The sequence below is a fragment of the Selaginella moellendorffii genome, unplaced genomic scaffold, assembly GCF_000143415.4.
Source record: "Selaginella moellendorffii unplaced genomic scaffold, v1.0 SELMOscaffold_63, whole genome shotgun sequence".
Lineage (NCBI taxonomy): Eukaryota > Viridiplantae > Streptophyta > Lycopodiopsida > Selaginellales > Selaginellaceae > Selaginella > Selaginella moellendorffii.
In genome coordinates, this window is record NW_003314324.1 from 936,848 (window position 1) to 997,177 (window position 60,330).

At 47.5% G+C, this 60,330-nt stretch overlaps 20 protein-coding genes across 33 annotated transcripts; 10 read left to right on the forward strand and 10 right to left on the reverse strand.

The window, feature by feature from the left end:
* The first annotated feature begins 14,857 nt into the window (after positions 1–14,857).
* Positions 14,858–15,529, forward strand: LOC9644980 (UPF0161 protein At3g09310). The gene is made up of 4 exons (XM_002984570.2): positions 14,858–15,038; positions 15,095–15,154; positions 15,224–15,364; positions 15,420–15,529. Exons 1-4 carry the CDS (start codon positions 14,873–14,875, stop codon positions 15,473–15,475), a joined length of 423 nt encoding a protein of 140 aa, XP_002984616.2. The 5' UTR covers positions 14,858–14,872; the 3' UTR covers positions 15,476–15,529.
* Positions 15,506–17,069, reverse strand: LOC9644748 (zinc finger CCCH domain-containing protein 35). Its single transcript, XM_002984674.2, has one exon. The coding sequence runs from the start codon at positions 16,954–16,956 to the stop codon at positions 15,805–15,807; it is 1,152 nt and encodes a 383-aa protein (XP_002984720.1). The 5' UTR covers positions 16,957–17,069; the 3' UTR covers positions 15,506–15,804.
* Positions 17,070–18,566: 1,497 nt separating this feature from the next.
* Positions 18,567–19,550, forward strand: LOC9644981 (putative expansin-B2). The gene is made up of 4 exons (XM_024689717.1): positions 18,567–18,729; positions 18,812–18,921; positions 18,999–19,137; positions 19,261–19,550. The coding sequence occupies exons 1-4, from the start codon at positions 18,567–18,569 to the stop codon at positions 19,548–19,550; spliced, it is 702 nt and encodes a 233-aa protein (XP_024545485.1).
* A 519-nt stretch (positions 19,551–20,069) lies between these two features.
* On the forward strand, positions 20,070–20,693 carry LOC112351598 (haloacid dehalogenase-like hydrolase domain-containing protein At2g33255). Its single transcript, XM_024689718.1, has one exon. The coding sequence runs from the start codon at positions 20,070–20,072 to the stop codon at positions 20,691–20,693; it is 624 nt and encodes a 207-aa protein (XP_024545486.1).
* A 44-nt stretch (positions 20,694–20,737) lies between these two features.
* LOC9644749 (probable complex I intermediate-associated protein 30) lies at positions 20,738–22,042 on the forward strand. Of its 2 annotated transcripts, XM_024689794.1 has the most exons (8): positions 20,738–20,792; positions 20,971–21,005; positions 21,065–21,163; positions 21,219–21,260; positions 21,310–21,401; positions 21,450–21,530; positions 21,590–21,685; positions 21,735–22,042. In XM_024689794.1, the coding sequence occupies exons 2-8, from the start codon at positions 20,972–20,974 to the stop codon at positions 21,936–21,938; spliced, it is 648 nt and encodes a 215-aa protein (XP_024545562.1). In that variant the 5' UTR covers positions 20,738–20,792; position 20,971; the 3' UTR covers positions 21,939–22,042. The 2 variants fall into 2 exon arrangements, with proteins under 2 accessions (XP_024545562.1, XP_024545561.1); XM_024689793.1 differs by lacking the exon at positions 20,738–20,792 and having other exon boundaries at positions 20,803–21,005.
* Positions 21,950–25,085, reverse strand: LOC9644750 (pre-mRNA-processing factor 39). 3 transcript variants are annotated; one of them, XR_002994188.1, is made up of 14 exons: positions 24,903–25,085; positions 24,761–24,855; positions 24,478–24,704; positions 23,915–24,082; positions 23,575–23,854; positions 23,379–23,522; positions 23,174–23,326; positions 23,005–23,121; positions 22,877–22,951; positions 22,682–22,816; positions 22,355–22,633; positions 22,215–22,292; positions 22,040–22,140; positions 21,950–21,990 (listed from the first exon to the last, which is right to left on the reverse strand). XR_002994188.1 is itself a non-coding variant. In XM_024689791.1 (13 exons), the coding sequence occupies exons 1-13, from the start codon at positions 24,991–24,993 to the stop codon at positions 22,093–22,095; spliced, it is 1,890 nt and encodes a 629-aa protein (XP_024545559.1). In that variant the 5' UTR covers positions 24,994–25,085; the 3' UTR covers positions 21,950–22,092. The 3 variants fall into 3 exon arrangements, 2 of the variants coding, with proteins under 2 accessions (XP_024545559.1, XP_024545560.1); XM_024689791.1 differs by having other exon boundaries at positions 21,950–22,140; XM_024689792.1 differs by having other exon boundaries at positions 21,950–22,140; positions 22,204–22,292.
* Positions 25,086–25,274: 189 nt separating this feature from the next.
* Positions 25,275–27,172, forward strand: LOC9644982. Of its 2 annotated transcripts, none has more exons than XM_024689816.1 (11): positions 25,275–25,379; positions 25,429–25,506; positions 25,586–25,697; positions 25,754–25,851; positions 25,904–25,973; positions 26,055–26,197; positions 26,243–26,383; positions 26,437–26,508; positions 26,554–26,706; positions 26,758–26,883; positions 26,935–27,172. In XM_024689816.1, exons 2-11 carry the CDS (start codon positions 25,435–25,437, stop codon positions 27,124–27,126), a joined length of 1,179 nt encoding a protein of 392 aa, XP_024545584.1. In that variant the 5' UTR covers positions 25,275–25,379; positions 25,429–25,434; the 3' UTR covers positions 27,127–27,172. The 2 variants fall into 2 exon arrangements, with proteins under 2 accessions (XP_024545584.1, XP_024545583.1); XM_024689815.1 differs by having other exon boundaries at positions 25,434–25,506.
* Positions 27,134–27,971, reverse strand: LOC112351618 (non-specific lipid-transfer protein 2-like). The gene is made up of 3 exons (XM_024689817.1): positions 27,745–27,971; positions 27,364–27,676; positions 27,134–27,309 (listed from the first exon to the last, which is right to left on the reverse strand). Exons 2-3 carry the CDS (start codon positions 27,665–27,667, stop codon positions 27,278–27,280), a joined length of 336 nt encoding a protein of 111 aa, XP_024545585.1. The 5' UTR covers positions 27,668–27,676; positions 27,745–27,971; the 3' UTR covers positions 27,134–27,277.
* Positions 27,972–28,400: 429 nt separating this feature from the next.
* Positions 28,401–29,537, reverse strand: LOC9644751 (pentatricopeptide repeat-containing protein At4g02750). The gene has a single exon (XM_002984676.2). It carries the CDS (start codon positions 29,535–29,537, stop codon positions 28,401–28,403), a length of 1,137 nt encoding a protein of 378 aa, XP_002984722.2.
* Positions 29,538–30,354: 817 nt separating this feature from the next.
* On the reverse strand, positions 30,355–32,162 carry LOC9644983. The gene is made up of 2 exons (XM_024689844.1): positions 31,289–32,162; positions 30,355–31,047 (listed from the first exon to the last, which is right to left on the reverse strand). Exons 1-2 carry the CDS (start codon positions 31,712–31,714, stop codon positions 30,565–30,567), a joined length of 909 nt encoding a protein of 302 aa, XP_024545612.1. The 5' UTR covers positions 31,715–32,162; the 3' UTR covers positions 30,355–30,564.
* Positions 32,163–32,689: 527 nt separating this feature from the next.
* On the reverse strand, positions 32,690–34,522 carry LOC9644984 (single myb histone 1). 2 transcript variants are annotated; one of them, XR_002994192.1, is made up of 8 exons: positions 34,279–34,522; positions 34,017–34,176; positions 33,797–33,957; positions 33,656–33,740; positions 33,512–33,595; positions 33,082–33,430; positions 32,913–33,024; positions 32,690–32,776 (listed from the first exon to the last, which is right to left on the reverse strand). XR_002994192.1 is itself a non-coding variant. In XM_002984678.2 (7 exons), exons 2-7 carry the CDS (start codon positions 34,170–34,172, stop codon positions 32,972–32,974), a joined length of 888 nt encoding a protein of 295 aa, XP_002984724.2. In that variant the 5' UTR covers positions 34,173–34,176; positions 34,279–34,522; the 3' UTR covers positions 32,822–32,971. The 2 variants fall into 2 exon arrangements, 1 of the variants encoding a protein (XP_002984724.2); XM_002984678.2 differs by lacking the exon at positions 32,690–32,776 and having other exon boundaries at positions 32,822–33,024.
* Positions 34,523–34,722: 200 nt separating this feature from the next.
* Positions 34,723–36,198, forward strand: LOC9644985. Of its 3 annotated transcripts, none has more exons than XM_024689729.1 (2): positions 34,723–35,841; positions 35,890–36,198. In XM_024689729.1, exon 1 carries the CDS (start codon positions 34,731–34,733, stop codon positions 35,799–35,801), a length of 1,071 nt encoding a protein of 356 aa, XP_024545497.1. In that variant the 5' UTR covers positions 34,723–34,730; the 3' UTR covers positions 35,802–35,841; positions 35,890–36,198. The 3 variants fall into 3 exon arrangements, with proteins under 3 accessions (XP_024545497.1, XP_024545498.1, XP_024545499.1); XM_024689730.1 differs by lacking the exon at positions 35,890–36,198 and having other exon boundaries at positions 34,723–35,673; positions 35,721–35,837; XM_024689731.1 differs by lacking the exon at positions 35,890–36,198 and having other exon boundaries at positions 34,723–35,673; positions 35,730–35,837.
* On the forward strand, positions 35,855–39,056 carry LOC9644752 (amino acid transporter AVT1B). 3 transcript variants are annotated; one of them, XR_002994180.1, is made up of 14 exons: positions 35,855–35,935; positions 36,458–36,648; positions 36,767–37,059; positions 37,110–37,324; positions 37,392–37,415; positions 37,474–37,654; positions 37,713–37,932; positions 37,983–38,118; positions 38,179–38,198; positions 38,254–38,405; positions 38,457–38,500; positions 38,557–38,619; positions 38,671–38,850; positions 38,967–39,056. XR_002994180.1 is itself a non-coding variant. In XM_002984575.2 (13 exons), exons 2-13 carry the CDS (start codon positions 36,500–36,502, stop codon positions 38,767–38,769), a joined length of 1,596 nt encoding a protein of 531 aa, XP_002984621.1. In that variant the 5' UTR covers positions 35,855–35,935; positions 36,458–36,499; the 3' UTR covers positions 38,770–38,959. The 3 variants fall into 3 exon arrangements, 1 of the variants encoding a protein (XP_002984621.1); XR_002994179.1 differs by having other exon boundaries at positions 38,671–38,916; positions 38,967–39,017; XM_002984575.2 differs by lacking the exon at positions 38,967–39,056 and having other exon boundaries at positions 38,671–38,959.
* On the reverse strand, positions 39,049–41,182 carry LOC9644753 (F-box protein SKIP14). The gene is made up of 2 exons (XM_002984679.2): positions 40,145–41,182; positions 39,049–40,076 (listed from the first exon to the last, which is right to left on the reverse strand). The coding sequence occupies exons 1-2, from the start codon at positions 40,799–40,801 to the stop codon at positions 39,327–39,329; spliced, it is 1,407 nt and encodes a 468-aa protein (XP_002984725.1). The 5' UTR covers positions 40,802–41,182; the 3' UTR covers positions 39,049–39,326.
* A 95-nt stretch (positions 41,183–41,277) lies between these two features.
* Positions 41,278–42,777, reverse strand: LOC9644986 (pyridoxal reductase, chloroplastic). Its single transcript, XM_002984680.2, has 8 exons — positions 42,701–42,777; positions 42,414–42,645; positions 42,273–42,357; positions 42,095–42,218; positions 41,933–42,034; positions 41,729–41,886; positions 41,583–41,676; positions 41,278–41,522 (listed from the first exon to the last, which is right to left on the reverse strand). The coding sequence occupies exons 1-8, from the start codon at positions 42,746–42,748 to the stop codon at positions 41,337–41,339; spliced, it is 1,029 nt and encodes a 342-aa protein (XP_002984726.2). The 5' UTR covers positions 42,749–42,777; the 3' UTR covers positions 41,278–41,336.
* Positions 42,778–43,807: 1,030 nt separating this feature from the next.
* On the reverse strand, positions 43,808–44,902 carry LOC9644987 (uncharacterized protein At4g28440). The gene is made up of 3 exons (XM_002984681.2): positions 44,811–44,902; positions 44,507–44,720; positions 43,808–44,278 (listed from the first exon to the last, which is right to left on the reverse strand). The coding sequence occupies exons 2-3, from the start codon at positions 44,718–44,720 to the stop codon at positions 44,088–44,090; spliced, it is 405 nt and encodes a 134-aa protein (XP_002984727.1). The 5' UTR covers positions 44,811–44,902; the 3' UTR covers positions 43,808–44,087.
* Positions 44,903–45,132: 230 nt separating this feature from the next.
* Positions 45,133–46,630, forward strand: LOC9644988 (glucuronoxylan 4-O-methyltransferase 1). Its single transcript, XM_002984576.2, has 2 exons — positions 45,133–45,458; positions 45,528–46,630. Exon 2 carries the CDS (start codon positions 45,591–45,593, stop codon positions 46,533–46,535), a length of 945 nt encoding a protein of 314 aa, XP_002984622.2. The 5' UTR covers positions 45,133–45,458; positions 45,528–45,590; the 3' UTR covers positions 46,536–46,630.
* Positions 46,631–46,695: 65 nt separating this feature from the next.
* Positions 46,696–52,947, forward strand: LOC9644754 (DExH-box ATP-dependent RNA helicase DExH6). 4 transcript variants are annotated; one of them, XM_024689722.1, is made up of 19 exons: positions 46,696–46,869; positions 46,930–47,020; positions 47,090–47,384; positions 47,436–47,510; positions 47,563–47,607; positions 47,664–47,754; positions 47,808–47,866; positions 47,926–48,045; positions 48,095–48,147; positions 48,212–48,245; positions 48,299–48,388; positions 48,450–49,454; positions 49,519–50,565; positions 50,633–50,896; positions 50,944–51,309; positions 51,363–51,527; positions 51,587–51,818; positions 52,031–52,091; positions 52,147–52,947. In XM_024689722.1, the coding sequence occupies exons 1-14, from the start codon at positions 46,737–46,739 to the stop codon at positions 50,888–50,890; spliced, it is 3,396 nt and encodes a 1,131-aa protein (XP_024545490.1). In that variant the 5' UTR covers positions 46,696–46,736; the 3' UTR covers positions 50,891–50,896; positions 50,944–51,309; positions 51,363–51,527; positions 51,587–51,818; positions 52,031–52,091; positions 52,147–52,947. The 4 variants fall into 4 exon arrangements, with proteins under 4 accessions (XP_024545490.1, XP_024545491.1, XP_002984623.2 ...); XM_024689723.1 differs by lacking the exons at positions 52,031–52,091; positions 52,147–52,947 and adding an exon at positions 51,920–51,937; XM_002984577.2 differs by lacking the exons at positions 52,031–52,091; positions 52,147–52,947 and having other exon boundaries at positions 51,587–51,961.
* Positions 52,948–53,123: 176 nt separating this feature from the next.
* LOC9644756 (tRNA (cytosine(34)-C(5))-methyltransferase) lies at positions 53,124–56,422 on the forward strand. Its single transcript, XM_024689733.1, has 16 exons — positions 53,124–53,299; positions 53,357–53,445; positions 53,514–53,586; positions 53,643–53,755; positions 53,804–53,870; positions 53,929–53,977; positions 54,032–54,117; positions 54,167–54,302; positions 54,350–54,476; positions 54,526–54,581; positions 54,637–54,722; positions 54,774–54,866; positions 54,927–55,209; positions 55,261–55,691; positions 55,765–55,999; positions 56,054–56,422. The coding sequence occupies exons 1-16, from the start codon at positions 53,129–53,131 to the stop codon at positions 56,326–56,328; spliced, it is 2,370 nt and encodes a 789-aa protein (XP_024545501.1). The 5' UTR covers positions 53,124–53,128; the 3' UTR covers positions 56,329–56,422.
* A 208-nt stretch (positions 56,423–56,630) lies between these two features.
* Positions 56,631–59,975, reverse strand: LOC9644757 (endoglucanase 11). 2 transcript variants are annotated; one of them, XM_024689735.1, is made up of 10 exons: positions 59,555–59,975; positions 59,261–59,473; positions 58,923–59,123; positions 58,645–58,734; positions 58,416–58,580; positions 58,240–58,366; positions 57,958–58,121; positions 57,549–57,885; positions 57,397–57,462; positions 56,631–57,314 (listed from the first exon to the last, which is right to left on the reverse strand). In XM_024689735.1, the coding sequence occupies exons 1-10, from the start codon at positions 59,759–59,761 to the stop codon at positions 56,917–56,919; spliced, it is 1,968 nt and encodes a 655-aa protein (XP_024545503.1). In that variant the 5' UTR covers positions 59,762–59,975; the 3' UTR covers positions 56,631–56,916. The 2 variants fall into 2 exon arrangements, with proteins under 2 accessions (XP_024545503.1, XP_024545502.1); XM_024689734.1 differs by having other exon boundaries at positions 57,397–57,459; positions 57,537–57,885; positions 59,555–59,974.
* Between the last annotated feature and the right edge of the window lie 355 nt (positions 59,976–60,330).

The window sequence follows — 60,330 nt, forward strand, 5'->3', positions numbered from 1 at the left end:
CACTAACCTAACACCCAAGGTGGTGTGCAAGCTCCCATTCACATATCTTCTTCTTGGATGTCCTTCACCTTTCTTTGGCAGTTCCTAAATCCCTGAGAGTGCACTTCAACAGTTGATAGAAATATCCATCACCTTTTTTATACACAAGCTTTTATGCATGGTTCCTGGGCTTAGATAACATTTGGAAGACGTTGCAAGGTCTACTAAAGCCATAGCCTCTCTCCCACAGAATGTCTCCAGATCTTTGGAAGCATACCTCTAATTCTGAAGATATTTGCAAACCACATTGTCATTCTTGCAAGAATTTGCCATAGAGTTTGAGTCTTTATCAACATGGTGAAATCTTTTCTAGACTTTGTGGTGGTGGACTACCAAAAGCTTAGTTGCATACCTTTGAAGGATTGCTTGATCCTTAGACAAGTTTGGCATGATCAAGTCTGACACATACTGACGGTTGCTGAACTTCTTGTCTTTACAATGCTTGCAAACACTCTCTATTAGGAAAACTTTAAGGGCAGCCTTCAAAATTGTGTCAAAGCCAATCAATCTCCTTTGAGCCAATATTCTCATCCTTGACGGATTTTTCACACTTGTTAACCATTGTCTTCTCTAAGTTGATAAAAAATCCATCACAGCCTAAGTTCAATATGTTCCAATGCAACACTATCCTCACTAAGGCTTCCCTAATCATCACAATAAACACTTAACTTGATCATATTGATGGCCAACTTTAGAAGGTGCCAATCTTTCAAGTGGAGGCTTTTCTAATGATGTCATTTCTTTTTGAGCATGGATCTAATATGGAGGATCTTCCCTCAGTTGTAGTTAAGTCTTAGGGACTTTAGCATGGTACACTAGTGAAGTATATGCAACTCATGGTGTCTACCACCTTTAAGTGGAAACAGCGATTGCAGAGAACAGTCTAGCCTCTTTATTTGAGGACCAAGTGGTGAGTGACCACGTGGTTAGTCCAGCCTTTTTATTTGAGTACCAAACTACTCTTACCTTTATAACTTTTCTTTTACAAGGCATTTTTTCCTAAGAATTGGTGTTTGGATTCATGACCTAGTAGAGACAAAAATGGCTCATCTTGCAACAACCCAGCCTGCAACTTTGGTGAATGAGGCCGAGTACCTTGTAGTGATCTTGGCAATGCAAAATTGGCCAAATATCACAAGATCAAAGGGATGGTTTTCATTGAGGATTCACAGCTCATTGTTCGTCAGTTTAATAGAGAGTATGAGGTCCTCAAGGACAATCTCAAGGACCTTTGATAACATGCTATAGAACTCAAGGAATTCTTCGAACAAGTCAACTTCTAGAGTGTCCCACAAGTAGAGAATTTCTGGGCTAACAAACTTTCTCACAAAATAATCACAGCGATGTGTGCCAAGAAGGAGAAAGCCTCTTCTCTTGTTTCTTTAGTGGAAGATGACCACACTCTTCTTGATCCTAAAACACCCCTAGTTCCAGATTCTAGAACCCATGAGGTCCACCTTAGTGGTGACAAAGATCCGATCTTGATCACACATGCTCTTTCTCCCACATATACAACATGACTATTGGAGCTTCTCCAGAGGTACAAGGACGTGTTTGCTTAGGAATATTCCCAGCTTCCAAGTGTTCTTATGGACACCATCACCTACCAACTCATTCTCATAAACAACACTAAACCTGTTTGGCAAAAGATTTAATAGTTCATCAACTCGCTTCTTCTAGATATTAAGTTGGAGATTGAGAAGTGGCTGGTAGCAAACTTCGTCTGTAATTGTAACTATGATTGCTAATGATATTGCTAGGTACTCATCTTTTTGTAGCTGCCAAATTTTCATGGGTTAGTAACCTTTGGAAACAAAGTGTTATGCTTTTCAATTGAGCATGACAAACTATAACCATAATATATTGGGTACTTTAGTGCAATTCTATAAGTCATACATAATGAGACTCAAAGATTATGACTTCATTATTTGTATTTCAACATTGTAATCACCAAGACAGATAAGATGTAAGTAGCTGTCTCTTTTGTTCTGGGTTTCTACATTACAACTTACATAATATTATGCATGTTTTTTTGGGTTTTCTTAAAAAAACCAGTAAGGGTATTGAGTTGGTAATGAATATACCTATGATATGCTTAGATATTCTTGATATACATTTATATTAATTTTTTTATAAATTATAAACATGTTTATAGTTTATAAACCATCTAAAATACTTCTAGGTATATTTTATGATCTAATGGTTCTAATATATTTAGATTAATCTTGTAGAAATTTTAAACTTAATTTATAATTCTAAACATCAAGTAAATTTGGTCTACTACTCTAAATATTATTTTTTTAAATTTAGTTTCTTTCAGTAGCTATAAAATAAGTGTGCTTTTAAAAATTTCAAGGATGATTTGGGGCCTATGTCAAATGGTGGCGTCCCAAACAAGGCATTCGTTGATCTTTAAAGCCCAATTTCTTTCTACTAGAGCACTTCAGCAATAAGTGGCAAGGTTAGGACATAGAGGCTAGCACTACCTGGATCAGTTGTGAGTGTCAAGTTGAGACCTTATGTCTTCCACAGATTTGCAGCTGGGGTCATTATGCCACCACAGTAGTATCACTTCTGGAGCTCTATAGAATCTTGTGCCTTTCTTCAGTATTTTTTTCTGCAATGATGATGCTCATGAGTAGCTGGTACGTTCCCTCAAGATAGCTGGAGCTTGAATTATTAGGACCATGACCTTGAGCAAGAGGCCACTTGGAGAAGAACCGATAGCCTGGGTCAAGAGGTGGAGCAAGTAAAGTACTGGAGTCATATCGACACATACCAAGGCCAAGAAAGGTGGTGCAAAGCTTTTTTCTTGAAGTTGTTGATGTAACACTTGATTGCCACCTTCCATATGAGCTCGCAGCAATCCATACTTGAGACCACTGTCAGCACCATTACATAGGTGGCTGTGAATGCAAATTTGTTAACTCGGACACCTGCTCCAATGCCACTATATGTAGAAGGATATCATGAGCCCAAGCAATATCATCGTATTTATACCTCTCCAAGGGTACCACACTTGCCATACATGTCGAGAAAAGTGTTGGAGACTGCATCATTTGTTTCCAAACTCACACAATGACCATAGCATGAACTTGTCAAGCTTGCATAGCCAACTTCCTTCTCCTCCTTTGGCCAAGAGAGAGCTCAGGGTCATGCTTAAGATAGCCAGCTAGTTGGCTGCCAGATGCTTGTCATGCTATAGCCTTAGCCCCACAAAACCTGGTTATGAGCTTCCTCCTTGAAATTAAGCTGGCAAAGATGGTTGGACTTTGAGATCACTCAATAGTGACACTATTGGCTAACATTGTTAATTTTTAATACTTGTTTATTATTTGTATAGCTACCTGTAGCATTATTTGTGCATGGTGCTGCACATTACAAAATTTAAGATGGATGACATGTGGAAATATGCATACAAAAGTGTAGAATTTGATCAAGGCACTGCTCATTGAAAGAGTTCCACAAAGGATGGTGGCTGGCTTGGAAACTTTTAAAACAAAATTATTTATTCATTAGAATTAGATTCTTGTCAAAATTATATTTTAAGGTTATAATGTTAAAAAATACATTAAAAATAAATAACTATTTTGAAATAAACAAAAAAACAAAGTGTTTCTGTAATTCTCAACAATTTATTTAATTTTAAAAAGTGAATTTTAACCTTTTTCTAATAAATATTTCAATCTATAAAATAACTATTTTTATACCCTTTCCCAACAAAGCTGGGATCCTTGCTAGTTGGAGATTCCCAAATGTTTTCTCCCATTCTTTTATCCAGACATATAACTCTTCTTTTTATGGTCTGCCTTTATTGCAAAATATGGAATCCACCTCTAGTAATAATTTACCATTTGAAGAAAGTTAAGAAGCATGTGAGATTCAATAGCTACTACAGCTCTTTTATACCCTAGTCTTCTTTGGATTTGGCTTGATTCTCTTGTTTGTCATCAGAATTCTCAAATATTCCACCTCACTTGTGAAGAAAAGGCATTTTTTTTCATTTTTGACTTATGCTTGTTCTACTCTAGAGCTTCCAATACTTGATCTGCATGCCCAAGATGATCCTCCATTGAATCTGAATGTACCAAAATATCATTAAAGTAAGGATGAGCATAAGCATCATAAGGTGCCAAAATTCCATTCATCATCCTTTGAAATGTTGCTAGCAAATTACATAACTCGAATAATATCTTGGTAAATTGAAATAAACCTTATTGAGTTGCAAAAGATGTCTTTTCCTTGCTACTTAGATGAAGTCCAACTTACAAATATGTAGAATGAAGACCAATAAGCAAGAATACTTTATATTGCCTAATTCTGTCCAACATTGTGTTAACTCTTGGCATTGGATGAACATTTTTTGCTATAATGTCATTTAGTAGCTTATAATTGACATACATCCATAAAGATCTGTCAGATTTCAGTGCTAGTACCACGAGAAAGCACCATAGCAAGTTTGAAGGTTCAATCACCCTTGCTCAAAGCATATTATCCATTTTTTTGTTAATCACCTTTATTTCCACCTCAAAATACCTATATACTAACTTTTTGATTGAAGATGCCTCCCTTTTCTCAATCTTATGTTCAACAAGTAGTGTTTTGCTAAGCTCCCATCTAGACTGATAGAATACTACTTGATGCCTTGCTAATATACTTTGTGCTTTCTAAATCACCTCTTAATTCACTATCTCCATCTTCCTAAATTGAATATTATTGAGGAATTGACTCATTTTGTCCTCCTCAGCTAGAGACTTTAGGCTCTTCTCCAATATTGCCTATTCTTCCTTGAGTTTAAATTATTGCAAAGACTTTCTATTTCCCTTTAGAAACCTCCATTTTATGTAGCTATCAAGGAATTTCATCCGAGGAAGCTTGGGAGAGCTGCTGCTTGGATTGCCTTCTCTATTGGAGTAAAGTTAATTATCCTACTAACCAAACACTTTGCATGCCCTTAGATGTTGTAGTGATTGTGGATCATCACTAGAATTTGTAGCTTCTCTTAAAGAAACAAAATACCTTCTTGTAAGGTTTCAAATATTCATCTAGTAAGAGATGAGCGTCCAAACCAAATAGGAGAAAGTAGCAATCTTGGTAGTTAACCATGACTCTCAAGAAAATCTCCTCTAGTCCTACTTGAATTGGAATTTTTGATGAATTCAAATGACTAAGTTGGTTCACTATTAGTTCCAAACATTGTACAAGGCCATTCAAATACTTAATCTTAAACCTCTTTACCACTTCATAGTTTAAGGCTGATTGATTTACACCAAAATCTAACAAAATCTCAACCTTCATTCCAAAAATGATTACTTTCATCCTTTATGTGGATGCATCAGAGACTAATCTTTGAAAAGAGCAAAGATTCCACTCTTTTTCCCCTAAAACCTTTTCTAATCTATTTTGTCTCACCTTCTATCTTCATCCACTTGTTTTACCAACAATATTAATAGTTTTCTTCTCTCACCAGTTTTTAAAGTTCAATTGAATTGAATTGAATTGAAGATTTCTTTATGAACTTAGTCAAATTTGATATTTCCCTTTGGATCCTTGTTGAAATGATTTGATTTGCTTGATTTAACTTTCTTTTTATTTAGAGCCTTTTTTTCTCATCCATTTTCTATTGCTACTCACAAATGTACATTAGATATAGAAAAGAATCTTCTTCTTCTTCTTTTTGAGAATCTTGTGCCTTTGCCTCTTCATGATCCTTTTACTGATCTAAATCCTTGGTTCCTACCATGTGATTTGCTAAACCAAATCAATAAGCAAATCTAATTCAATAAGCAATTCCTAGCCTAATAATCATCTTTTCCTCACTAAAAGCATTTCCTAGTTCTTAGAATCTCCAAATGCTTGATCCACCAGCTTCCTCCCAAAAGTTGCCATATAATGATCCACCTTGGTAAGTTGAGACTTAAGCTCTATCATCAAGATTCATCTTTGTCAAAATATCCTCTTCCTTCTCACCTTTAGCTTGAGATTCCATTGTAGGGATGGAATCTTGTAGTGTATCTACTACTTGAATAACTCTCTAACCTCCAACTCTCGAGCATCTCTTACAGCATCTTGAAATATCTTAAGCAATTGATTCTCCATCTTAGTGAACCTTGAGCCTGCTTATGCCAATCTGTAGTGTATGTGGTTTTTTACCCTTATTCTATGGTGATTTACCATAGGATAACCACGAAGCAGAATCTAAACCCTCTATGTGCCATGTGTCATATGCCATGTGTCCAAAGGATAGTGGTGTAGAACCCAAATTTCAATGCCCTTGGGCCACTAAATGAAAGAATAGTGCCAAACTCCCAAGAAATGGCACTAGAGCATGGAACGACTCCTAAGCGTATAGCTCAAAAAGCGAAAGAACAAGAGGGTGAAATAACTTGGAATAGTTCTAGAGCATCCAACATCCCAATGTTAGGACCAACACGCAAAATGAAGCCAAATGAAGTCTAGTGCTATTTCAGCATACCAGTGGCCTAACGCGAGGATATGGGTACTCCACCAACTAGCATGGTGTGAAACTTGGGCTTAGACCCAAGTCGAACGCAGAACTAGGACAGGCACACAAGTGGGAACTAAACTATGCTTTTGTCAAGACCCCCAACAAGATCAAGACTGGAAAATGCTAAAGACAAAGAGAAAAAGCTAGTGAAAACAAAGAAGAGGCCTTAGACTGGTGTTGATTCAGATTGTGGAGAAATAGAACAAGGCTAACCTATATATACTATAGGTTGATGAAGCTCCACCACTCTTGGATCGAGGACGGCCTAAATATAGCTGAGGTCGAGGAGGTGCCACATCATCATCAGGAATGTGGCTTGAGACTCAGGAATCGGGAACTGTCTCGAGACTCAGGAATCGGGAAGTGTCTCGAGAGTCAGGAATAGGGAAGTGTCTCGAGACTCAGGAATGTGGTCTGCAGGTCAGGAATCCGGCGAGAGTCAGGAATGTGGCAAGAATTGGGGGATTCCTGACAGCACCCCCTCCTCAAGAACGAGTGGAACGAGGATGTGAATGAGAACAAAGAGGAGGATGAGATGAGCAGCGAGGGATGGGAGAGGGAGAAAAAAAATGAGGACTGGGACGAGAAGGATAGCGGCGGTGGAAGTCCTGAACAAAGTCAGGAGAATGAATCAGGTTGTCCGCAGGTTCCCAAGTGCGTTCCTCAGGTCCGTAACCCTTCCAGTCCACCAGATAGTAGAGTTTAGACTGTGAAATCTTGGAATCAAGGATGTCTTGAACCTCGTACTCAGACCCATCCTCGAGCTGCACTGGTGGAGGCGGAGGAATGACCCGATTTGGAATAGGACTGGGAATATAAGGCTCAAGGAGAGAGGAGTGAAAAACGGGGTGAATTTGATATGAGGAGGGAAGTGCAAGGCGATAAGTGATAGGATTAATGATGGCAGTGATAGGGAAAGGACCAAGGTGTTTGAAATCGAGTTTTGGACAGGGCCTGGTGGTGGAGATATTTCGCCTGAGGAGCCAGACTTTATCCCCGATATTGTAAGGGGGACAATCCTGACGATGGACATTGGCAAATGTTTTATGAGATTCCTGAGCACGATGGAGGTGGAAGGAGATGGAGTTGTGGATTTCCTGGAGGTTGGAGATAAATGCCTCAGAGCGGGGATTTGAACGAGAGGATTCAGATGGAGAAGGAAGTGAGAGATTGAATCGGGGATTTCGGCCAGAGTTCGCAAAGAAGGGGGAAACTCGAAAAGAGGAGTGAACAGAGTTGTTATAGGAAAACTCAGCAAGGGGAAGGATATCGAACCAGTTATCCTGATGATAGTTGATGAAGCACCTCAAGAATTGTTCCAACGTCTGAATCGTTCGCTCGGACTGCCCATCAGTTTGAGGATGATATGCCGAAGAGAGGTTGGCCTTCACTCCAAGCAGCTGCAAAAACCGTTGCTAGAAATGAGAGATGAACTGAGGCCCCCGATCCGAAACCACATCTGTAGGAATCCCATGAAGTCGGAAAATTTCCCTGAATACCAGTTTTGCCACGTCCTCGCCCGAAAACTCCTTGGTACATGGCAAGAAGTGCGCCATTTTTGTGAAGCGATCCACCACGACTAAAATGCTGTTGAAGCCTCCAGAACTCGGAAGATCACTCAAGAAATCCATGGAGATGGATTCCCAAGGACCTGAAGGGACCGGAAGGGAACGAAGCAAACCTGAAGGAAGGTGGCGAGGTACCTTATTCCGGGCACAAGTGTCATAGGAGGTAACAAAAGCTTTGATGTAGTCGTCCATGTGAGGCCACCAAAAGTCCTGTGCAACTAGCTCATAGGTTTTCGCAATGCCGAAGTGACCAACAGTCGGGCTATCATGGCACGCCATCAGGACCAACCTTCGAGCATCACCTTCAGGAACGTAAAGCTGCTCCCCACGATACAATAAGCCATTTAAGAACTCGAACTCGTCAAATCGCCGGCAGTCGGGAGTCACTGGGTGTCCAGCCTGAAGATGGGGGAAAATGTCGCTAGCGAGATCATCGGATTGAAGATCGTTTCTGATTGCATCTATCAAGGAGGAGTCCTGAGGGGCCAGGGAAATTGCCATAACTTGAAGCCGATCAGGACCGAGGATAACTTGATCCTATTGATCGAAGGCAGGATTACTAGGCCTGAGACTGAGATAGGAGCGCCTTGAAAGAGCATCAGGAAGGCCTTGAAACTTTCCAGGTCTGTACTTGATAACAAAGTCAAACCGACTCAGGAATTGTGCCCACCTTGCTTGACGACGGCTTAAAACTCGGGAAGTGGCAAAGTACTCGAGATTTTTGTGATCCGTCCAGACTGTTGTTTGATGGCTCGCCCCCTCCAAGAAACGGTGCCACTCTCCAAAGGAATCCACGATGGCAAGGAGCTCCTTGTCGTGGATTTCGTAATTGATCTCCGCAGGCTGGAATTTCCGAGAATGGAAAGCGATCGGATGAAGTTCGTGATCCGCTCCGAGTTGAGACAGCACAGCACCAATGGCAAAGTCGGAGGCGTCAGCCTCGATGAAGAAAGGTTGTGAGGAATCAGCATGGATCAAGACAGGAGCAGAACTGAAGGCCGCCTTGAGTGTGTCGAAAGCCTGCTGGGCAGCAGCAGACCAACAGAAGGGAACATCCTTGTGAGTGAGATGTGTGAGAGGAAGGACAATGTCAGAGTAGTGATCAATGAATTTGCGGTAGAAGTTGGCGAAGCCAAGGAAAACCTGAACGTCCGACATTGATTGTGGAGGCTCCCATTCGAGAATAGTCTTGACTTTAGTAGGATCCATCATGATACCCTCAGGAGTGACAATGTACCCAAGGAACTCCACAGACTGCTGATCAAAGGAACATTTCTCAAGCTTCGCGTATAGGCCGTGTTCTCGCAGCTTCGCTAGCACCTTGCAAACATGTTCGTCATGCTCCTCCTGAGTTTTTGAGTAGATGAGGATGTCATCGAGGTAGACGATCACCATCTGATCAAGAAACTCCCGAAAAACGTCGTTCGCCATGTGTTGGAAAACCGCTGGAGCATTTGTCAAGCCAAATGGCATGACAGTGTACTCGAAGTAGCCATAGCGGGTTCGGAACGCAGTCTTCCATTCATCACCAGGCCGGATCCGGATCAGGTTGTATGCTCCACGGAGGTCGATCTTGGTGAAGAAGCGGGCACCGCCAAGGCGTTCCAACAGGTCCGAGATCAGGGGCAGCGGATAACGGTTCCGAACAGTCACCTTGTTCAAACCTCGGTAGTCGATGACTAGCCGCAAGCTCCCATCCTTCTTCTTGACAAAGAAAACAGGCGCTCCAGCTGGGGACTGTGAATGCTGAATGTAGCCCGAGGCAAGGTTCTCATCCAAGTACTCTTTGAGGGCCTTAAGCTCGGATGGGGATAACCCGTAGATAGGCCCCCACGGAGGTGACGCTCCTTCCTGTAAATCAATGGGACAATCATAAGGCCGATGAACAGGCAGTACACTAGCTTTTTTCTTGTCAAACACATCCCCAAAATCATGATACTTCTCAGGAAGACTGACAGGAGAAACATGCAAAGCAAAAAGAAAAAGAGGTTCTTCATGAAGGAGTTCTTTCAACGTTCCTCCAGATCCCAGCCTGTCTACAAGAGAACCCTGATAGTCTTCCATTATTCCAAGAGGGGGGGATGATGTGAGGGCCAAGTGTATGGGTGATTGTGGAGATAGGAGAAGGGGTACGACTAAATGGAATGATGAGACGAGGATATTGTCCAGTGTAAGATGGAAGAGAGGAAAAAGAAGAGGATGAAAACTTCGTAGAGTCAGGAATAGAACCCCGACTTGAGTTTAGGGAACTGTTCCTGATTCGGACTCGATGAACACTAGGGAAAGCCGTGGGAGAGATGAGCTGTAAGTCCTTCCAACAAATCTGAGGCTGATGTAGTTGGAACCAAGGAAGACCGAGCACCACAGAGGAGGACTTGCTGTTGATGATGTTGAAGGCGATATCGGTGACGGTGGACCCGATGTGTACTCGAACGGGCAACGTTTCCCTAAGTCCAGAAGATGGAGACACAAAATGCCCGCCGATGCCTTCAACCCTCAGAGCCCGTATGGTAGGAGAAAGAGGAACATGATATCGGGCAGCAAAGTCCGTGTCCATGAAGCAGGAAGTTGCACCCGAGTCCAGTAGCGCCAAAGCCTTGAGTCCTGATTGTCCGGTGAAAGAAAGGAGACATGGGACGCGGAAGTTGCGGGAATTGGCGGTGGCTTTGATGAAAGGTGGTGAGGAGCTTGATAAGGAAGAAAAGTGATTTTTATTTGGGGAGTCCAAACAGACAGCTCCTATTCTGTTTGGACAGGGGCGTTTCCCGACTGCAACAGAAGTGGACTTTGAGGCAGAGTGAACTCGAGCAATCGGGGAGGCTTCCTGGGACACACAGCTGCTTTGTGATTAGGATCAGCACAGTAGAGGCAAAGATTATGAGATATTCGATGTTGCCTCTCAGCAGGACTCAACTTCCCTCTAATGAGTCGGGGAGTACCAGAAATATCCATCGGGACCGGAGCAGTAGGTTCAGGACTATGCCCTGAAGACTCAAGCTGGGATTCCTGAGTCTGGGATGGAAAAACAGCGGCGCGGCGACTTTCCTGACGACGTTCAAAGAGACGATTGTCACATCGAACAGCTTTGTTGATGGCGTCCGACAGGTCCTTGGGATCCTCCATGGTGAGCAACAAATCCTTGACACCGTTGTTGAGGCCGAAACGAAATTGGTCAATCAGGGCCCGCTCATCCCACTGAGTGTCCAAGGCAAGGAGTTGGAACTCTGTAGCATAGATCGAGGCAGGACGAGACCCCTGAGAGAGACGTCTCATCTTTGTGGTAGCAGCCCGAACCCGATCCATCTCGCCAAAACATGCTTCGAGCTTCTCTTTGAATAATTGAAGATCAATCAGCTCCAGAACCACGAGCCCTTTCATGCTCTTCTCCAGAAGAGGAGAAAACCATGACAAAGCTGCACCCTCGAGCAATGTCCCAATCGCGCTGATTTGAGACTCGGGAGTGGGGTACCGCCGATGTTGAAGTGCAAAGATCAACTCCATTTGGTTCAAAAATCCACGAAGCTCCGAACGCTTGCCTGAAAATTTCGCCGGGAAACTCACCTTCGGTTCAGGAACTTTGCTGGATCCTTGAGCCGAAAGTGAAGCAAGCTCCTGCTGCATGCGAAGAAGGGTCGCCTTCAGCTCGGTATTCTCAGACTGGATTTTTGCAAGGACTTCAGCAAAGAAATCAAGATGGCTTGGAGACTCCATTGGCAAGAAGAAAGAAAAGAAAAGGGGGAAAAAGACAAAGGCAATCAAATAATCAAAACGAGCTAAAAGAAAAGCAAAAAACACAATCTGAATCAAACTGTCAAGACCCCCAACAAGATCAAGACTGGAAAATGCTAAAGACAAAGAGAAAAAGCTAGTGAAAACAAAGAAAAGGCCTTAGACTGGTGTTGATTCAGATTGTGGAGAAATGGAACAAGGCTAACCTATATATACTATAGGTTGATGAAGCTCCACCACTCTTGGATCGAGGACGGCCTAAATATAGCTGAGGTCGAGGAGGCGCCACATCATCATCAGGAATGTGGCTCGAGACTCAGGAATCGGGAAGTGTCTCGAGAGTCAGGAATAGGGAAGTGTCTCGAGAGTCAGGAATAGGGAAGTGTCTCGAGAGTCAGGAATAGGGAAGTGTCTCGAGACTCAGTAATGTGGTCTGCAGGTCAGGAATCCGGTGAGAGTCAGGAATGTGGCAAGAATTGGGGGATTCCTGACAGCTTTAGGTTAGTCAGCCATGCCCGATATACCCATTATCTCTACTATACATTTAGAACCCTGTATATCCCCCCTTCCCCCCCTCCCCCCTTTCCTTAAGGAACATATGCTTTGGGCTTTCACCCCAAGCTTAATATCAAGAGTTAGTTTCTGAGACTAACTCAAAACTTATTAATATGGAATGGTGCTAGAATGTGAATTTTGGATATGGGACGAACACCATTGTGTTTAAGCCAATCTTTACATTCCATAGATATGCCAAATTATCAAATCTAGACACTTTTCATAATTAGTTAATGGAACGAAATGAGTCCAATACAAAGGGCATGATAGCGAGGGTGTTTAACAGACACACTAAACTATTATTTAGTGAATATTGAGGGACCAATCTCAATATCATAGGGGTTCTTGATACTAGCAGTGCAAACCAATGACACAAATTTCTCAAACTAAGCTGAGTATATTTAGCAAAAAATACATAGGGTTCCTATCTTATGTTTATCTAATTTAAGTGCATGGCCATTGACCAGTTTTTCAACTAGCTCAAGTGGGAATTAATAACGGGTCCAACAATATTGACCTTTTGCCATTGTGGCAGTAAGGAAAGAATGTCTGTAAAGACAAGCCGACAAATAACTTTCGATATAATGTGTCTCAAAGTATCTGCATAAGCCCATGCTATCTTAGATTCCTTATGCTTCTTTGTCTAAATCTTGAGTATAAACTGACAACTTATAAGGCTTAGAAATCCTTCCCTAAACTTGCATTCTAGCCAATCCAAGCCTAGCTCCTATCCACCTAGATGATCCAAGAATTTTTCCTTGTTGACATTCCACTAGATATGTGCTAACCCAGTTGTCATTATAGATCTTATTTAGAGAATGATGTTGTATACAAACCACCCATTAACCTCTTTGGCTGTGAAAAGAGTGGAAAGCCAATCCTGATTTTTGTTTATCTGACCACTCCTTTGAAAGAAGGAAGTTTGAACTTTCTTGAAATCATGGAATCTCATGAAATGTAGCGACTCCACCTTTGAACACTCATGGAGGGGGAATTATTGGTCTCTTATGCATGGTTAGCTTGAATATTGAGCTATAAGCCATTGGGACATGTATATCCTCCTCTACAAGTCCTCGTGTGTTCCATGGCACCTCAAATTCCTCCCAATTTGAATCATCTGACACCTCACTTTCCTTCTACATAGAATATTTGACCCGATGTCCTGCTCTTCTCCACTTGATGGATGATTTGTTGGTGGAGAGTTTGTACATCACCCTCCAACATCCAAGAATCCACCATTACCACCATATTTCAAATTAAATATCTAATTCCATTCATCTTGACCTTCAGCATGCTAAAAACCCCTTTGCTTGATCAAAAGATGGTGTGGATCTTCCTCCTCAACTAGATCTAGTCGGGCATTTGAAGTTCCCATCTAGCCTAGAATGTTGAAACCCTTGATGCCAATCTACTGCCAAAAGCCTCATTGATCTTCCTCCTCTTTCGCTAGGCTTATTTGCTGCCTCTTGAGCTACTGCTGCCTTTTAATGAATTAATTACTTGTCTAAATCCAAGCTGGGACTGATCAATATGGCGGTAGTGGAAGGGTACCACATAGTGGCTAATTGTTACTTCTTTGTTAACTTCTAGCATTTGGCTGCCCTAGGCCTACCCAACTCTGATCTAGCCTGATAGTGGCCTTCCACCAGCTGGGAATGATGCAGCCTAGCTCCTAGTGCTGTGGGTATGCTTCAGACTGTAGCAAATGATGATTCCTGGTCACCCGAGTAGTATCAACTCCTTAAATCATTCTCCTTTGTTCACTGTGACTCCACTAACTCACTTCTATCTCTCCTTGGGTGATGCTTGACACCTCTCTACATTTGGGATCACCATGTTTCCATATCCAAGTAAGTCCCTCAGAGTTTCCCATAAACATGACCAAAAGATGTCAGACCAGCCTTTTTCTCTTTCAGACTAGTGGGACAACTCTAAACACTCTTTCTGTACCTAGACAAGCTCAGGAACACTATGTTTTTGCAACTAATCGCAAGCTACACTAAGATTCTTCTCCAACTCATGGTGACTGAGTTCCTTCCTCACTCTGGAATTGCAAAACACACTTAATAAACTCAAACAAAGGACTTTAAACTCCTGCCTTTTATATTCCCAAATCTACCTTTTATACTCCCAAATATGAGATTCCTTTATGCTACTTGATGATGCTTTTCCATGAGATTCTTGTGATCTCCCAATGCTGCAGTTTTGCTAAACCACAACTCCTTCTAGAAGCCAGCACCTTAATTCCTTGTGCCTAGCCCCCAAAATCTTTAATTTCACCACCTAGCACTTCTTCCCTGTCATCTTCCACATCACCTTGCCTTGTGGATCAAACCCAACTTTGATTTTTCTCCTGCGCATTCCAAGAGCACATTGTAAAAGCTTGTAAGATGTTATGGTTTGGTTTAAGACATGCTGCCACTTCTTGTAACATCTTGGAAGAGAGATTCATCTCCTTGCCCAACTATAAAGCATGGGACCTAACTACATGGATGCAATGCAAGTTTTATTTGCAATGGAAGTCCATTTTGCCCTACCTCCTACTATCAATAAGAAATTTCTCCCAGTCAGGGACACTGTGCTTTCCAGACAGAGATGCCGCTGTGGAATGAGAGGCAGATTTGACAAGCAAGAGCCAGGCAAGTAGTTTTCCTCTCTTGAACTGTCATCGATCGATCGAACTTGTGACTAATAGACGGTCAGAAATACTCCCCTGGGGTGGACATGGCGGTCTCGTTTCTCAAATTCTACAAGAGTAAGAAACGCGTGAAGCGATGCGATTGAAATTCCAGAACATTTCTAATAGCCCTCTTCTTTTCTTTAGGAGAGATTTCGCCGCTGCTGCCCGGTTCCTGTAGATTTGTGCCGACTTGCAGCGATTACTCAATCCAAGCATACCAAAAGTATGGCGTCGTCAAAGGCACAATCCTGACTGGGTCTCGCCTCCTTCGCTGCAATCCTCTAGGTGGGTGGAGTTCAATCAATTCTAAGGCTGCGATTGATGGTTTTCGACGCGACAGGCCCCTCCGGATTTGATCCACCGCGCTGGTTTGACGAGGAGATCAACGAGAAATGAGTGTGCTCTGTTTTTAGGGTTCTTCGTAACTTATAAAAAATCGGTTTTTTACCATTTCCAAAACATTTACAATTATCTCTTCTCTCAACGGCAGCAAATCATAGGGGAAAACCAAAGGAAAATAATGAAAGAGGAATTTACCTGCGAGGCAATTAGAAAAAGAAGGAAGAGATCGGCAGGGGGAGGAGAATTGGGATTTACACTTTGTGCCATCCAAAGAAGCAAAGGGGGAAAAAACGAAAATTAGCACCCGATTTTAATCGTCGCTCGATCGATCGCAAGAGGGACGCTCCTTCCTTCCATCCAACAAGCTGGGCGATCTCCCCTCTTCAGTTGATTGCCACCAGCTCGTTCACCCATCCCAGATCGGGGCAATTCTCGCCGCCACACTCGGCCAGATTCTTCGACTGATCGAATCGCTGCGCGTAGTACTCGTCGTCGATCGCAGTCCGGCTCCAAATGCTGGGCGATCCCATGCCCAGCGACGGCGAGAGCGATCGCGCGCAGTCATTCGATCGAAAGAGAGGAGACCTTCCATAGGGCGACGGCGACACGGGTGGGGACGAATATCCTCCAGGCGGCACGGAATATCCCACCCCGGGCTCGTTGAGTTCCATCTGCCTGTGCAATGCCGCCACCAGGCTAGCGGCATTGCTAGTGCGCGAATTGAACGACAGCGATTGCCCCAGCAGCCTGGACCGTCGATCCGCCTCTACCGCCGCGGCGGCGGCGGCGGCCGCCGTGACGTGCGGCATCGACTTCATCCTCTCCAGCGCCGCCGCCACGTGCCGCTGCGGCACCGCGGCGGCGGCGGCCAGCAGCGCGTGCGCGTCCGCCACCGCCGCGGCATGCGCGATGGACTTGAGCAGCGCGGCGTCCCTCGGCGGCGTGCCGCGCGGCGTACCGCACGGCGAGAGCGGCGGCGAGTTGTCCACCGGCGAGAGCGGCGGTGAGGAGGCAGAAGAGATCGAAGAAGCGGAAGACGAAGAAGTGGGCGATGGGAGGCGCAGCTGCTCGGGCGTGTGCGCGAAGAAGCACACCTTGCGCTTGCAATTCCGGCCGTCCTTGCAGGGCTGGGTGCGGTACCGCGCGGGATGCAGCCAGCACTCGAACACGCCGTGCGCCAGATCGCAGCTGTCCCCGTTCTTGCAGCAGCCCTTGCGGAAGTCGGGGCACGACGTGCCCGAGTAGTGGAAGCGGCGGGGATCCCTCCGCCGCGCCTTCTCGCCCGGATGCGCAAAGGGGCACTCTGTCCAGTCGTGGCTCCGCCCGCGCATGCACCGCCGGACCTTGAATTCGAACATCCGGAACTCGTCGCACGCGTAGAGGTGCTCCGGCGACCACGAATCCTCGTTGTTGGAGGGCAGGAATTTGTGGAGCGCCCCCATGCTTGTCGGGCTGTCGCAGCTCCCGCTGTCGGCCGACACCGATCCAAACGCATTGCCGCCGCTGCCGCCACCCATCCCTACATGCAGATCCATCCCCGCGCTCGAGCTCGCTCGCGCTGTTCTTCTTCTTGTGTGATCTTCTTCTAATCTACGCTGCCTCCCCTCTTTTCTTCTTTTCTTTGCGAGCGAAGCACCGCGCGGTCTTCTTATCCGCGGCCCCTGGAAACTCTGCTTATAAACGGATCAAAACCCACTTCCCGCTTGACACGTGGCGCGGTGCAGGCCCTCGGATTAAAGAGATCCGTCACACAAATGCCACGGACACGTGGCGGGACTTACCACGTGCGATATGGCCAATCCCACGGCCGCGGATCGTTTTGCAGGTTAACGGCAAGGGGACGTACGCTAACGCCGCTAGTGCCAGACGCGTTAACGACCCAGTAGTCAACAAAGCAGCGCCGCGAAGGTTCGGGCCCTAACGCGGCGTGCCCTAGCCCCAGGTGGGAATCGATCCCGCGACGCGCGACTTTCTCTTTTTCTTTTGCGGTCACGTTGATGTCGTGTCAAGTTTATGGGCGAGATTCCCCTGGAATCTTGACATTTATATTGGCTTCTTCAAGGTTTGGATTGGGTAAGCACACATCATCTTTTTTAACTTTCAAGCAGGCCATAGTGGAGAATACTATTGATACTGTGAGCCCCCGTCCCCGTGTCCTACGCGAAGAAAAAAAAAAAAGAAAACGACCTTGCTCTTAACATTAGTACCATAGCGATTATAATATCCTTTACTTCCTCCACGTAGTGCTTTGGATTTGATGACATCTCCACTTTGATGAAAGCTTTTACTTTCTATTTCTTTCTTATTCACCGGGTCAAGCTGACCAAACATCTCACATGACCCAGGCGATTAAGTTATTCACCTAAAGGTGAAGGCCCCGCGTTATTCCATCTACTTTAACCGTGTCGCGTTTGTGCGCCACTCGCTAGCTAGCTAGTGCCAAAGTGAATGTTTGGACAAAAAAGTTTCCCCTTTATTATTTACCCCACACGTCCTTGTTTCCGCTAATGCAATGAACCTTGTATGCCCAATGTATGTCGGCCCATGGTTTGTGTTTAATCTCGTATAATCCCATGTGGCCCTGAGGTTGTTTATATGATTCTATCAGCCTCACGTGCGCGTGGGCACTTATCCGCAACGTTGTCGCGGTGGAATATTCTCCGAGGATATCCTTATCCCGGGCCTTGCATGGGGCCCGGGGGCCAGCGTACGGAGATCGGTTTCGCGACAACGATAAAAAGTGAGGCCTCGTGACGTGGTTGTGGATAGGCACGAGGGCGGCCATACCTCCTCATTATTAACAAATATCTTCTTTAATTATGGTTCTTATTTTTCCCTCCTGCCCCTTTTTTCTCCTCCTTGCGCATGAAAGAAAATCTCATCCATCCAAGCCTGTCGCTCTCGGATTCGATTCGATTTGGTCCCCTGTTCCGGGACCCGCCAGGATCGCTACTACTACCAGGAATATGCTTCTACCGGTGATGGAATGTGCGAGGAAGCGGAATATGCTGCTGGCGGAATGTCCTGCGCATGTTTTTGAAAGTTTGAAAGACTTGTGGCGCTAACTGCGGGGATGGGCTCCGTTACAAAAAGAGAGTCGACACATTGAATGCCTCGCAGCACCAGATTTTTTGGAGATTGATTCATGACACTCGGAGCTCTGGTGTTCTTCGCTGCTGTATTGGCTGTGATTTGCGATGCCAGGAGTTTGAATGAAACGCTGTTCAGATCGTCCGCAATGGAGATCAATGTGATCAATGCTAGCGAGTGGCAGACCGGAAGGGGAACTTGGTATGGTCCTCCCCTTGGCACTGGAACAAACAGTGAGCTAGTCTGGTCTCATGTTTAAATGATGATATCATCGGTTCTGATCGATTCTCTTTTGTGCAGCGGGTGCCTGTGGGTATGGCGAACTTGAGGGGACTCCTTACGATTCCAATATCGTCGCCATAGGAAGCGAGAGCTTTAACGATGGCCTTGGTTGTGGAGCTTGCTTCGAGGTAAATTGCTAGCTCTAGCAGAAGAAGTGAAAGGTTTCCTGAATCTTGGTGAGAATTTGATTTGATCAATGATTTAGGTAAGGTGTGTCAATGACACGAATTGCCGAGAGGAGCCCACGACTGTGGTGGTGGTGACTGACGAATGCCCAGAGTGTCCCGCGGACCAGCTAGACTTCAGCGGCACAGCGTTTGAGAGCCTCGCAATAGAAGGTCAAGGTGACGCTCTTCGAGCCAAGGGCATCATTTCAATCGAGTATAGACGGTAAAACCATCCGGATATAGTCGATCACAAGAGAATAACACTTCTATATTGATCCAGGAAGTCTTGCGACTTTGCAGCCAACATCACCTTCGAAGTTGTGCCCGGATCAAACGAGTTTTGGATCGCGTTCTTGGTGAAGTATGTGCCAGGATACGGGGCGCTTCAAAGCGTGGAAGTCCAGAGCAGTGGAAGCAACACTTGGGAGAACGCCGCTCACCTGTGGGGAGCGGTGTGGCAAATCGATGGCCCTTTGACAACTCCAACTTCGGTGAGGGTGACGACCGTGGGTGGCGAAGTTGCCACTTGTGTTCTAACCGGGATCACGAGCTGGTCGCCTGGAGAAACTTCTACTTGTGGTGAAAGTTGACTACAATATAGTAATTATAAAAATTTAGACATAATTATTATTTAGAAGTAATAATCATAATTAGGGGATGTAGCTCAAATGGTAGAGCAGTTGTTCAGCATACATCAGGTAGAAGGATCGATACCTCCCATCTCCATAGTTTCCTTTGTTATTGATGCTTAAGCTCAAATAAATCTCAAGATGCATGAACTGTTATCATCACATTACTTTGGATGCTTGGCCTTTAAGCTTTGATTCCATTAAAAAAACAATTTATGTTTCCTTGTTTATAAATCAATAGATTGTTTCTTTCATGCATTAAGTTTAAAGATTTGGAAAGACTAAATTAAGCACTTGTTTTTGTTCCAGTGAGTGTTCTTAACAGCCGGAATTTGTAGAGAAAAATCTATAAATAAATCTTAAATATATAAATCATTTGTATCATATATATTATATAAATCATATAAATATTAAATAAATAATTATTAAGCCTTATACCTTTTATTACTATAAAACAAGGTAATGTTATTTTAGGGTTAAATGTTGAGAAAGGCTTTACGTGGGGTGGTGTGTGATCTGGATGGAACGCTGCGGATCCCGCCCTCGCTCGATCTCAAGGCCCTGCTATCCTCGCTTGCAAATCGCAAGTTTCCATGTAGGGACGAGGCCGAGCTAGCACGCCAGGCTGTAGAAAGGGCGAAGGCGCTCCAGAGCTCTGGCGAAACATCACTCCCCGGGGCATTAGAGCTCTGCGACTTCATCGATTCGATCCCGCTGCCACGCGCGATCATCACGTTGAGCAGTAGAGCTGACGCGCAGAAACACGAGGTGAAGGAGCTCGCGAGGGCGTCGAGGAGATTTTCACCGATTTTTGGGGGGGAGGAGAAGGTGGTGAAGCCGTCGCCCGAGCCGCTGCTGCGAGTGTGCCACAAGTGGGGCGTGGAGCCAGGCCAAGTTTTGATGGTGGGCGATTCGGCAAAGTATGATATCGCCTGCGGCAACAGCGCGGGAGCAATCACTTGCCTCGTTGATCCGCTGTTTCGATACAGGATTGACGAGCTCACCGGCGAGCGGCGGCCTGATTTCGTCGTCCATTCCCTCCACGAGATCCAAGAACTCATCAGAAAGATCGGCTACCTTCCCTTTGATTGTAAATTTGATTAGAGAGAAATATACTTACTTTGCGCTTTGATTATAGAGGACTTACTAGAACCCGCTAGAACCCTAGAGCGAAGTGGTCTCGATTTGTCGCGCAGAGCTGAGGTTGGTTCTTATTTCTCGTCAGATGCAATGCCGCTATTGGAGATCATGGGTGTTTTCGTAGTTTCTTGTTGTGATTCTCAGCTTCGTTTTCTTGACGATTGAAAATACTCTGCGATTTCCTGTTAAATTTTGTGGTTTTTAACACACTCCTCTAACGAGATTTTGTTCTTGGACGAAGAATGTTCCGCAACCTGGTGTCTGCGGCTAAGAGAGGTTTGCTCGCTCTAAAATTTTCGCTTGGAGTTTAAAGTTTTTCCTGGCCTCTCTTATAGTGTTCCAGCTGCAGCCTCCGAGCCAGCAACACCTCTTCTCGCTCACCACAGAGAAGGAGCTTGCCGCATGGGAGCACTACTCGGATAAAAGCTTTGGAGGTTCGTGAAGAGCTGGAAAAGTTCTTCGTTACTCGTTTTTTTTATTTTGCTTCAGGGCTGTCAACGAGCAACTTTGGACTGGGCAGCGAAGGCAAAGGTTTCGTGACACCTTCTTCGAAGTTCTAATTTTCTCACGGATTTTTCAGCTGTTTTCTGGGGAGATCTCAGCCTGGAGCTCGACCAGGACAAGGTCGTGCGGATCAAAAAGAGTGGATTCGCAGGACTCAACACGAAAAGGGTGAGTGAATCACTACTTCGAACTCAAACGTTTTTTTCTTGCTCCTAGGACTATGGAATTTTCGATCTTGCTCCATTCGATGTGATCGAGATGCGTCTCAAAGGGGATGGACGCGCCTACATGACCAGCGTAAGAAACTCTTTTGTCGTCTGAGTTTTTCCTCTCTTTTTTCATGCTTTTCATTGTAGTTGCGGACAGAGAACTGGGTTGACAGAGCTATCGCCGATGATAATAGTTGGCATCACGTAATTCACACAAGCAATGACGAGTGGAAAATCTACAAGGTAAATAGCTGCAAGCTAAACGACCCAAAAACTTGTTCTGTATACGCAGCTTGCGATCAAAGACTACAAGAGGACATGGCACGGCCGAGTTTTGGAAGAACAATGCGAGATCAATCTTTCTAGGATTGTGGGAATGGGAATCCATGTCACGGCGAGAACAACGGCGGGAGAAATCCAGGGACCGGGTCCTTACAGGCTAGAGCTCGACTGGATGAGAGCAGTGAGAACGAAAGACTTCCATAGAGATTTCTGAGACACTAGAGGTGAGCGAAGTTTTGTTTTGGATTAATACTTAGCTCGGAGTCCTACACATAGCAAAGTTTTCGGTCCAGCAATAAAAAAGTCGATGCATACCAATAGTTTTGCTTGCTCACTAGAATGAATCCAAGCCAATCGGTGAAACTATTTTACCACGAGCCGGAACCAGAGCCCGTGCCTGTCCAGCCATTCATGTCCTGAAAATCCAGAGAAAAAAGCCAGTAAGACACCAGAGAAACTTAAAAACTTAAGAGACGGACTCTGAAAAGACCTGAGACGTGCCATAGGCACTGTAAGCTGCCTGGCCCTGTTGAGTGCCATATGCCGTGTAAGAACCATAGCCATAACCCTGGAGAAAAGAGCATCAAATGGAGTGGAAACCTTACAGAAAATAAAAGAAAAAACACAAACCTGTTGAGCGTACGCATTCCACTGTGCTGTTTGTGGAGCTTGCTGTTGCTGCCAGTTTTGAGGATAGCTCTGGCCTCCGTAGGCCGCGGCCCACTGTTGCTGCCCGTACGCTTGCATTGCCGCGGGGGAGCTCTTTAAGAGCTTGGCTCGATCGCTGAAGCTGGCGTCGTGTGCCAGGCGCCTCTTAAAATCAATGTATGATTTCCGGAACGGGAACAGTCCTTCGTGACGGTATTCCGCTTCCATGACAGCGTTGATGTCTCCAAATGCGTCTACAAACTGAAAAGCACGGTCTCGCAATCATCCGGAGTGGAAGTGGACACGTACCTCTAGATGTAAGCTTGAAAGTTCTTCGCGATCAGTGTGAGCTAAGCCTGTCTCGGCCTTGGTTGACTGCTGGATTAGAGAGGACAGTTTATCCAGTTGTTTAACTTCGCTACGGTACTCGTTATAGATCGCCGCCTGCGACAGTAAGAAAAGACGCTTTCAAACACAAAACAAATCCTTCATGAATTTCCATACCTCAACAGCAATCTTGGTTAGAGGAATTTCCATGGTGGCTTCCAGAACTTCCTTAGCTTTGGACTTGCGATCAATCTGCGACATAACGAGGACGTTTTAGCTCGTGGTGTTTGAGATACAATGCATACCCGACAGAGGAAACGATTATACTGGACATATAATAATGATAGAGTCTTAGACTCCTCCTTGGCTTTCTCTACTTCAATTGCAGACTCAAAGACGCCACAAGCAGCGTCATTGTCTCCCTGAAAAAACAAAGTCTATTCTTCTTGTGATATAACAAATGAAAGAGCTTACCTCACGCATTTCAAAATGAGCCGCCTTTACAATCGCGTCAAGATGGCCCGGGACGAGCTCCGTGCTTATGTATTTATAAGTTTTACGAGCAGCAGTAGCATCACCGGTGCGCTCTTGAAACCTGGCGGCAAAAATATGGACATCTGGTACTTTCTGTAATATAAAGTCATAAACCAAACCAAGGCGTATCTCAAACAAGACAGACCTTGACAAATATATGGGTCGCCCGGTGCAATGCATCGTTTGCCATTTCCAGATTCTTCTGCTTTTCTAAATATTCGACATACCGAATCCAGTACTCGGGATAATTTGCACAGGCAATTAGGCACCTCTCAAAAAGCTTCACAACCTGCAAAAAGTGTTGATGAGCAAAGAAAATTGAGACTAAGAGCAAAACAGACCTTCTGCATGTCTGCTTCCTTCTCAACGAAATCCAGGTACTTGTGCCAGTTTGCAAGCTGCGCGTCGTCCAGAGACTTGACGTGAAAATATGGCCTGCGTATCGAGTTCTCGAAGTCCCTGATTTTGGCATCCCATTCCTTTGTTTTCTTATAAATGGCCTCTTTCGCTGATATCAGCTTCTCAGACTCGTGCGCATTTCTGGGAAGTGTTTCCGCCAAATGCCGCTTCTCTTCTGTTCTCACATCTAACCAATGTCTGTTGTTTGTGAACTGCTTAAAACTGTAGCAAGAGAAAATAAATAGTTTAGTCGACTATCAGAAAACGCTTTTCTAAACGCACCTCATGAAATACCGGTCTAGTTGCTGCAGAGGAACTTCCAAAATTCGCGTGCGCACTTGCATGAGCAAGCTATAGTCTTGCCTGGCCAATGCGTAGTCTATAAATTTGTCCCACAAGATATGCGACAGGTAGTCCGTCCCAACCAAAGAAACTCCTCGCTCAAACAGCCTGCGAGGAAAAGGAAAAAAAAAAGAGTCATGCTACTTTCAAGGAAGAGAAGTAAAGAACGTGACTTGACACAATCAGCATAGAAAGAAAAAAGTCATTTATAACATTACAAAGTTACCTTCCTTCAGAAACACACTAGGCCCGTAGTGTCCCCTTGAACTCTTCGCAGCATCGTTTCTGTTCGTTCTATAACTGATTAAACATCTAAACTACATAGGAAAGGAAAACAAAACCAAACCGTATCGCCAACATTCTGAGAAAAAAAATTCATTCCCGAAAGGGAAACGCTGCAGCAAGGATTACCCGATCGTTAGAAGGAAGCCAAGCAGACAAAAGTCTGCCAAAAAGCACAGGAAAGCACGAAAACTCATGCATTAAAGGAACAAAAGCCATACCTGATGACTTCTTCCGGTGGAAACTTCTCGGCCGCATAGGCACAGTAGTGCACCCAAATGTCCACGGAATGAGCCACAGCCTTCACAGCTCGCTCGTAAACTTCGATGATCTTCTCCGGCGAGCCAAGCCGCAACTCAAAGTCAGCATACTTCTTCCAGTAACCATAGCAAAGAGGAAACTCCGCGAGAAAAGTATCGTAGCAAACACGAATGCGATCAATCTCATCCTGGAGAGACCAACAAAAATGAGAAAAGAGAGAGCAAAGCGAAAGTTACCACTTACATGCTTCTCGGTTTCTTGGATAAGTTCCGTCCACGCATTAAAATCCGCTGGATTCGCCTTGACAACGCTCCAAAGCCGTTCCTCCGGAGTGATCACTGCCATACGAAAAATTTACACTCCAATAACATCTAAAATCTCTTACCAGGAACCTCCTCAGCCTTGGGCGCTTGCTCCTCCTCGATCACTTGCTCGCTGGCATTGGCCTCCGAGGATTCTGGAGCTGGAGCTTCCATCGCGAGACTCCACTCACTGGCAATGCCGAATCGAAACGGATGATCGGGCGCGGAGGAGAAGAGGAAGCGTACCGGAGAGCAAACCTGAGAGAAGATGGAGCGCCCTAATTTCAAAAAAGCTGAGGGCCGTCCGTTTCCAACGAGGCCAAATCCCAGCCGTCGGCTAGTTCGTTGGCGATTACGCGATCCTGACCGTTGATGTTTCACCACGTGGCGAGATTGCTTTCATGGCTGGGATTGCTTGGGGGGGCGCTGGACAGATAACGAGGAAGAGCTTTGGGGGTTATGCGCGATTTTGGAGTGAGCGCGCATTCTTTCTTTCCTCGGTAGAACCCTAGGTTTTCTCGTGGCGATCGGCGCGCGGGCTACCGAGGAAATCGTCTCAGGTATGCATTGCATTGTGGCGATGGAATCTCCAGCTGACGAGATTTCTAGCTCAGGATGGATAAGAATGTCAGGCGCAATGTCGTCACGAATGAGATCATTGAATTGGAGCATCTTCTGCTGGAAAGAGTGCGATGATATTCCGTTTCTTCTATCGATTCTTTGTTCTTTCGCTCATTTCTTTTTCCTTGGAACGTTATCTTTCCAGTTGCAATATCGAACCGAGCGATCGGGAATTGGACTCACGAATGTCTCGATGCTACCGGAGCAAGAGCTATGCCAGAATTTGCTCGTGGATGGAAACCCACAGGCTTTTGTTGGTAAGAACTTTTCTATCTTGTTTATTGTGTTTGATGGCACGCTTTGTATGCCGCAGAGCTCTTCACTATCACAACCACCTTAAAAATCGATCCCACTCCCAAAGAAGATGAAGAGGCTGGAATTCTCAATCCCATTGCAGAAGCCCAGAAAACCGTGAGCTTCCTTGCTTAGAATGTACTCCAGCTTAACGTATTCTCTTTTGCAGCTTAAACGAAAGGAAACTCTAAGCAGTCTCAGTGAGAATTTAGCAGCAGCAGAGCTTGCTTCCAGAATTGGTATTCCTCTCTTCCTCATTATAAATAAGTAAGCATTCTGCAGATTTATGTTCTCCTAGATTCACCTTTTTTTCTTTGCAGAAGACCACGAGAAAGTTTTTGAAGCAAATTCTGGAACTGGGGAAATTTTTGAGAAGACTTGCTACTTTGAAAAATCCATTGAGTATTATTCTAGAAGCCTTGCTGCGGCGATAAAAACCAAAAATGACACTCAAAAGTCTCAGGTAACGATTTATCGTGCTACTACTTCACTCACTTTTGTGTTGTAGGCCAAGTTCAATCTTGGTAAAATTTACTGGAAGATGCATAATAGCACAAAAGCAATCGAAAACTACGAGGAGTGCTTGCAACTCGCAAGAACAATTAAATACGACAAGCGCGTCGTGCAAGCTGCTAAAGAGCTTTTGGAGGTAACAAAAGCACCCATACAAAACTTGTGATTTATGTAGTTTGTGTGAAACAGATATATTGGCACTGCGCTGAGAGGTCTCGAGCGCTGCAAGACATTACAGGAAGCATCGAATACTTTGAAAAGGTAAGCGATGCGTGCTCATCGAATTTTCCGTGACATTTTGAACAGGCTATTATGATGGCCGAGGCTTGCGGAAATGAATCAATGGGTGCTGAAGCCAAATACAACATTGGAATGTTGTATGCAAAGCTACGGAATCTGGAGAAGTCGCTAGACTATCAGACGAAATACCTCGAGTATTCATCACAGGCTGGAAACAAGGTACAGATATTCCAGAATGAGGATAATGACGCTTTTTCTTTTTCTTTTCAGGCTGGTGAATGCAAAGCAAGGGCTTCCATGGCTGAAGCTTTTGAAGTTTGCGGAGATGTTTTAACAGCAGTCAGCCATCTTGAGCTATACCTTGAAGCAGCTGAAGACGTTGATCTCACCACACAAGTATAAAAGTAAACTTTCAATGCTAGTTACTCACATTTTCTAGCATTGCAGGCGAGGGGTCACTGCCTGCTGGGATTGCTCTACCAAAGACAACACGAACGCGACATGGCATTCGACCAGTTCCAGAGATACTTTGCTCTGGCTCGCATCATCAAAGAGCCCGACTTGTTGGATGTTGCGCGAGTCAACATCGGCATTGTTAAGGACGTTCACGAGTTGTATTTTGGTGCATCTGCGGGATAGCTGTCTCTAACGAGCTCAAACGTAAGCATTCGCTATTTGCATCTTCTTTCTCGTACATACTGATCGATTTCTGTCATACCGACAAGTTTTCCAGATCACTATGATCTAAAATCTTATTTAGACACCCGGGGAACTTTACGCTCCTGGAAGCTCAAGTTGGAACTTCACGAGGAACCTGGTACCCTGAGACAACAAAACAAAGTCGTTCTGATCGCGGAGGTGAGCAAGCAATCTTACCAGCGCAGGTGTAGTCGGGAGGAACATTAAAGTTGACGTTGCAGCGCTTGGGAATGGTGAGCGCGGTGGGGATGTCCACATTGTACTTCTGAGCGAGACTGCTCTGGACGCTATCGCACAGGCACTTGGGAGTGAACTTCTTGATGTTAGAACAGCAGGATGGAGATGGAGTCTTGGTAGCTCCACCCTTCTGCACGGCACTGAGGCAGGGCGCGAGCTGGATCGTGTTGCAAGTCGCCCCTTCGCTCCTTGCGATCGCGGCTAGAGCAAGAACAGCGAGAACGAGAGCTACAAACTTCTCCATTGCCAAAGGCTGGAAACAAAGTTACGGTGTCAAAGCTACTGCAAAGAATTGTTCTCGGCCTCTTTGCTCTTGCTTACCTTGTTTGTCCCAGTGATCGAGCCATGGAATGGAAGAGTGGGGGTCTTTTTATACGTGCTTGGGGGATCTTGTGAGTGAGAATTACAGTGATTCCTTCTAGCACTCACGCATAAAGCTAGCTCCACTTCCGAAAGAAGTATTCACACTTGTCACCTTGGACATAACACTCTGGTACATACATGTCACCTTCTAGTACATATATGTCTTTAACTGATTTTTATACTAAAAATTAACATTTCTTTACATAAATGTCCAATAATTTGCTGAGGCATGATTTACTAGTGGTTAGTTGTGGATTGATAGTGGTGAAACACTGAACCATCCTGCTCATGCAAGATCAATTCTTAATTCTTTAATTTCTTTCCTAGGAACCTTGCTATTGCTTCATTCGGTTTGCCTGTGTCACTCTTTCTTATTAAACTGAAAAGATAAAAAAAATATTATAATCAATATTATTTATAAGTTGAGAACTCAATCCTTCTTCCAGTGATCCAAAGAGCCACACTTGAAACATTGATCTCCAATAGTGATGCAATTGCCCACGATTGGATGTTGTTGATCCAGTCCCAGGGAGGAAATAAATTCGCCGAAAGTATAAACATGTTTATAGTTAGTAAACACAGAGGATGAGCATATACTAAAGACTATCACAGCTTTAACACGAATTAGATTTATACATATTTGCGAGCAAGAGGTAAGAGCCAGAATGTTTTGGTTCCAAGTCAATCGCGTTTTGGGCCGCCCGTGTACCTCTATCCACATCGCAGTACATCCTACTAGCACTCGACACCGACTTCCACACCACATAGTTTGGAAGAAACGGCATATACCTCGCAAGCTCCTCGGCCTCGCCCAGCCTCCCAAGCCTGGCCAGAATGTCCACCATGCACGCGAAATGTCCACGCTCCGCCCTCACATTATGGTCCGAAACCATCGACACGAAATAGCGCCAGCTCGTCTCCACCATTCCGAGGTGGCTGCACGCCACCAGCACGTTGGTGAAGGTGACACCGTCGGATGGGATTCCGTGGAGCACCATCTGGTGGAAATTCCGCAACGCAACCGTCCCCTGGCCATTCCGCGCGTACGAGGAGACGAGCGCGTTCCAGGCCACGGAGGAGCTCTTGTCGGGGAGGCGGCGGAAGAGATTCTCGGCGTCTTGGGCGTGGCCGTTTAGCGCGCTGGCGGTGAGGATCGCGTTCCAGGAGAAGGAGTTCTTGGCGGGCATGGCGTGGAAGATGTTGCGCGCCTCGCCCAGATCCCCGGCCTCGGCCGTGGCCGAGAGGAGGATGTTCCAGGCGATCACGTCCCAGGCGGGCATTCGATCGAAGCAAGCTCTCGCGGCAGTGACGGGCTTGTGCTCGGCGATCCCGGCAGCAAGATTGTTCCAGGAGGAGACGTCCCTCGTGGGCATCGCATCGAACACTGCCTTGGATCCGTCGAAGCAGCCGCTGTGGAGGTGGGCGGCGATCATCGCGTTCCAGGAGCACAGACTCTTGTGTTCTTCCGGGAGGGATTTGAAGAGACTCACTGCCTCGTCCAAATGCCCCTTTTGGGCATTTGCGGTGATCAACGCGTTCCAAGAGATGACATTCCATCCAGGCATCCGTGTGAAGAGCTCTCTTGCGAAGATCAAACTAGAAGACACTGTGCTTGCTGTGATCATACATGTCCAAGAGATCACGCTGCGTAGCTCCATCCGATCGAACAAGATCTTCGCCTCTTCCAAATTCCCAAACCGGGCAAATCCCGAAAGAAGAGCGTTGAACGAGGCGGGATCCCAGCGCGGCATCAATCCAAACGCGCATTGCGCGAGTGGAAAGTTTCCATTCTCCACATACGCAGTGACGATCGCGTTCCAGGACACGGAGTTCTTCTCGGGCATTCGATCGAAGAGCGCGCGAGCGCCGGCAAGATCCCAGGACTGGGCAAGTGCCGCGAGAGCGTCTGTCCAGGAAACAACATCAAACTGCGGCATCCTATCCAGCACCGCGAGCGCGTTCTGGATCAAACCCCGGTGATTGTACCCCAGCAGGAGCGAGTTCCAGGAGAGTATGCATCGCTCCGGCGCGCGATCGAAGAGAGCTTTGGCCTCCTCCGTCCTCCCGGACGATCCTGATCTCGCCCAAGACCCAAGAACAGTGTTGATCGAGACGACGCTCCAGCCGGACGAGCGATCGAACACCTTCCAGACGATCTCGCAGCCCCTGACGGCAAATGCCGCGGCGAGGATGTTCCAGGAGACGAGATTTCGATCGGGCATGACATCGAAAAGTGCCTTGGCGTCGTCCGAGGCGCCGCATCGTGCGTACAAATGGAGGAGGAGATTGCCGAGGGAGAGATCGCCCTCCAAGCGATGCTCCCGGACAAGGCGATGGATCCTCCGGCCCTGCCGGAGATCCTGGGCGGCGGCGCAGCTCCTCAAGCGCGCCGCCAATTCATTCATAAATTGAAGAATATACCACAATAGACGAATATATTATAATGATGCTTAAAGAATATATTATATAATTAAGCTTAACGAATATACCACAATGGTGCTTAAGAATATACCGCAATGATATGCATGCCACCATGGTGAATAACAGATGTATCCTAGCTAGATGACGTAGAAAAATTGACGCCCTGGTCGTCTTAGTTTGTTACATTGCGGTAAAATATGTATTTATGATACACGGTCGAATCTTGCAGTTCCAGTTCCAGCCAGTCTGGAGCATTCACATCGCCGCCACACTGGCCGAGAGATAATATACCACCCGATGCCACCGCGCGCTGGAGGATATACCAAAGAATGTGTTCCTCGTTTGTTCTTCTTCGTTCTAGCATTCCTGGCGCACGGTGGATGCCACAGCCCTAGCCCAGAACTTGAGATGCGCCTTCATGTCCTCCACGCCCTGCCGGTTTGGATCCGGCATTCGCAGGTTGAGCAGCGGCGAATCGGGCCTCCGGATGCTCCAGGCGTGGGATGGATAGATCCGCTCGCGCCGGGGCGATGATCTGGCTGTGCTCGTCGCCAGGCTCACCACTCGCCGGGGCATGAGATCTCCCTCGCTGGGCTTGAAGCCCAGATCTCGCAACCCGCGGACCTCGTCGAATTCCAGCTCGCTCCAGCTCCGCGTGGTCTTGCTACGCTGCGATGATCGCCGCCGCCGGCGCGGGTTTGGCGGAGACGCGGCGGAGGCGGCGATGGCGGCGGGCGAAGATTCGGCGCGCTCGAGCCCTTGGATTGTGGGCTCATCGGCGACGAACAATGCCGATGCCGACGGGATCGTTTCCAGCTTCCGCGTCGTGAATTCGTCCTCCTGGATGGATCGATCAAAACAGACGAAACGAATCGATCAGTGCCTCTCTGGCGAGAAGAAAAAAGCTTTTTTTTTGTGGAGATGCTTTGTGCAAGCAGGAATTGGGACAAAAAAAAATCGTGAATCGAGGAAAGGAGTAAGAGTTTCTCATCGAAACGATCAATGCTGGGCAAAACCAAAGAGCCAAGAGCAACAAAAGGGGGGGAGCAAACAAACAAAGGAAGAAGAACTTCTTTCTTACCTCGTCAAGAACAACCACTCCTCCATCCGAGACACACTCCGGAGAGATCGCGCCTCCGCATTGATCCTCCTCTAGAGGCTCATCCTTAGGAAGCTTGAATCCAGCGCCAGGGAGGTCGCCCGTGCTGAAAACCTTGCCAGTCTCTCGCAAAGGCCGAATCACCGCCTCCATCTCCACGGCCTGGGGCTGGGACTGGATTTCTGGGGGATTCCACGATCTCTTGTTCTTCTTGTCCAGGGATTCCGGGGACTGCCAGCACTGATCCCACGACCAGCAGCAGCTCGATCGGATCCAGTCGCCCAACGGAAAGCTGAGAGCATTGTCGTGGAACCACATCCGATCTAGCTCCGCGAGCAGCCATTGGAAATCGGTGAACTCCTTGCCGTGATCCTTGCTGTTCTTGCTAGTCGGTGGCGTGTCAATCATCTCTAGCTCCCCGATCTCTCGCAACGAGCGATTTCTCCTCCCGATCGATCGACCTGTGCGCGAAATTCCAAGATCCACGCGCTCGCTCGGCTCGCGATCTAGCACCCAATGCCGCCCACTGCCCGACCTCGCTCGACCGCCATAGCCAAGGCTGGATAGAGGAAGAAAGAATCAAAAGAAAAGGAAGAAAGAGAAAGAAAGCGTCCAGTGCCCAGAAAGAGAAGAAGCAAGCCCAAAATTTCTAGGAGAAGCCACACACACACAAAGACAAAGGGATTTTCCAAGCGTCCCAACACGCGATGGCGATGAACTATTCCAACACGTTGCTGCTAAACCCTAAATGCCAGATCGATCGATCTCACATCTTCCTTCCAGCGAAAGAGAAATAAACGCCGAGCAAACGCCTTGATCGCGCTCACTGCGCCATGGAAGACCTGGACCCAGCCAAGCAACGCCAGGCCCACAGCCGTCGGATCCACACCATCCAACGGCCCTCTCTCGAGCAGCAGCAACGCTCGGTCAAACAAACCACGTCAGCGCCAGCCTGGCCGTGACGTGGTGTAAGCGCCGCCTTCTACACAGTGGCGGCGCTCGGTGGGCGTACAGTGGCGCCGCTTCCACCCCGCCGCGTGATTGTGACATCGTAGCGCCCGCGTGGCTGACGACGGCCGTGATTTGTGCCAATGCCTGGAAAGGTGGCGGGCAAATCTCGTTGAGATCCAATGGCAGAGGACAGCTTGGGCTCGACATCCAACGGCTGGCGTTCAAATTTTTGCGTATCCAAGGGGTATATATCTCGGTAGCTACGCTATATACGACAAGCACTATAAAACAAACAAAGCGAGCTCGTCTGCCCATACAAGTGGGAGAAAAAACATGGCTTTTTTTTTTCCACATTGTTTCTATGATGTTATGTTTGTTGTGGGCATACAAATCTTTCCCTAGAAAATGGTGGCTACTTTGGACCCCCCAAAGTCTTGCTAACATTTTTTTCTCATGGAACTTATGATCGTAGAGAATCCATGGAGCTCCAATAATTTACAAGTCAAACTGTTCTTCCTGCTGCTAAAAGGAAAAAGTGTTTTTAAGATGCTAAAAAAAAAAAAGTAAAAAGAAAAAGAGCTTTTCCCCCCATTTTTCCTTCTTCCTGTATGCGTCGATCGACAAATCTATACAAGAGAGTTTGCAGGACGCCCACCTTTTAACCCAGCCTATACATTGTTCAGTAGCAAATACGTAGAGCGTTGTTACAGTAAGCTACACAGTTACAGCCACCACTTCTCGTCCCATGGCCGCCACTGCCTTCATTGCTGGAAGAAACAAGAGCAAAACTTCAGCATCAAACTCAAAAACTTGAGAGAACGTACGTTTTTTCGTCCTGGTAGCTGCGAGCGCGACATCAGCAGCCGCTTGTTTCATCTCGAGGTCTTGATCCGCGAGCTCCGACTCTCTCGCGGCTTGCTCTGCCGCTAGAGCAGCCTGCTCGGCGGCAGCCACAGCCAGAGCCGCGACTCTGGCAGCCTCTTCGGCGGTTTTCCTTCTTTCCAAAGCGTCGGGGTCTAGCTTCGTTCGTTTGGCAATGGAGTCGGTTCTCAGCTTCCGTGTGATGTCCCTCGAGAAAGTCGGCTGTTTGTCATCTTGGTTGTTCCGAAGCCTTTGGAATTTGGCCCTTCCATCAGATGGAAATTCGTCATTAATCTTATAATTCTGATGCACCTGTTACTCAACTCATGGCCCCGTACTTTTAGGATAAGATACAAACTTAGAAGTTATAAGCACAAGCATACAGCGGCATACCTTGATTAGCTTTCCCTCGAGCACCATCGACTTTAGCTTGGAAACCACGAGCTTTTTGAAACTCGGGGGTACAGACTGCCGCTCCTACATTACACAGCAGCCAAAGCTCGAGATCAGGACACAAGCAAGAAAAAGATGGCAAACCTCTATATACTCCGCGATATCAGTTATGCTGGAACCATTTGGTTCTTTCAATGCCGAGAGCGCACCAAGTATAAGATTATCATACCTGACAAGAGGGAGTAACTCACAGCACTGGTAAGCTAGGAGCCAGAATAAACTCACTTGGTACCAAGCATCTTTTTTTCCGAGTCGGGAACGGGAGATAGCTCCTCCTTATCCGAGCCATCCTGGGACTTCGCTCGCCGTCCCCCGGCTTTTTGACCAGCGCCTTTGCCTCTATTTCTGTTGCCATTGTTCGTGGCACTTATGTTTCTCCATTTATCCTGTAGAACCAAAGCAAAAGAGTTAGAAGTTTCAAGGCAGATCTCTCGAAACTCCAAACCTTCAAGTCTACGTTCGATCTGGACACGAGGACTGGCCCGAATTCCTCGTCCTTTTGAATCGCTCGCCATTTCCCAGCTCCATACTTCTCGACCCCAGCTCGAAGCGCGGCCTCCTCCTCAGCAGTCCACTTCTGCTTTTGTTGTCCCACGGTCATGTTCCTGCGGTACTCCAAGTTAGAGATCACAGCCTGGGACGCACGAAATCGCGCGAATTTTGCGAGAATTTCTAGAGCTGCTAAACCCTAGATGAAACCGAAGTACCTGGCGCGTTCAGCTGCTCGCGAAGCCGGTGAAGAACCCTAACCCTAACCTCTGCACAGACCTAATGCAGCAGAGGGAAAGCATGGAGAAGGAAAAACCATCGATCGCATCGCGCAGAAAGCTTCCCGCGCTGGAGCTAGCACCTAGACGCCAGGAGAGCGAGAAGAAGAGCCCTAAACCTAATTCGCTTCTACCCTAGTGCTTGCATCTCCGCTCTGCCCTCTTCCCCCTTTCGCTGGACACCAAAAACCCTATCTTGATCATAAATAGAGTACATCCAAAAACAGTACATATTCACACCTGTCACAACCTCAGCCGCTCGATCGCCTTATCTCCACGTGGCGCGCTGGGAACCTTGGGATTTAGCTGTTCTAGTCCGTTGGATGGATTTTTGAATTGACGAAGGGGATTGGTTCCAGGTAGGTGGGTATGTCTTCCAAAGAGCCCTAAGAATGCTGGTGGCGGCGGATTTCTGGCGCGCTTCCGGTAAGATCGAGTGCTCGTCGATGCGCATCACTGCGCTGCATTTCCCCGGGATTGCTGGATTCGCAAGCTTGCGCGGCATCGATCGCCGCAGGAGGCCAAGATTTTGCAGCAGGAGGCAAAGATTTTGTAGCGGAGCTGCGTCGATCGGGTGCATTCCAGGGCCAGGATTGAAAATCTGCGCGCTCGAGCAGGGCACGGAGGAATGGCTGGAAATTCGCAAGGATCGTCTCACGGCCAGCACATTTGCGAATGCGCTGGGGTTCTTCAAAGGCAAGAGGATCGAGCTGTGGGAAGAGAAGGTCGGGCTTAGAGGCGCTTTCAAAGGAAACCAGGCGACCAGATGGGGTGTGGAGAACGAATCCGCCGCGGTGGAGAGCTACAAGAGGATCACTGGCCATCTCGTGGATCACATTGGTTTTAAAATCTACAAGGAGGACGAAGAACAGCAAACACTCCGGGAAGAGAAAGGTGGTCGCGAGCAAGCTGAGAAGTTTAGCTGGCTCGGTGCTTCGCCGGATGGTCTCATCGAAGGCAACGAGTCCGACTTGTTCGAGAAGAAAGGAATTCTCGAGGTGAAGTGTCCACACATGAGAGGGAGGAGAAACGCTGGAGTTCCATGGACCAAAGTTCCTCACTACTACGTCCCCCAGCTCCAGGGGCTGCTGGAGATAATCGGGAGGGAATGGATGGATTTCTACGTATGGACCGGCAAAAGCAGTGCTTGCTTCCGGGTGACCAAGGATCCGGAGTACTGGACACTGATACACGGGTTGCTCAGCGAGTTTTGGTGGGAGAATGTGATCCCGGCACGCAAGGCACAAGCAGCCGGAGAAACAAACTTGGATGCTTTCAAGCCTGGTGCTGAGCACCCAAAAACGGGGGCGATGATCAAAAAGAGCAAAGAGCTGGGTATGTCGTATCCTTTGATATGGCATGACGTTGGTGGCACTGTGCAGCCCGTGCAGGCTGGACTTAACTTGACACTCTCCATCCTCTCGACCACCAAAGTGGAAAAAACTGCCAAGGAGGAAGCTTGAGCTGTGAGAGAGCCTTTCTTCTTTTGGGATACTCCAAGAGGTTTGTCAGTGATCGTCCTCTTTCGGTTCTGACGACTTGTTCAAGCAGACTGGAAGGATCTAACGTCCTGGAGATCGTTTTCACCAGATCTAAGGTATTGATAAGCAAAGTAGAAGTTATGGAGCTGATGAAAAATTGCTTTGGTTCCCCGTGAGATGAACCAAAGCTTGAGGCTGCTGTTAGAAGAGCGATGCATCGCATCTAGACCTCTTTGTATTGGTGCATCATAGGCAGTCTTCTGGTTTCAGATAGAGATGACTCCGTGTACAAACTGTTTATGCTGTTGCTACGTCTTTCTCCAAGCGTGAGCAGACAAAAACTGCCAGAGATGAACTTACATCAGATATTTGTTTTGTTTTCCTTTCGTCTAAACTTTTTTAGTGTGGGTCTTCTATTTCCATGGATTAGCTTTAAAAGGCCTAAGCATTCTCTTGCATGACTTCATTGTGTGTTCTCATATGGACAAAGTTGGTGCCTTTGCTTGCTGTCAGTCGGTCTAGAATATTCCAAGGGACATATCCTTGGCTTGCCTCATGGGACGGACAGCTCTTTGCGTTCTTTAAGGGATGGATTGGAAAGGCCTCTATCTAAACATTATATCTCTCCTCTTTGGCAGGGTCATTGCCATTGGAGCACAGTGAAGTTGTGAACCTGCACAATGCATGTTCCACAGAAAGGCTACCTTCCGCAGCGCCAATACGCAGCACACAATAGTGATGTTGACGATGAAGAACAAGAAGAAGTGCAGGAGTGCGATGAAGAAAAGCAAGATGAGGACGAAGTGACTCTGTGGCCTCAGAGCTACAGGTATGAAGTTAGGATTGTTAACATTGTTTCCAGATCCAAGTCTCCAGCAATGAGCAAATTCGCTCGAGAGAACTTCTCAATTTTGCTGTATGATTGATCTGCTGTTTTATGGCTGCAGGCAATCCATCGACGCTTATAGCTTCTTGACACCTCCAAAGCTCAGCATTCTTAGCCCCGCGAGCCTGACTCGATCGTTTTTATCCTCCTCGGCTGGCAAGCGGTCGTACTTGCAAGACGACGAAGAAAAGGATCTCAAAAGCCAACTCTTATCAGCGCAGGAACAAGATCAGGCAACTTCCACCGACACTACAACCTTGGTGGAAAGGAAACCTTCCATTGTTACAATCGCTCACGGATTTCCGAGAGAACCTCAAGATGAAGGATGTGGCTTTACGCAGGCATTGCTGAATGGTACGTTTGTCTTTCATTTTCTTTAACTCTTTTTACATTTTCTGTTACAGGAATGAATGTTCTTGCTGGTGTTGGGATCTTGACTACACCTTATGCAGTGAAACAAGGAGGCTGGATTGGATTGGTTCTACTTTTTTCACTAGCCGTCATTTGCTGCTACACCGGTATTATTTTGCGAAAATGTTTGGAAAGCAGGCCGGGGCTGAAGACATATCCAGACATTGGACAGGCAGCTTTTGGAAGCATTGGACGACTGATCATCTCGGTGAGCCACTCAATCAAGTTCGCTTGAGTTCCAACTTTTTAATTTTTGTGTGTCTCACACTGGCCAGATTGTTTTGTACGTGGAACTCTACGTAAGTACACCCCGGAATGCATTGGGATCTCTGACGTTAATCACATTTTTGCTCACAGGCCTGCTGTGTCGAGTTTTTGATACTCGAAGGAGACAACCTCTCGGTATTATTTCCAGGAACACAACTATCTTTGTTCGGGTATACGCTGGATTCACATAAGCTTTTTGCCATTCTTGCTGCGTTATTCATCCTTCCAACAGTCTGGCTACGAAATCTCCATCTTCTCTCTTATGTTTCAGGTAAGCGTGATCTTCTTGTCTTCAGGCAAGCATACTCTAAGCAATTTTCGTTCTCCAGCCGGTGGAGTTGTCGCGTCTCTTATTGTTGTTTTCACGGTCTTCTGGGTTGGAGCAGTGGACGGAATAGGATTCCACGAAACTGGGAAGTTCATTGACATAGCTGGATTGCCAGTGTCGCTTGGTCTGTATGGATTTTGCTACTCCGGACACGCCGTTTTTCCAAACATATACACGTCCATGAAGAACAAAAGTCGATACAATCGCGTGCTAACCATCAGGTATTCAATCTATACTCGCTTGTCTTCTTCTCTGACTGCCTCTCTTGCAGTTTCGTTTTGTGTGCTGGGCTTTTCGGTGCTGTGGCAGCCATGGGATACAAAATGTTTGGCGATAAAACTCGGTCTCAGGTCACTCTCAACATGCCAAAGGAGTTTGTGGCTTCGAAGATTGCACTTTGGACGATCGTAAGCATTGCCGCGCTCTTTCTTTTCCTCTGAGTTACTCATGGTGCTTCGAATGTGCAGGTTATCAATCCTTTTACGAAGTATCCACTGCGTCATATCTTTTTACGTTTTATTTTCTGGCTTAACTCGAAACAGATACGCACTGACGATCACTCCGGTAGCGCTTAGTCTTGAGGAGCTGTTGCCGATCAACAGCTCTCGCTTCCAGCAGCATCTAGCCTCCATTGTCATCCGTACCTTGCTAGTTGCCTCGACAGTTGTTGTTGCCATCTCGGTACCATTTTTCGGTAAACACAGCCTTTGATCGCTATAAGCGCCGATACGAAGTAACCGTGCAGGCTTTGTGATGGCGTTTATCGGATCTTTCCTTAGCATGGCAGTGGTAATGTTTCTTTTCTTCTTTTTGCTGTGGTAAAGCTTATGGTGCTTATGTCTCAGTCCTTAATTCTTCCTTGTGCGTGCTACATGAGAATCAGAGGCAGCAAACTAAGCTTGATGGAGGTAAGCTAAGTGTTTTTCTCAAGGCAAAAAAGCTTAAGCGTGCTTTTCCAGCTTACTCTTGGCATTGGTATAATGCTGGTTGGAATTGTTTGCGCTGTGGGAGGAACATTATCTTCCCTTGACGCCATCATCAAACAATTGAAAAACTAAGTTACATCCTTTTAACGTTGCTCTCGGGCTTGATTCTCTTGAGAGATACTAATGCTCCACTCGCCAATTATTAAAGATTGTGTAAGTTTTGTTCCATCGCGACAGTGAGCTTGCACGAGTCATCTCGAGCTTGCACGTTTGTTCTTGGTACGCTTCCCTTTGCAAGAAAATCTATGCTAATTGGCTTGTCTTTCCAGTTTTGCTTGGAAAGGTTCTCATAACGTATCAAGAGCTAAGATTGTAAGTTATCTACTTTCTACTTTACGAAAAGAATCCTTGTTTTCGTTCCACCTACGTCATTTCTAATTTTTTTTCTCAAAAAATATTTACATCATTTTTCTCCTCCAATCCTCTTTTTTTTTTTGTTTTCGTTTTTCCTGATCTCTCTCACGCTAAAAGAATCTACCAGCCGCCCATGAGATTGCCTGGCGCTAACTTTTTTGAGTCCTCCAAAATCGAATCTCACGATGAATCCTCCAAAAGAAAAAAGAAGCAAAGAAGAAAGAAAATGAAAAGAGTGCCTGACCTTCGCTCGCTCGCTTCAGGGGGGGGCCGCGTTATTGCCTCCTTCCTCCTACAAAAGAATCGTTGATACTATGGTTGATTTTGTTGTTCTTGCCGATAGTAGTGTTGTTGGTGTTGCTGTAGCTATGGTTTTTGTTGGTCTTTTCTCTCGATGATCTCTCCATCGTTGCTAGTCGCATCATCCCATTCCTGGCGATCGAGCCATCGCCCAAGATCGCCCTCTTCTTCCCCTCTTCTTGTTCCTGCCGCTGCTGCTTTAGCCTCCACTCCTCCTCCACCGTCTTCTGGTCGTGGAAAGACAGCGATCCACACCCAAACCCCGTGCCTGGGAACGTCGCCTCCACCGGCAGCCTCGAGCACTTGAGGCACATAAAGTCGAGCGCGAACGTCTCCTCAAAGTCCCCATTCTCGAAGCATCCACCGCAGTTGTCACACCTGGGAACGCAGCTCAGGCAGCCCCGGCACTGCTGCTCCCCCGCGGACCACTTCTCGTGGCACTTGGTCCTCCAGCAGTCGTAAACCACCCGGAGAAGATCACACCTCGGGCATGCTTCCACGTCCAGGACCCTGTCGCCGTAGCCCCTGTGCGTGAGCCTATAGTAGAGCGGCCAGCACTTGTCCGGGCAGAGCGCCTCGCGCAGCTCCTGGATGCGTTCCTTGGTGATGTCGTTCAAGCCCTCCACGCGCAGCCGCCGCAAGCGCTGGTATCCGGGCAGTGTGTGCCGCTGAGCCATCTTCACGACACCCTCGATCGTCAATCCCTTGCAACAGGACACGTCCAACTGGAAAGAACAAGATCACCAACAAAGTGTGTAAGAAACGCAGAAAACAAAGAGAAAACTTTGCTCACCTTTGTAAGCATGGTGTTGCCAACGAGAACAATCTCCAGCGACGCATCCGTGATCCTCTGGCAGTTCGCGAGCTTGAGGCTCTGGAGGCGTCCCTGGGCTCGGAGCGCCAGGATCAGCAGCGCGGTGTCCGTGAGCTTCAAGTCCAGTGGCGGATCCAGCCTTAAGTTCTGCCAGTGTGGAGCCTCGCGCCTCACCATCTCCAGCAAAGGCTTGCAGACCATCTCCAGGGAAAGAAGCTCCTGGAGCCCGAGGTAGTGGATCACGTACCGGAAAGCCTCGTGTGGAGGGCCGGGAGATGGAAGAACCTCTCGCTCTTGTGCGCCCTGCTTGAGGATCTCCGCGGTGACCACCTCGGCTGGAAGTTGGCAGCAAATCGCTGGGTTGATCCCAAGCCAGTAGCAGTACCACTGGAGAACGGAGACGAAATCCCTCCCATCGCCACACCAGCCCAACTTCGTCCCATACGAGGAGAACTTCTCGGGCGGGCGCGAAGGAAATGGAGCAAAGTTGGCATACTCGAGACCGCCGCCATAGCTGTGATCGTAGTACGGTGGAGGAGGCTGCTGCCCGCTTGTGTCGAATTCCACCCACGCGACATCGCCCCAGGAGTAACACGGTCGCTGGAACGTGAAGCCTTTGTCCAGAGATGACGCCATAGCCGCCTTAGGTCTTCTCCAAAAGGGAGGAAAGGGAGGAGAGAGAAGAAAAAGGGAAATCTGGAGGGAATTGAGAGCTAGAGAGAGCGAGAATGAGACCCTTCCCCGCCGCGCACTGGAAACGCGCCGAAGAGCGAAACCCTAGGTTGGATCCGATGCGCCGGGCAGTAATACGCACCTCGATGGAACGGCCGCGCGGCGGGGAAGGCGTCAATCCGATCGGCGGGGGAGATTGGAGCGCGGCGCCAGTGGAACCGGCGGCGTAGCAGCAGCGAAGAACAAGAAGAGGGAGCGCGCAAACACGCAAGAGCGATCCACACGCACTGCCGGAGAAAAAGAATAAAATTATTAGGGCACTCTTGGTGACGTGGATGCCGTACGCTAAATGGGCAGTGCTTACTTCGCGAATCATTCAAGAAATGCAGGCGTGTTCTTTGGATCCACAGCAGCACGATTGGGACGTCCGCAAGCCCTAATTTGCAAACCCTAGATTTCAAAATCTTTTTTAAACTTCTGAGTTTGCGCGCGAAAGCTTTCACTTCGTCTGGAAGATGTTTTGGATCATCTTCTGGGGAGAATTCGCTGCTGCTGCTTCGATCTGGGCGATTTCGTCGCTGGAGAGCCGCCAGCCAAGCGCGCCCAGGTTCTCTCGTGCTTGATCCAGGGTCTTGACTCCGGGGATTGGGATCGTTCCCTTGCAAATGCACCAGTTGATTGCTACCTTTTGGACGAACGCAAAAGGCAGAAGAAAGATCTCAGCAGTGGAATCGAATTTGATTACCTGTGACATTGTCTTCTTCCTTTTTCTCGCGATCTCTTCCAGGGCGTCCAGCAGCGGTGTAATTCCCGGCAAAACTCGAGAGAAGAGCAATCCCCTACGCGTACGTGTTAACGTAATGGTGGATCAAAAGAGAATTTTTCTGATACCGCGGTCCCTGTGGAAGGCTGGTTGACGACGCTTGGTATTTTCCCGTGAGCATTCCAAGTCCTAAAGGACTGTAAGCAATGACTTTGATTCCCAAGTCATCGCACACGGATTTAACCTCCATTTGATCGGTCCCCATGCTTAGAAGAGAGAATTGGACCTGAAAATCAAACAAGAAGTTACAAAGAAGAAAGGACTATCTAGACCTGGGCAGAGCTTAGAGGAACTCCTTGCTTTTCCAAATACTTGTGGATTTTTACCAGTTGCTTCGGTCCATAGTTACTTACACCCACGGCCTTCACAAGTCCCTGGCAGTAATTTTATCATGTTTTGCTCTTACCGTCGTAGCAAACTAACTTGGAGCATACCTCCTTGTAAATTTCCGCAAGGCCGGACCACAGTGCTTGTTCTTGGAATGGAGCATAATTTGCAGCTGACCAATGCAGCTGACCAATTCCAAGCTGTTCCATTTGTAATCTTCGCAAAGATCCTCTGAAAACCAAAGAAAACAGACTTCCAAAATCACGTAAGAAGGAGAAAACTTACTTGCAAGCTTGAACCATTTGCCATGGTGTAACTCGCCATGGATAAGCCGCAAACTTGGTGGCAATCACAATATCTTTTTGAGTGCCTGGGAAAAACAGAGTTTCATTGAGAGAAGCGCAAATGTGGATTAAGATCTTAAACCTTGTTGGAACTCTCGGATAAATTTGCCCAGAAGAATCTCGCTTCGCCCATTCAGTTTTCCTGTGCCATACGAATCCGCTGTGTCAAAGAAATTAACACCTTTGGAAGTTGCAAAGTTGAAGAGCTGCTGAAGCTCGTTGTCCATGGAGGGATTGTATCCCCACAGCAGTGTGTTACCCCATGCCCAAGTTCCCAATCCCATTGGAGAGACCTTTACAGGGCCAAGCTTCACCTTTGCCATAGAGAATCTCAGAATGGATTGATTTCTGGAATAATCTTCCAGTTACCTTGTCCCATGGCCAAAGTGCTGGCATGAACGGTAGTAGTGAAGACATAGATTCTCGAGGGAAGAAGCTGTGAAATAAAAAAGACTTTAAAAGCTGCTTGGATAATTTAAAGGTTCTGTGAAACAAAGGTTATATATCCAAATCTTGTTGTGCAGAATGAGATTTATTTTCTCAAAATTGTGTGTGCAAAGCCTTAATGAGACTTTGAAAAAGAATAATTAGTTCGTATTGTACAAAATTTGGTGTGCCAACACCTGAATAAAGAAGCCATAAGATGGATTTTATTCAGGAAAAAAACACTGGCATCCTTCACCCGTTCAACGCCCCTCACTCTCGCACCGTTGGTAAACTTCCGCTTGCAGACGGAACATCTCAGGCGCTGTTGGTCATGCTCCTTGTTGTTAAAGTAATCAAATCTAGTCTCCTGGCCGCAAAATATACACGGAACTAGCTTTTCAGTGCCTTGCTTAAACGCCATTGATCTCTTTCTCTTCAGGCTTTTCTCCAAACCGGGCTTGCCCAGCCCAAGCGGCACCCTACAGTCACTCAAAATCTGAGCTTCACGAGGCCTTGGATTAAAAAATCTTGAGCTTTCAAGTGGCACAAAATCATGTAAAACTGCACTGGAAGATGAAGATATGTGCATAAAATCATGTAAAACTGGCTGTGAAGTTGAAGATGTTATGTTCTTCCTGTGCATGCTTGAAACCTCCAAATCAGGCAGTGCCCTTAGTTGGCTGTTCATGTTTGATATAAGAGCAAAACGATCCTCTTCATCCATTGTAGTAGCACCACCACCACTAGAACTTCCTTCTGTTTCATCTGATGACAATAACGACGACTCCGGCGAGCCCCCAGATCCAGCAATGGCCTCCGGTTTAGCATCAAATCCCCCAGCTTCATCTATACCTAGCGCTTCATCGCGAGTTACGTTTCCTGTGATTATAGTTTTCACAATTATTGAATCCGTCTCCCTCCCCCTCAAAGATGTAATATGTTTGTGACAACTTTCGAGCGATGGGTGCCAGGTTTCCGTGAGAAGAATCACACCTCTGGCACCCCGATCATCTGGCCGCATCTCATCACCTATATAAACTTTTTGGAAACTTTTTGAGTGTAACTAGAAACCTTGGATTCATAAGGTCCTAATTATAGTGAAAAAAAGAAAGGAAATATAAGGCCATAAAACCTTTAGGCCAAAACCCAAAACCCTGAATTTTGTGTGTGTTTGTTCTTGTTCGTGTTCTTCCGCTGCTTCGCCACTTTTTTTCGTCTTCCCCAAACCAGGTTTTGCTCTTGCAATCTCCATCACTCTAGTGAAACATAGCTGCTGCTCGATGCCCAGCCACCGGAACCAAAGCACCCCAACACAAAGGATCCCGCTTGTCTACTCGTCGACGACGTTGACAAGCTCGTACTCCACAGCGGATAGATTGTTGTCTTCCTTGACTGTGAAACTCTCGTCGGCTGCTGGCTCCACCCTTCCCCATTTGTCCACCGCCAAGCGCATGGACCCCTTGAACATGTCGATCTTGGCGTTTCGCAGGTTTACTGTCACTCCTGGCTTCATTAGATCCACTGCAAAAAAAACGAGAGAGAAACAAGGAGTTAGATCCAATCCAAAGAACTTGCAAACAGATGTAAGAACGAGACGATCCAAAGAACTTGTAAGAACGAAACTATTCACAGAACTTGTAAGAATGAAACCATCGCACAAGAGCTAGATCCAATCCAAAGAACTTGAGCCAAGCAAGAAAACCAAGCACTAGCGAAGCAACTCGAAGCTGAAAGAACGAGTGAAAATACCTTGTTCGTTCCTGGCAGTGAAGATGATCACTCCAGTATCATCACCGACGACACACTCCGCGATTCGGACCTGGCGAACGTTTTGGCCGTCGGGTCTCGCTTTCCTGAGCACCATTTTGGACGAGACCACCTTGACGACGAGCGTGTGCCCGGTGGTGCCCGGGCGGAGCTGGTCGACCTTGATAAACACGGGCTTTCGCAAGGAAGCGGCCATCTACACACTCGCAAACACCACACTCGAGAGCAAAATTTCGCAAAGAACGGCGAATGCGGCGCTCAATCCTGGGGATCGCAGCGAATTTACCTGGACAGCGCCAAGAGATGGATCGATCACCGAGCGAGCGCCACGGACGAAGAAACCCTAACGCGCAAAATTTCCCTCTCGTGCGTGCCCTAGACGAAGCTTCGAAATGGATTATAAAAAGTAAAATCGGGGCCGTTAACTCCTTTTGATTTACCTCTGACAAGGGTGATAAAGGCCGTCCGAATATTCTAATCGCATAATTTTGTCATTTTCCCAGAGAGGTAGTGACGCATCAACATCGAAATCTTCTCTCCGTTTGGTAACAGGTACGTGTCCTTCTCTCTGGCGGCCTGCCAATTCTATTCACTCCAAGAACCCTAAAAATCTCTGGCCCCGTTGGGATGGTGGGAGAGGGGAGGTTTTCACGGTAGCTCGCAATGCCACCAGCAGCGAGGGGGGTCCACATGGAATTCGGGTAGAGATGCTCCCATCGATCGATCGATCGGCATAAACAAAATGGAATGGAAGGTTGCTCGCTGTCTACTTCAAGAAGGTTAGGTTCTTGCTCGCCTCGCCCAGGGATATTTCTTGCCTTGAGCGCGCAGATTTCCAGCGAGCAGCGCAGCGCCAGCGCCAGAGAGCCAATGCCGGCAGATTCTTAGCTTGCAAGGCCTCCTTGCGAGAGATTTCGGTCGATTCCAGGCGCCGGTAAGTGAATTGGCAGGGATTTCGGTTGTTCTTGGCGATATTTCGAGCGGATCTCACGATCTTTGGCAGCTGTCGGCGAGATTTGGGACCTGGAACACCGGCATCGAGAGAATCCCGCGATAATCCACCTCAATGGCTCTGTTCCCGTCGCCAAATCCCAAGAACAAGCCGTCCTGGAAGCTCCTCCCGATTCTCATCCTCGTCGTCTTCTCCCTCGCCTTCTTACTCTTCCGCGACGCTAGCAATCCCTCGCAATCCCTCGCATCTTCTTCTTCTTCTTCTTCCTCCTCCTCTCCCTCCTCGCAGATCGTCCTCGTCCCCGTGAAGAACACAATCTCGGTCCCAATGACGGTGGAGCACCTCCCGCACGATCTCATGACCGCGCTCGTCCACTACGCCTCCACCGACACTACGCCACAGCAGACCCGCGAGGAGATCCTCATGACCGCCAAGGTCCTCGCCAGCCGCGGCCCCTGCAACTTCCTCGTCTTCGGGCTTGGCCACGATAGCCTCCTCTGGAAGATGCTCAACTACGCCGGAAGAACGGCGTTCCTGGAGGAGTCCGAGGATTGGATCCGGCAGATCAGCGAGAAACATCCGGAGCTAGAGACCCATATCGTGGAATACAGCACAGTTCTCACCGAGGCCGATCAGCTGCTAGAACACGCTCGATCCAATCGAAAGGGGAAGTGTACTGCCGTCCAGAATTTGCTACTCTCCGAGTGTAAGCTCGCGCTCAATGGGCTGGCGGACGAGCTCTTCCAGGTGGAGTGGGATGTGATCATGGTGGACGCGCCGCGCGGGTATTTCCCCGGCGCGCCCGGGAGGATGGCGGCGATCTTCAGCGCGGCCGTGATGGCGCGGAGCCGCAAGACTGGGAATGGGACGGATGTGTTCGTGCACGATGTGGAGCGCCCCGTGGAGCGCAGCTACTCGGAGGAGTTTTTGTGCCGGGAGAATTTGGTGGAGGAATCGGTGACGAGCCATCTGTGGCATTTTAGGGTTCTTCCCAGCCCCGTGGGCAGGCACGAGTTTTGCGTCGCATCGTCTTCCTCGGGGGGATCTCCCGCCAATTGAGCTCGTGTGATCTTTCCTCCTTTCTAGAGAAATTTAGGGTTCTTCCAAAGGGCATTTCTCGATGCTATGATTTGTCGCATTTTTTTTATCAATCGTGTTTGCGCGCGTCTTCTCGACGAGAGAGCTAGATCTTCCTAGGACGAATCTTTCTTAAAGATACCTTCTTCCCCTAGGACAATATTTTAGGGTTCTAGCGCGGCAATGGCGTTTTCATCGCGGGGGCGTGGGAGGCAACGAGGGAGGGGTTTTGCCGTGGGAATGCGCCCGGTGGCTGAGGCGGATCGCATCACGATCATGGACCGGCTCCAGCAGTTCCGAGAGAGTAGCTCCCAGGGTAAGCAAAGATCGAGAGAAAATTTCGGGAGAAGCGAGTGATCTTTTCATCCATTGGCAGAGCTTACGTTTGAGGCGGATCTAAGCAACCACGATCGGGCAGTAGTGCACAGTTTCTGCCAGAAGATGGGATTTAAATCCAAGAGTTATGGGTAAAAAATTCCGGCTGGTTTCTCTAGCGAGAATATATATAGATATATATTTTTGTTTCGTTCTTGCAGTAAAGGTAGCGATCGGCGTGTCACAGTCTTTAAGAATGTGAACCGGAAGGAGGCCAATGCTACCGTGACTCCGATTTTCTTTTGTCGAGAAACTAAGGAAGTTCTCGTGGAGATCTTTTCGCAGTTTCCTCCTAGTGATGAAGAAGGAAATGTTGCTATCAATGCTCCGGCTGATGTAGATCCTGTGCTGAGCTCTGCTGCTCCGGAGAAGGTCACGGCACTGTTCTTGACTCCTGCCGAGATCGCCAACAATGTGTCGCTTCTTTCAAAGAAGAGACAGACAACGCTCAAGAAGGTAATGTATGAGGGATTTTTTTGCTTGTCTAACGAGCCTCACTCAATGCAGCTGACAGAGACGACGCAAAAGCTTCCGATTTGGAAGTTTCGAGATGTTATCACGACTACTGTGGATCAAAACAAGGTACGCACTCGAGAATGGAAGTTTCATCTTTGCTCCGTTCCCGTTATCATAGGTTGTCATTATAGCGGGTGAAACAGGCTGCGGCAAATCAACACAAGTAAGTTTTACATTCATTTTATGGTTTGCGATTTTCATAACGATCGTGTCTTGCAGGTCCCTCAGTACTTACTTGATCATATGTGGGGGCAAGGGAAATCGTGCCGGGTGGTATGTACTCAACCTCGTCGAATTTCTGCTACTTCAGGTTCTTTGGTCTGAATGTGGAGTTTATGGATTTTAATTCACTTAGCTCTTCAGTTGCGGATCGTATCGCGACTGAGCGTGGAGAGGCTATTGGTGAAACGGTTGGCTATCAGGTAGGCGTTCCTTTCGGCACATTTATATTTTTTCTTCGGCTTGTACCTTGTTTAAATAGATCCGACTAGAAAGCAGAGGTGGTCCTCATAGCTCCTTAATGTTTTGTACCAATGGGGTACTTCTCCGGAAGCTCGTAACGGCGAAAGAAGCTGGAGTTTCAGCAACGCATATCATTGTGGTACGTTCATAGTCACTAATACTAACTAGTTTTTACAACACAATTGTAGGACGAAATTCATGAACGAGATTGTAATGCGGACTTCTTGCTTATCGTTCTAAAGTGAGTTTTTGTGTTCTAGGCACTGGTCCGTGCCTGAAAAGTGTCCTTACAATTGTTTGTGCAGAGGATTGTTATTGGCTCAGCCAGACCTCCGATTGGTTTGTTTTGACTTCTTACTTCATCACATTATCAACATCCATGATCTTCACAGGTTCTCATGAGTGCCACTCTTGATGCGGAACTGTTCTCTTCGTATTTTAACAACTGTCCGGTTTTGAAGATACCGGGTTTTACTCATCCAGTAAGTGCTGATTTATGATGTTCATTCCAAAGTATCGTTTGTATTGACACTGGTTTTCTAGGTGACCGTGTACTACTTGGAGGACGTTCTCTCCATAACCAATTTCGAGGCCAATGCTAGAAAGCTCACTGCGGAGCCTGCGGCAGATAGCCTTTTGCTCAGCGAGGAAGATGCAGATGAGATGGACAACGCGTTGACATGTGCTTGGTTAGATGATGACTTTGAGCAACTTCTGAGCTTGGTGACCGAGAATCCAAGACCTGAAGTCGTAGATTACCAGCATTCGTCGACAGGTATTACGGCCTTAATGGTTGCAGCTGGGAAAGGAAGGGTCGAAGACGTCGGCGTGCTTCTATTATTGGGAAGTAGCTGCTCGCTTGTGTCACAAGAGGGACAGACAGCTTTAGACATGGCCGAAAGTAACGGGGAAGAGGAGGCTGCAGAAACGATAAGGGAACACATCAAACAGGCAACAGAAGTCCAAACTGCAGAAAAGGAAGCCGAAATTCTTGGGAAGTACCACGGCTCTGTGGATCAAGAAGAAGTAGACATTCTTCTGATCGAGCGTCTACTCCATACTATCTGTAGTGATCCTGGGGACGGAGCTGTTTTAGTGTTTCTTCCTGGCTGGGAGGATATTACGAGATGCAGAGACCAGCTGATGGCGTCACCATTTTACAGCGACGAAACCAGGTTCCTCATATTACCTCTGCATTCGATGATTCCTATGAGCGACCAAAAGAAGATTTTTACGAAGCCACCGCCCGGCGCGAGAAAGATTGTCTTGGCAACCAACATTGCTGAGAGCGCCATCACCATTGACGACGTTGTCTACGTGATTGATAGCGGGAGGATGAAGGAGAAAAGCTATGATCCTTATACAAACGTCTCTACTTTCCAGACAACGTGGGTTTCAAAGGCAAGTGCACGACAACGGCAGGGACGCGCAGGTCGCTGCCGTGCGGGCTTCTGCTATCATTTGTTCTCCAAAGTACGTGCTGCATCCTTGGCCGACTTTCAACTTCCTGAGATGAAACGAACTCCTCTGGAAGAAGTTTGTTTGAAGGTAAAGATGATGCTTTGTCTTACAGTTGTAGTGTCTGATCATCTCTTCAAATTTTCTTTTGCAGGTAAAGCTTCTCCAGCCGCGTGGTGATGTAAGGGATTTCTTGTCGAGTGCTTTGGATCCACCACTCGACATATCCATCCAGAACGCTATGTCACTACTCCAAGACATTGGTGCACTTACACCTGCGGGAGAGCTTAGTGAACTTGGACAACAACTTGGCTCGTTGCCTGTTCATCCAGCTACGAGCAAGATGCTGCTGCTGTCGATACTACTCAACTGCCTGGATCCAGCACTTACTATCGCCTGTGCAGCCGGATACCGAGACCCTTTTGTGCTACCTATGGCTCCGCACCTGAAGAGAGAGGCTTTTGCTGCAAAAAATCATCTGGCTTCAAAGTACGGGGGATACAGTGATCATTTAGCAGTCGTTGCTGCGTTCGACGGATGGGAAGCGGCGAGAAAAAGGGGTCAGGAGTATAGTTTCTGCTCGCAGTACAGTTTATCACCAGGTGTTATGAACATGCTGGACGGAATGAGAAAGCAACTACTCAGAGAGCTGACGTTGAAGGGGTTCGTCAAGAGAGATCCGCGGCCATGCAGCTTGAATGCAAAGGATCCAGGCATTGTCCGAGCAATACTCTCCGCTTGCTTATATCCGTCCGTGGCAAGAATTCTGCCCCCTGATGAAAGTGGTCGGAAGGTTATTGCTCAGATAGCCAGGGGCGAGAAGGTTCGGATCCATCCTCAGTCATCGAACTTTCGACTGTTGGTTCAGCAGCAGTTCCCGGATCTTAACGTTTACAACGACCACCTTCTTGTTTTTGAAGAAGTCACTCGCGGAGAATCTCAGGTGTATATCAGAAACAACACTTGCGTCAAGCCTCATCCACTTTTGTTTTTCTGCACCGAGCTGTCCGTGGCGCCTCTTAGATCTTACCGAGAGGAAGAGTATGAGATGGCTGGTCCTGCCGAGAGGGAGCTTATGGAGGCTGCGGACGACACACTGGCAATGGTGATAGATCGATGGCTAAAGTATCAGACGTCGTCGGTCATGGCGGCACAGGTTTATTGTCTGCGCGAACGGCTTTTATCGGCTTTGCTCTTTAAGGTACGTGAAAAAAGAGAAGATAAGTTCTTTCTTTCTAGAACTGCGAAACTTCCGCTTTGCATTCCAGGTGAAGAATCCGAGTGCCAACTTACCGGATATGCTCGCTGCGTCCGTGCATGCACTCGCCTGCGTTTTCTCATACGAAGGCGCATTGAGTATCGACGACTATCGTACACCTCCTCCACGAGGATATGTAACACAACAACAAGAACAACGAAGACCACATCAACATGAAAGAAGAAGCTCGAGACAGGAAAATTCATCTTTTGAACGTTCTTATCGAGCTAAGACCAAGTATGTTCCGGTTGTGAGGCCAAGGAACTAAAGCAAGGTTCGCTTTGTTCTGTAAACTAGATTTGTTTCTGACTCAATGTTTAGGGGTTTGCAGCTTCCACAATGGCAGCAGCATGTCCTTGCGCTTCCGTCTCCCGGCCTGGAATGCTCTCGAGCATGGGTTTTCTCAGAAATCAATGCTATCAGCTCCAGAAGAGAGTGGCATTTCCCGCAAGAAGCTGGACACGCAGATTGGCTACTGTCGCATATATGGAGAATTCGAGCAGCAACCCAGTCGCCAAGCTCGTTAGTTCACTCCCTATCGTGGGTCTGTTCATGAGGATACTCAGTGACGAAGGTGGAATAGGAGGTGATAGAGTGGATTTTCCGGACTTTTACACAAGGGTGCAGAAGAGATGTCCGGAGGACGCGTCAGGAGCGTTCGCTCGTTTTGTAGAGCGCCACGGCAAGGTAGATTTCTACTTCGCAACTAAGAACTCATTTTTTTCCCTTTCTTCTTCCAGGTAGCGAAGCCAATGTTCGTGCTTGTTTGGTGCTGGGTAGCGGCAGTCGGCGCTGGTCTCCTTAAAAGTGAGGACATTGCAATGGCGGCTTCTCGTCTCAGAGTTTCTTACGACGTCCAGTACGAGGTCGACTGCTTTGGCCTTCTTATGGACGAAGCTCTACAGGTTCGGGAGCATCTCTGTCTTCACAGTTTCGTAATCTTACGCAGCTTGTTTTCGTTTAGAAACGAAGAAAGTCTAATTCACCAGTTCCGGACGTGCCAATGATCACACGGATCGATAAAGCTCTAGACGGGATTTGTGCGTGCTCCATCGGGACAAAAAAAATCTCCAAGGAGGACGCTGAGCTGCTCTCCAAGATGATGTCGGCAGTCTTTCCGGGAGTCCCAGCACGCGAGATTGATGAGCTCGTCGAAGCTCGAGTCTCCAGTGCAAGCTGAGCGAACAAAACTAGAGGTACTTTTGATTTTTACACTATTAAAATTTTTTTTGCTCTCACAGCACAGTTTGAGATCTCCGCTACTCACTTAATCCTTGATGTGTTTACTTTCTCTAAGGATTTTCTTGGGAACTAAGAGATGTTTCTACGATTTTACTTTGAGAGTTTAGTCTTGCAAAGCTGAGAGATTGAAGATCCTTTGCTTCTCAAGCGTTGTTTGGCTTTCCAGGTCTCTCAGCTTTGACGAGAAAACTGTCATGTTTCTACCTTGCGATTTCGTCGCTAAACAGGTTCGCAAAGCTTTCCTCGTTTTCTTTGCTTAAAGGTCACGCCATTCCTCTACAGGGAAATGCCATGCTTTATACAAACGTCCTCTTCTACAAGAGCCTTCTTCTCCAAGACCAACGGCGAAAGCCAAGAACCACCGAGAAGGAAGTTGGAAAGCTAGCGAAAAACCAAGAACCACCGAGAAAGGGGAAAAAATGGAAAAGGTAAATTTACACATTGCATTGATCGAAGCTCACGACTTTGGATCCATGGCGTGGAGCTTGGCCAGCCTCTTGCGCTCCTCCCCGCGCAGCTTGGCGCCGGGAGTGAACTTCCTCTTGCACCTCAAGCAGCGCCGCCGCGGTTGATCGTGCCGGTGGTTGTTAAAGTAGTCGAATCGCGTCGCGGATCCACAAAAGATGCATGCCACCGCTGCCGGATCATCCCTGCGCCTCAAATCGCTGGCCGGAGGAGGAGGAGGAGGAAGAGGAGGGCGAGACAAATCCTCCGCGCTCGCTGGAGAAGTCACTGCGCTGCTCGATCCCAGAGGCGCTCCGGCAAACCCCAGCGTGAGCCATGGTTTCTTGCCGCCAAGGTCGGGAGCGCCAGTGTCTCGAGACGAGGACGACGATGACGACCTCTCGCAGCTCGCGCTCGCGCTCGCGCTCGTCGATGGGCTCCTGCAGAGCGCGAGGCCCAGATCGAGCTCCTCCCCCGGACGATCCTTGTGATCTTGGGCGATCAAAGTCGCGATTTGGAGCTCTAGCTTGCGGAGGAGAGTGGTGTCCTGGTGGCGGCGATGATCATCCATGGAAGAGAAGAAGAGAGGAAAAGGAAGAGAAAAAAGCAATGCATTACTTTAGCTTTAGGGTTTATATAGAGCCACCGACAATAAAAGGGAACTGACGTGTCTAGAAAGATTTATATGAGAGCTAATTTTTACTATGGAATTAAAGTCGTTATGTGACTAGGATTTAGGGTTAATGTAACTCTTAAAGTAAAGTAGTTTAGGGTTAGGGTTTATAGCCTTTTAAAGCCCTGGTTTAGGGCTTTAGCGGGAATGGGGCGAGGGAAAGGAGGGAAGAGAGGGCGCACGCAGCGCAGGGATTTTCGCGATGGCCGCGAGAATGTGTGGAAGAAGCCCCGGGAGCAGGGCGATGGCGATGGCGACGGCGATGGCGGCTGGGCGCCGTTTGTCGTGGAAAGTCCCGCATTTGAGGAGTATTACAAGGTTCTTTGCTTTTCTCTTTCGTTCTCGTTGTAGTGAGTGAGATTTTGGCTTTCTTAGAAGCAAGGAATTGTGCCCGAGAGTGAGTGGGAGCAATTCATGGCGTGCTTGCGCAAGTCTTTGCCGACGACCTTCCGGATCAATGGAGGGTATGTTCTTCCTTTGCGTTTGCAGCGTCGATCTCAATGCATTCTTTTTTACTTGCTTGGAGTTCCAGTGGACAGTATGCTGAATGCATTCGAGACCAAATGCGGCGAGATTTCTTTGATTGTTTGAAGGATGAAACCGAGGTAGTAATTCGCAGAGTTCTTTTCCTCATTTTCATTTCCAAACTTTGGCTGTAAAGATTGATGGCGAAGTGATTGAACCTCCTCGGACACTTCCTTGGTATCCGAACGATCTCGCCTGGCATTTGAGTTTTTCGAGAAGGCAGCTCCGCAAAGCTTCTATACTGCAAAGGTGACTTTTCCGTATAGGCGTTCGAGTCATTGCTGACTATCCGAGCAGAATACACGAATTTTTGAAGGAGGAGAATGAGTTGGGTAATATCACGAGGCAAGAGGCTGTTAGCATGGTGAGTGTTGAAATGCTTAGAGATCTCCTGACAACGTTTTTCTTTCTTCTCATTGTAGGTTCCTCCTCTATTCCTGGATGTGAAACCGAATCACCGCATCCTTGACAGTAAGTTGTAGTTTGGAATTTACGCCTTTTAACCTTCTTGTGTTTTTGTGACAGTGTGTGCAGCGCCTGGTTCTAAAACTTTTCAACTTCTGGAAGTCATTCACAAGGACGATCAGCCTGGAGCTTTGTCCCAAGGAATGGTGAGTTGGCCTTATTTCATCGATTTCTCTGACGCCATCCATTTACAAGGTCATAGCCAACGACCTGAATGTCCAACGTTGCCATCTTCTTATACATCAAACAAAGAGAATGTGCAGTCCAAATATTCTTGTTACGAACCACGAGGCTCAGCACTTCCCAGGGCTAAAGAAGAAAAAACTTGAAGGTAGAAGCTTCTTGATCTGCGTCGTGCGTGTATCAAAGTGTTTGCAGTCGATGTGAAGGATAAGGAACCTTCGATAGGAGATGATACGGGATTATTGTTCGATCGCGTATTATGTGATGTACCGTGTAGCGGAGATGGTACCATGCGCAAAGCTCCTGATCTCTGGAAAAAATGGTTCGTCTTTTCTGGTTCTATGCTGTCTGATATTTTAAGTGAAGTATAGGAGCCCCGGCATGGGGAATGGTTTGCATTGTCTTCAAATACAGATTGCTATGCGAGGTAAAGTCTTGTTTCATCTGGATGACTTTACAAACATGTTTTGAAATTTGTTTAGGTGTCGCATTGTTGGAAGTCGGAGGGCGTATGGTTTATTCAACATGTTCTCTCAATCCAATAGAGGATGAAGCGGTTGTCGGAGAGGTAGCATTTCTGTTTTCATAACTTACAACGTATATTGAATTTTGTGCGCAGATCCTTCGACAAAGTGGTGGCTGTATGGAGTTGCTCGATGTTTCGTCCGAGCTTCCAACGCTGAGGCGAAGGCCTGGCTTAAAATCTTGGAAGGTCCTTTGTTTTTCTCTTGCAACGTGAGCCTTCTCTGATTTTGAAAGTGTGTCGTATCAGGTGCGAGGACGCAGAAGATGGTTTTCCTCTTACCATGAAGATAAATATCGAGCTGTTCTACCCAGCATGTTTCCATCTGGAAAGAGAATGGCCCAAATCACACGAGAGAGAGAGGGGGACATGGACAGTGGAAATAACGTCGAGAACCCCTCTGAAGAAGCCACTGAGAGCGAAGCAGAGGTTTCAGAGCTCCCTCTTGAGCGCTGCATGAGGATTTTGCCGCATGATCAGGATACAGGCGGGTTTTTTATTGCCGCTTTCCAGAAAGTGGGACCATACAAACGTAAGTGTAGTTATGAATCTTCGTCCTCGCATTCATGTTGTTTCTGTTCAGGCGTTTCAAACAGCTTCTCTGGGAAGAAGTCTCGTGGCCGTGGAAAGGCTCCGCAAGAGGCCGAGGAAAACGTGGACAACGATACGGAGAATCCTGAGGCTGTTGATAACGATAACGAGCCCGATAACGCTCAGTCGGCGGAGCTCGAGCTCGACAGCCAGAGGGAGAATCGAAAACAACAGAAGCAGGGCCCCTGGCACGGGGTTGATCCCGTCTTATTCCTGGAAGACGATCAAATCATCCGCAGCCTGGCCTCGTACTATGGCATCCAGGAATCGCTGCCACTTTCAGGCCACTTGGTGGTGAGAAGCGAGGACACTTCCCGAGTGAAAAGGATTTACTACGTCTCCAAGTCCGTGGGCGACGTGGCCCGGCTAAACTTTCGGTCTGGTCAGATGCTCAAGATCACCTCCGCTGGTCTGAAGATCTTCGTAAGTAGCTAGTTTCGCGCTTTCACAGGCTTTCCTTACTTACACTCACCGTGTTAATTTCTTTTTCTCCCAGGAGCGGCATTCGAACAAGGAAGATGCGTCGGCTTGTAACTTTCGGATCGCCTCAGAGGGCCTGCCACTCCTCCTACCGCATCTAACAAAGCAGCTCTTGTACGCAACCAAGGACGACTTTAAGTTGCTGCTATCGCCCAGTGCCGTCCCGTTCGTAGCGTTTAAGGATCCGGCGTTCACGTCCGCCATGCAAAGCCTCCTCGTAGGATGCTGCGTGGTTGTGCTCAAAGATTCCGGTAAGTCTTTTATGACCTCTCTCAAGTTCTCGATCTCTTTGTTTTGTTTCGCAGTTGGAACGAACGATGTAACCGCGGTTGGCTGCTGGAGGGGGCGGACGAATATGAGCTTGCTGGTGCCAAGAGTGGAAGCGGATCAGATGCTTAAGAGACTCTTCCCGGAAGAAGTTGAAGCTGGTGATCGAACTTCCAATCCAGTAAATGCAAACGAGGATGACACACTCGAAGAACAAAAAGGTGATGAAATGGATGAGCACACAATCGAGGAGGACGAAGGAGAAGAAAAGGGTGACGAAAAGGATGGGCGGCACACACTCGAAGGACAATAACAAAAATTTCATGACACACACACACACACATGCTAGACTTGTTTTGGATCTTTGTGTTGATTAAACACACGAAACTATGATGTTTTGGACTGGAGCCCTTGACTCTGACTACGAGCATGACAGTGGAAGTTACATTTTTAAATGGCAAAGCACACGAGAGAAGATTAAAGAAAATGGCCAGTGGGACTGACTGGAAGAACATGCATCTCATCAGAGATAGAAAGTTACACCTCAATTTAAAATTTATTTATTTTTACACAAACATTAAACAGTAACATAATGTGGGATGATATCTTTTGATGGGCAGACAACACAAAACTTGCAATAAATTAAAAGAATCCTCCACTACACAGAGAGGTGGCATGGTATCCATCCAAACCGAGGATCTCCTGTGCAAATCCTACAGGCTCAAACGATACCTTACGCTCTCACTCTCTCCAGGCTCCCAAATTTTTACACTAGACCTCTACACTACACTCACCAACAAAGCAAGAAATAAAGAAAGAAAGAGAGAGAAGGAGAGATAGGTAACTTACATCCTCCCTTTGAAGAAGAAGAAAGCTCGAGTGTGTGTGGCTCCCCAAAAATTTACACGCTGCTTCCAGGTGCGGTGGTGCGGTAACTGGCGACTCTGATCTTGGCCCGCTCACCGCTCGCCGCATTTATGTACACGAAAACGAAGCTCTCGAGCGGATTCAAGGAGCTCCGCCAGTGAGGGAAGGTGAATGATCCCTCGCCCGCGTCGCTGCTGCTGCTGCTGCTAGTGCTGCTAGTGCTCCTGCTAGTGCTGCTGCTGCTACTGGATGTACGCGTCAATCCCCAATACTGGCCCTCTTGAAGCCGATTGATTTGGAGAACGATGGCTTTTACTGTCCGCCTCCTCGATGTGTTCTTCACTGTCACCTCGTACTTGTACTGGACCTGGCCTTCCAAAGTCCACGAGCCCACCAGCCTTTGCCGGATGGACAGCACTGATTTCACGCCACCTTTTAGTGGAGAAAAGCAAACGCACGGAGTAAGTATACGATGTTAAAAGAGAGTGGACTCTCTTTACGAACAGAAGCTTACGTGGTATCGTCTTTAAAGCCGTTCTTACTGCTCCCACCAACGACGTCTTTGAGGCCTTGAGCTCTGCGAAACCAAAGAGAAAATGTAAGTTCTCGAGCACTCACTCACTCTAGCCGTAAGAAAGAGAGATAGATTCCTGCCTGGGAGTTTGGATTGCTGGTAGCGGTGGTCTTGTAGCAATCTGGCCAGGATGCCGATAAGCGGCCCAGTGTTATACGTCGCGGGCTCGGTCTGCTCGAAGTTGTATCTCTCGTCGGCGAAGTTATCGTACAGGTCGGGGCCGCCAACGAGCGCGCCAATGAGGACGTTTGGGTCGCTCATCTTGCGCAGATACCAGCTGCTGTAGCCGCCCCGGCAGCTGACAAAGGCATTGTCGACTTTGATGGACACGATGGACGATGCCCGGTGGTGGACCTGGCGGGGATAGTTCTGACCGAAACCGATGAGGTAGCTCGTTGCTCTTGGATTGTCTCCCAGGATGTAGTCCACCTGGGGCAGCATATAACAGACTCGCATTAAAAACTTGGTCGAGGGGTTCTTCAAGAAGGGAATTGGACTAACCTGGGACTTTGCGAGTGCTAGAAGCTCACTGGAGTCGGAGCTCTGCCTGGGGCATTGCAGTTGCTGGGGTGACGACGCGAGGTAGTCAGAGTACACAGTTAACAAGAAAGATGCAGTTACAACGTACTGCATGTTGTTCCAAGATCTCACGTACATCAATCCGCCTGAGAGAGACAAAGAAATTAAAGAGCAATGGTCAGTCAGAGCCAGAGGGTGTACAAACTTGGAAGAAAAAAAACATGGGTCCAAAAAAAAGAAAAAAAAAAACGAAGAAAACCTCACCAGGCGTTCTTGGCAGGTGAAAGCCGTTATTTTTCTGAAGAGCAGCACAAAGGAAGAATTGTGCCTTGGATTGAAACAGCTCCAGCGTTGGAATGTGTCGTGGAGAAGCTCGTCCTTGCATGAGAATCTGCAGCTCATGAATAAGCCATGTTCAATAGCCAGTTAAAAAATGCTACCTTCGATGCAAGAACTTGAACTCCTGGATACTTCACGTCCCAGGAGAACTCCATAAGCCCCCAGATTGTGCCCCCCAACGCTCCGCCGTTATCGACAGCGTAATCGAGATACTGTTCATCCCCAGTCGCTTCGTAAAGCCACAGGGACGCCCACAGAAGTTCATCCTGGAAAAGACCAGTTACCAGAATATCTCAGTCACCAGCTGTTACTGAGACGTGAAGAGCTTACCGCATAGCCACTCTTGGAAGTGTAAAAATTTTGCGCGAGGCGGATGCTGCTGTCGTACTTCCCGCGATACTTGTCCGCGAATTCAAACAGCTGGTAAGACACCAAAATCGAAGGAACAGGGAAGTGAGTACCGAGTATACAAAGAAAGCGCGAAACAGGAACAAAACAATGAAATGCCAGCCATGGGTGATAAGCGCTCCAGACCGACGAAAAGACAAGAATGACGAAAACAGAGGCGAAAACGAGGAGATACCAGCAAGGGGATATAGAGAGGTGACCTGTTTGGAATGTTCTACGAGCAGATCTGAGTAAGCCGGGTCAGAGCTACGCAACGCGATAGATGCCGCGGCCATTGCTGCGGCCGTTTCGCCCGCAAGATCGGATCCAGGGTTGCTGGTGTCGATCTTGTAAGCACGGCGCGAAGTGGTCATGTCTTCTGGCCGCTGCCAGCAACCATGGTCGTTCAGGCCATCGCCCACCTACAAAATCGAGAACTTTGGGTAAGAACACGAATCCACATTCACCAAAGAAAAGCGATTAAAGTGAAAGATTTTAAGAATGTGAGCTCTAAAAATCTTAGCTACTGGCTAGTCTTTGAAAGAGAGGGGTTCTATACCTGGCCCCACAGCTCGAATGGCGCAGTGTGAGCTTTGAGGAAGTAATCGGTGCCCCATTTGATGGCTTCTTTCGCGAATCCCATCTGCCCGGCGCCATCGATCTGCTTGCCATACTCGATGGCGCTCCAAGACAGCATTGTGATCGTGAAGGCCATTGGGAGGCCAAACTTGACATTGTCGCCGGCGTCGTAGTAGCCGCCGACTAGATCAACCTGGGCAAAGAAAGAAAGAACGAGGGGTGTGAGAAACCCGGGCAAAATATTTCGACGATCGAGCAAGAAAGAAGCGCTTACGCCCTGGGATTTGCCGTCGTCGAGCGCCGAATCCCCCCGCCAAGACGCCCGCTGGCTCGGCGGCAGCCTCCCGGATCGCTGCGCCTCGTAATACAAGAACGTCTTGCCCAGCGCATCCGAGTAATCGAACGCCAGCGCCGATTCGAGCAATGCAGCTACCAGAACCGCGCCCAGGCACGCGCAAATCGATGCATTCCTCCTCGACATCACTCCGCCGGCACGAAATTTCTGGAAATTTCCGCTCACACCTGCGAAATCTCTCACAGATGCACGCGCCAGGCGCCAGAATATCACTGCACACGCCCGGATCGACAGCAAAACGATCGATAACGGGCAATGCTGGAAGAATCAGGGCAAAGAAAGATCGATCTAAAGCTATAGTATCAAGAACCCTAAAAACACGACGATCGTGGAATGGTGTATAGAAGTAGCAGCAGTGGCTAGCTAACAGCTTCAGCCGACAACAATTTCCTTTCCATCTATCTTTCGTTCTTTTTTTACTGTGCGTGCTGGTTAGCCGTTAGAGGACAATGCTGCGGTAACTTTCTCTTTTCCCTCTCCAGTGACGGGTAGTTAGCCGTTGCGAGGGCGTGCGATACGACAATGAAGAAAATGTTTTGACCGGCAGATCCATCCGGGGTTAAACTTTATTTGGCGATTGACTTTGGGTAAAATAGACAAGTCTGGAGAACTTATGGTGACCACGACGAAAGAAGGAAACTGTTGCATTTGCTAGCCATGTGAGGGGTTCCAGGTATCGCATGTGCCGGGCGCCA

Bases quoted from the DNA above. Each gene is read 5' to 3' on its own strand.
- LOC9644986 (XM_002984680.2), bottom strand. From the start codon at position 42,748: ATGTCTTCACTACTACCGTTCATGCCAGCACTTTGGCCATGGGACAAG. The intron at 42,219-42,272 runs GTAAGTTTTCTC...TTTGGTTTTCAG, and splicing joins CAAATGGTTCAAGCTTGCAA to AGGATCTTTGCGAAGATTAC. The intron at 42,035-42,094 runs GTATGCTCCAAG...AATTACTGCCAG, and splicing joins TTGCGGAAATTTACAAGGAG to GGACTTGTGAAGGCCGTGGG.
- LOC9644748 (XM_002984674.2), bottom strand. From the start codon at position 16,956: ATGGATCTGCATGTAGGGATGGGTGGCGGCAGCGGCGGCAATGCGTTT.
- LOC9644756 (XM_024689733.1), top strand. From the start codon at position 53,129: ATGGGGCGAGGGAAAGGAGGGAAGAGAGGGCGCACGCAGCGCAGGGAT. The intron at 54,477-54,525 runs GTTCGTCTTTTC...AGTGAAGTATAG, and splicing joins CCTGATCTCTGGAAAAAATG to GAGCCCCGGCATGGGGAATG. The intron at 54,723-54,773 runs GTAGCATTTCTG...TTTTGTGCGCAG, and splicing joins ATGAAGCGGTTGTCGGAGAG to ATCCTTCGACAAAGTGGTGG.
- LOC9644985 (XM_024689729.1), top strand. From the start codon at position 34,731: ATGCTGGTGGCGGCGGATTTCTGGCGCGCTTCCGGTAAGATCGAGTGC.
- LOC9644754 (XM_024689722.1), top strand. From the start codon at position 46,737: ATGGCGTTTTCATCGCGGGGGCGTGGGAGGCAACGAGGGAGGGGTTTT. The intron at 47,385-47,435 runs GTAATGTATGAG...CACTCAATGCAG, and splicing joins GACAGACAACGCTCAAGAAG to CTGACAGAGACGACGCAAAA. The intron at 47,511-47,562 runs GTACGCACTCGA...CCGTTATCATAG, and splicing joins CTACTGTGGATCAAAACAAG to GTTGTCATTATAGCGGGTGA.
- LOC9644984 (XM_002984678.2), bottom strand. From the start codon at position 34,172: ATGACCGTGGGACAACAAAAGCAGAAGTGGACTGCTGAGGAGGAGGCC. The intron at 33,741-33,796 runs GTGAGTTTATTC...CCCTCTTGTCAG, and splicing joins AAAAAGATGCTTGGTACCAA to GTATGATAATCTTATACTTG. The intron at 33,431-33,511 runs GTATGCCGCTGT...GTTGAGTAACAG, and splicing joins TCGAGGGAAAGCTAATCAAG to GTGCATCAGAATTATAAGAT.
- LOC9644752 (XM_002984575.2), top strand. From the start codon at position 36,500: ATGCATGTTCCACAGAAAGGCTACCTTCCGCAGCGCCAATACGCAGCA. The intron at 37,655-37,712 runs GTAAGCGTGATC...TTCGTTCTCCAG, and splicing joins TCTTCTCTCTTATGTTTCAG to CCGGTGGAGTTGTCGCGTCT. The intron at 38,620-38,670 runs GTAAGCTAAGTG...GTGCTTTTCCAG, and splicing joins GCAAACTAAGCTTGATGGAG to CTTACTCTTGGCATTGGTAT.
- LOC112351598 (XM_024689718.1), top strand. From the start codon at position 20,070: ATGTTGAGAAAGGCTTTACGTGGGGTGGTGTGTGATCTGGATGGAACG.
- LOC112351618 (XM_024689817.1), bottom strand. From the start codon at position 27,667: ATGGAGAAGTTTGTAGCTCTCGTTCTCGCTGTTCTTGCTCTAGCCGCG. The intron at 27,310-27,363 runs GTAAGATTGCTT...TTGTTGTCTCAG, and splicing joins TCCCGACTACACCTGCGCTG to GGTACCAGGTTCCTCGTGAA.
- LOC9644753 (XM_002984679.2), bottom strand. From the start codon at position 40,801: ATGGCGTCATCTCTGGACAAAGGCTTCACGTTCCAGCGACCGTGTTAC. The intron at 40,077-40,144 runs GTGAGCAAAGTT...TGTTCTTTCCAG, and splicing joins GCAACACCATGCTTACAAAG to TTGGACGTGTCCTGTTGCAA.
- LOC9644988 (XM_002984576.2), top strand. From the start codon at position 45,591: ATGGCTCTGTTCCCGTCGCCAAATCCCAAGAACAAGCCGTCCTGGAAG.
- LOC9644981 (XM_024689717.1), top strand. From the start codon at position 18,567: ATGACACTCGGAGCTCTGGTGTTCTTCGCTGCTGTATTGGCTGTGATT. The intron at 18,730-18,811 runs GCACTGGAACAA...TCTTTTGTGCAG, and splicing joins TTGGTATGGTCCTCCCCTTG to CGGGTGCCTGTGGGTATGGC. The intron at 19,138-19,260 runs GTGACGCTCTTC...GCGACTTTGCAG, and splicing joins CCTCGCAATAGAAGGTCAAG to CCAACATCACCTTCGAAGTT.
- LOC9644757 (XM_024689734.1), bottom strand. From the start codon at position 59,761: ATGTCGAGGAGGAATGCATCGATTTGCGCGTGCCTGGGCGCGGTTCTG. The intron at 59,124-59,260 runs GTATAGAACCCC...TCGATTTTGTAG, and splicing joins CATTCGAGCTGTGGGGCCAG to GTGGGCGATGGCCTGAACGA. The intron at 57,460-57,536 runs GCAGGAATCTAT...TTGGTTTCGCAG, and splicing joins CCAGCAATCCAAACTCCCAG to AGCTCAAGGCCTCAAAGACG.
- LOC9644750 (XM_024689791.1), bottom strand. From the start codon at position 24,993: ATGGAAGCTCCAGCTCCAGAATCCTCGGAGGCCAATGCCAGCGAGCAA. The intron at 24,856-24,902 runs GTAAGAGATTTT...TTCGTATGGCAG, and splicing joins CAAGGCTGAGGAGGTTCCTG to TGATCACTCCGGAGGAACGG. The intron at 24,705-24,760 runs GTAAGTGGTAAC...TGGTCTCTCCAG, and splicing joins TCCAAGAAACCGAGAAGCAT to GATGAGATTGATCGCATTCG.
- LOC9644987 (XM_002984681.2), bottom strand. From the start codon at position 44,720: ATGGCCGCTTCCTTGCGAAAGCCCGTGTTTATCAAGGTCGACCAGCTC. The intron at 44,279-44,506 runs GTATTTTCACTC...TTTTTTTTGCAG, and splicing joins CACTGCCAGGAACGAACAAG to TGGATCTAATGAAGCCAGGA.
- LOC9644983 (XM_024689844.1), bottom strand. From the start codon at position 31,714: ATGATTGACACGCCACCGACTAGCAAGAACAGCAAGGATCACGGCAAG. The intron at 31,048-31,288 runs GTAAGAAAGAAG...CGATCCATCCAG, and splicing joins GAGTGGTTGTTCTTGACGAG to GAGGACGAATTCACGACGCG.
- LOC9644751 (XM_002984676.2), bottom strand. From the start codon at position 29,537: ATGCCGCGCTGGGATCCCGCCTCGTTCAACGCTCTTCTTTCGGGATTT.
- LOC9644749 (XM_024689794.1), top strand. From the start codon at position 20,972: ATGTTCCGCAACCTGGTGTCTGCGGCTAAGAGAG. The intron at 21,531-21,589 runs GTAAGAAACTCT...TTTTCATTGTAG, and splicing joins GACGCGCCTACATGACCAGC to TTGCGGACAGAGAACTGGGT. The intron at 21,686-21,734 runs GTAAATAGCTGC...CTGTATACGCAG, and splicing joins ACGAGTGGAAAATCTACAAG to CTTGCGATCAAAGACTACAA.
- LOC9644982 (XM_024689816.1), top strand. From the start codon at position 25,435: ATGGATAAGAATGTCAGGCGCAATGTCGTCACGAATGAGATCATTGAA. The intron at 26,509-26,553 runs GTAAGCGATGCG...CATTTTGAACAG, and splicing joins GCATCGAATACTTTGAAAAG to GCTATTATGATGGCCGAGGC. The intron at 26,884-26,934 runs GTATAAAAGTAA...CTAGCATTGCAG, and splicing joins ACGTTGATCTCACCACACAA to GCGAGGGGTCACTGCCTGCT.
- LOC9644980 (XM_002984570.2), top strand. From the start codon at position 14,873: ATGGGACCTAACTACATGGATGCAATGCAAGTTTTATTTGCAATGGAA. The intron at 15,039-15,094 runs GCAAGTAGTTTT...TGTGACTAATAG, and splicing joins ATTTGACAAGCAAGAGCCAG to ACGGTCAGAAATACTCCCCT. The intron at 15,155-15,223 runs GTAAGAAACGCG...TCTTTTCTTTAG, and splicing joins GTTTCTCAAATTCTACAAGA to GAGAGATTTCGCCGCTGCTG.